We start from the raw sequence: 71,247 nt of genomic DNA, 5'->3' as shown, positions 1-71,247 counted from the left end.
ACCCCATCTTGGATTCCCCTAGGTCTCTAGTTTTCAGAAATGCACAGGTTTGGTAGGTTTCCCTAGGTGGCGGCTGAGCTACAGGCCAAACTCTACAGGTAGGCACTTTGCAAAAAACACCTCTGTTTTCCTTCAAAAATTTGGCTGTGTCCATGTTGCGCTTTGGGGCGTTTCCTGTCGCGGGCGCTAGGCCTACCCACACAAGTGAGGTATCATTTTTATCGGGAGACGTGGGGGAACGCTGGGTGGAAGGAAATTTGTGGCTCCTCTCAGATTCCAGAACTTTCTGCCACAGAAATGTGAGGAACATTAGCCAAATTTTGAGGTTTGCAAAGGATTCTGGGTAACAGAACCTGGTCCCAGCCACACAAGTCACCCCATCTTGGATTCCCCTAGGTCTCTAGTTTTCAGAAATGCACAGGTTTGGTAGGTTTCCCTAGGTGGCGGCTGAGCTACAGGCCAAAATCTACAGGTAGGCACTTTGCAAAAAACAACTCTGTTTTCCTTCAAAAATTTGGATGTGTCCACATTGCGCTTTGGGACGTTTCCTGTTGCGGGCGCTAGGCCTACCCACACAAGTGAGGTAACATTTTTATCGGGAGACGTGGGGGAACGCTAGGTGGAAGGAAATTTGTGGCTCCTCTCAGATTCCAGAACTTTCTGCCACAGAAATGTGAGGAACATGTGTTTTTTCAGCCAAATTTTGAGGTTTGCAAAGGATTCTGGGTAACAGAACCTGGTCCAAGCCACACAAGTCACCCCATCTTGGATTTCCCTAGGTCTCTAGTTTTCAGAAATGCACAGGTTTGGTAGGTTTCCCTAGGTGGCGGCTGAGCTACAGGCCAAAATCTACAGGTAGGCACTTTGCAAAAAACACCTCTGTTTTCCTTTAAATATTTGGCTGTGTCCACGATGCGCTTTGGGGCGTTTCCTGTCGCGGGCGCTAGGCCTACCCACACAAGTGAGGTATCATTTTTATCGGGAGACGTGGGGGAACGCTGGGTGGAACGAAATTTGTGGCTCCTCTCAGATTCCAGAACATTCTGCCACAGAAATGTGAGGAACATGTGTTTTTTTAGCCAAATTTTGAGGTTTGCAAAGGATTCTGGGTAACAGAACCTGGTCCCAGCCACACAAGTCACTCCATCTTGGATTCCCCTAGGTCTCTAGGTTTCAGAAATGCACAGGTTTGGTAGGTTTTCCTAGGTGGCGGCTGAGCTACAGGCCAAAATCTACAGGTAGGCACTTTGCAAAAAACAACTCTGTTTTCCTTCAAAAATTTGGATGTATCCACATTGCGCTTTGGGGCGTTTCTTGTCGCGGGCGCTAGGCCTACCCACACAAGTGAGGTATCATTTTTATCGGGAGATATGGGTGAACGCTGGGTGGAAGGAAATTTGTGGCTCCTCTCAGATTCCAGAACTTTCTGCCACAGAAATGTGAGGAACATGTGTTTTTTCAGCCAAATTTTGAGGTTTGCAAAGGATTCTGGGTAACAGAACCTGGTCCGAGCCACACAAGTCACCCCATCTTGGATTTCCCTAGGTCTCTAGTTTTCAGAAATGCACAGGTTTGGTAGGTTTCCCTAGGTGGCGGCTGAGCTACAGGCCAAAATCTACAGGTAGGCACTTTGCAAAAAACACCTCTGTTTTCATTCAAAAATTTGGCTGTGTCCACGTTGCGCTTTGGGGCGTTTCCTGTCGCAGGCGCTAGGCTTACCCACACAAGTGAGGTATCATTTTTATCGGGAGACGTGGGGGAACGCTGGGTGGAAGGAAATTTGTGGCTCCTCTCAAATTCCAGAACTTTCTGCCACAGAAATGTGAGGAACATGTTTATTTTTAGCCAAATTTTGAGGTTTGCAATGGATTCTGGGTAACAGAACCTGGTCTGAGCCACACAAGTCACCCCATCTTGGATTCCCCTAGGTCTCTAGTTTTCAGAAATGCACAGGTTTGGTAGGTTTCCCTAGGTGGCGGCTGAGCTACAGGCCAAACTCTACAGGTAGGCACTTTGCAAAAAACACCTCTGTTTTCCTTCAAAAATTTGGCTGTGTCCATGTTGCGCTTTGGGGCGTTTCCTGTCGCGGGCGCTAGGCCTACCCACACAAGTGAGGTATCATTTTTATCGGGAGACGTGGGGGAACGCTGGGTGGAAGGAAATTTGTGGCTCCTCTCAGATTCCAGAACTTTCTGCCACAGAAATGTGAGGAACATTAGCCAAATTTTGAGGTTTGCAAAGGATTCTGGGTAACAGAACCTGGTCCCAGCCACACAAGTCACCCCATCTTGGATTCCCCTAGGTCTCTAGTTTTCAGAAATGCACAGGTTTGGTAGGTTTCCCTAGGTGGCGGCTGAGCTACAGGCCAAAATCTACAGGTAGGCACTTTGCAAAAAACAACTCTGTTTTCCTTCAAAAATTTGGATGTGTCCACATTGCGCTTTGGGACGTTTCCTGTTGCGGGCGCTAGGCCTACCCACACAAGTGAGGTAACATTTTTATCGGGAGACGTGGGGGAACGCTAGGTGGAAGGAAATTTGTGGCTCCTCTCAGATTCCAGAACTTTCTGCCACAGAAATGTGAGGAACATGTGTTTTTTCAGCCAAATTTTGAGGTTTGCAAAGGATTCTGGGTAACAGAACCTGGTCCAAGCCACACAAGTCACCCCATCTTGGATTTCCCTAGGTCTCTAGTTTTCAGAAATGCACAGGTTTGGTAGGTTTCCCTAGGTGGCGGCTGAGCTACAGGCCAAAATCTACAGGTAGGCACTTTGCAAAAAACACCTCTGTTTTCCTTTAAATATTTGGCTGTGTCCACGATGCGCTTTGGGGCGTTTCCTGTCGCGGGCGCTAGGCCTACCCACACAAGTGAGGTATCATTTTTATCGGGAGACGTGGGGGAACGCTGGGTGGAACGAAATTTGTGGCTCCTCTCAGATTCCAGAACATTCTGCCACAGAAATGTGAGGAACATGTGTTTTTTTAGCCAAATTTTGAGGTTTGCAAAGGATTCTGGGTAACAGAACCTGGTCCCAGCCACACAAGTCACTCCATCTTGGATTCCCCTAGGTCTCTAGGTTTCAGAAATGCACAGGTTTGGTAGGTTTTCCTAGGTGGCGGCTGAGCTACAGGCCAAAATCTACAGGTAGGCACTTTGCAAAAAACAACTCTGTTTTCCTTCAAAAATTTGGATGTATCCACATTGCGCTTTGGGGCGTTTCTTGTCGCGGGCGCTAGGCCTACCCACACAAGTGAGGTATCATTTTTATCGGGAGATATGGGTGAACGCTGGGTGGAAGGAAATTTGTGGCTCCTCTCAGATTCCAGAACTTTCTGCCACAAAAATGTGAGGAACATGTGTTTTTTCAGCCAAATTTTGAGGTTTGCAAAGGATTCTGGGTAACAGAACCTGGTCCGAGCCACACAAGTCACCCCATCTTGGATTTCCCTAGGTCTCTAGTTTTCAGAAATGCACAGGTTTGGTAGGTTTCCCTAGGTGGCGGCTGAGCTACAGGCCAAAATCTACAGGTAGGCACTTTGCAAAAAACACCTCTGTTTTCATTCAAAAATTTGGCTGTGTCCACGTTGCGCTTTGGGGCGTTTCCTGTCGCAGGCGCTAGGCTTACCCACACAAGTGAGGTATCATTTTTATCGGGAGACGTGGGGGAACGCTGGGTGGAAGGAAATTTGTGGCTCCTCTCAAATTCCAGAACTTTCTGCCACAGAAATGTGAGGAACATGTTTATTTTTAGCCAAATTTTGAGGTTTGCAATGGATTCTGGGTAACAGAACCTGGTCTGAGCCACACAAGTCACCCCATCTTGGATTCCCCTAGGTCTCTAGTTTTCAGAAATGCACAGGTTTGGTAGGTTTCCCTAGGTGGCGGCTGAGCTACAGGCCAAACTCTACAGGTAGGCACTTTGCAAAAAACACCTCTGTTTTCCTTCAAAAATTTGGCTGTGTCCATGTTGCGCTTTGGGGCGTTTCCTGTCGCGGGCGCTAGGCCTACCCACACAAGTGAGGTATCATTTTTATCGGGAGACGTGGGGGAACGCTGGGTGGAAGGAAATTTGTGGCTCCTCTCAGATTCCAGAACTTTCTGCCACAGAAATGTGAGGAACATTAGCCAAATTTTGAGGTTTGCAAAGGATTCTGGGTAACAGAACCTGGTCCCAGCCACACAAGTCACCCCATCTTGGATTCCCCTAGGTCTCTAGTTTTCAGAAATGCACAGGTTTGGTAGGTTTCCCTAGGTGGCGGCTGAGCTACAGGCCAAAATCTACAGGTAGGCACTTTGCAAAAAACAACTCTGTTTTCCTTCAAAAATTTGGATGTGTCCACATTGCGCTTTGGGACGTTTCCTGTTGCGGGCGCTAGGCCTACCCACACAAGTGAGGTAACATTTTTATCGGGAGACGTGGGGGAACGCTAGGTGGAAGGAAATTTGTGGCTCCTCTCAGATTCCAGAACTTTCTGCCACAGAAATGTGAGGAACATGTGTTTTTTCAGCCAAATTTTGAGGTTTGCAAAGGATTCTGGGTAACAGAACCTGGTCCAAGCCACACAAGTCACCCCATCTTGGATTTCCCTAGGTCTCTAGTTTTCAGAAATGCACAGGTTTGGTAGGTTTCCCTAGGTGGCGGCTGAGCTACAGGCCAAAATCTACAGGTAGGCACTTTGCAAAAAACACCTCTGTTTTCCTTCAAAAATTTGGCTGTTTCCACGTTGCACTTTGGGGCGTTTCCTGTCGCGGGCGCTAGGCCTACCCACACAAGTGAGGTATCATTTTTATCGGGAGACATGGGTGAACGCTGGGTGGAAGGAAATTTGTGGCTCCTCTTAGATTCCAGAACTTTCTGCCACAGAAATGTGAGGAACATGTGTATTTTTAGCCAAATTTTGAGGTTTGCAATGGATTCTGGGTAACAGAACCTGGTCTGAGCCACACAAGTCACCCCATCTTGGATTCCCCTAGGTCTCTAGTTTTCAGAAATGCACAGGTTTGGTAGGTTTCCCTAGGTGGCGGCTGAGCTACAGGCCAAACCCTACAGGTAGGCACTTTGCAAAAAAACACCTCTGTTTTCCTTCAAAAATTTGGCTGTGTCTACGTTGCGCTTTGGGGCATTTCCTGTCGCGGGCGCTAGGCCTACCCACACAAGTGAGGTATCATTTTTATCGGGAGACGTGGGGGAACGCTGGGTGGAAGGAAATTTGTGGCTCCTCTCAGATTCCAGAACTTTCTGCCACAGAAATGTGAGGAACATTAGCAAAATTTTGAGGTTTGCAAAGGATTCTGGGTAACAGAACCTGGTCCCAGCCACACAAGTCACCCCATCTTGGATTCCCCTAGGTCTCTAGTTTTCAGAAATGCACAGGTTTGGTAGGTTTCCCTAGGTGGCGGCTGAGCTACAGGCCAAACTCTACAGGTAGGCACTTTGCAAAAAACAACTCTGTTTTCCTTCAAATATTTGGCTGTGTCTACGTTGCGCTTTGGGGTGTTTCCTGTCGCGGGCGCTAGGCCTACCCGCACAAGTGAGGTATCATTTTTATCGGGAGACGTGGGGGAACACTGGGTGGAAGGAAATTTGTGGCTCCTCTCAGATTCCAGAACTTTCTGCCACAGAAATGTGAGGAACATGTGTTTTTTTGCCACATTTTGAGGTTTGCAAAGGATTCTGGGTAACAGAACCTGGTCCCAGCCACACAAGTCACCCCATCTTGGATTCCCCTAGGTCTCTAGTTTTCAGAAATGCACAGGTTTGGTAGGTTTCCCTAGGTGGCGGCTGAGCTTCAGGCCAAACTCTACAGGTAGGCACTTTGCAAAAAACACCCCTGTTTTCCTTCAAAAATTTGGCTGTGTCCACGTTGCGGTTTGGGGCGTTTCCTGTCGCGGGCGCTAGGCCTACCAACACAAGTGAGGTATCATTTTTATCGGGAGACGTGGGGGAACGCTGGGTGGAAGGAAATTTGTGGCTCCTCTCAGATTCCAGAACTTTCTGCCACAGAAATATGAGGAACATGTGTTTTTTTAGCCAAATTTTGAGGTTTGCAAAGGATTCTGGGTAACAGAACCTGGTCCGAGCCACACAAGTCACCCCATCTTGGATTTCCCTAGGTCTCTAGTTTTCAGAAATGCACAGGTTTGGTAGGTTTCCCTAGGTGGCGGCTGAGCTACAGGCCAAAATCTACAGGTAGGCACTTTGCAAAAAACACCTCTGTTTTCCTTTAAATATTTGGCTGTGTCCACGATGCGCTTTGGGGCGTTTCCTGTCGCGGGCGCTAGGCCTACCCACACAAGTGAGGTATCATTTTTATCGGGAGACGTGGGGGAACGCTGGGTGGAACGAAATTTGTGGCTCCTCTCAGATTCCAGAACATTCTGCCACAGAAATGTGAGGAACATGTGTTTTTTTAGCCAAATTTTGAGGTTTGCAAAGGATTCTGGGTAACAGAACCTGGTCCCAGCCACACAAGTCACTCCATCTTGGATTCCCCTAGGTCTCTAGGTTTCAGAAATGCACAGGTTTGGTAGGTTTTCCTAGGTGGCGGCTGAGCTACAGGCCAAAATCTACAGGTAGGCACTTTGCAAAAAACAACTCTGTTTTCCTTCAAAAATTTGGATGTATCCACATTGCGCTTTGGGGCGTTTCTTGTCGCGGGCGCTAGGCCTACCCACACAAGTGAGGTATCATTTTTATCGGGAGATATGGGTGAACGCTGGGTGGAAGGAAATTTGTGGCTCCTCTCAGATTCCAGAACTTTCTGCCACAGAAATGTGAGGAACATGTGTTTTTTTAGCCAAATTTTGAGGTTTGCAATGGATTCTGGGTAACAGAACCTGGTCTGAGCCACACAAGTCACCCCATCTTGGATTCCCCTAGGTCTCTAGTTTTCAGAAATGCACAGGTTTGGTAGGTTTCCCTAGGTGGCGGCTGAGCTACAGGCCAAACCCTACAGGTAGGCACTTTGCAAAAAACACCTCTGTTTTCCTTCAAAAATTTGGCTGTGTCTACGTTGCGCTTTGGGGCGTTTCCTGTCGCGGGCGCTAGGCCTACCCACACAAGTGAGGTATCATTTTTATCGGGAGACGTCGGGGAACGCTGGGTGGAAGGAAATTTGTGGCTCCTCTCAGATTCCAGAACTTTCTGCCACAGAAATGTGAGGAACATTAGCCAAATTTTGAGGTTTGCAAAGGATTCTGGGTAATAGAACCTGGTCCCAGCCACACAAGTCACCCCATCTTGGATTCCCCTAGGTCTCTAGTTTTCAGAAATGCACAGGTTTGGTAGGTTTCCCTAGGTGGCGGCTGAGCTACAGGCCAAAATCTACAGGTAGGCACTTTGCAAAAAACAACTCTGTTTTCCTTCAAAAATTTGGATGTGTCCACATTGCGCTTTGGGGCGTTTCCTGTCGCGGGCGCTAGGCCTACCCACACAAATGAGGTATCATTTTTATCAGGCGACGTGGGGGAACACTGGGTGCAAGGAAATTTGTGGCTCCTCTCAGATTCCAGAACTTTCTGCCACAGAAATGTGAGGAACATTAGCCAAATTTTGAGGTTTGCAAAGGATTCTGGGTAACAGAACCTGGTCCCAGCCACACAAGTCACCCCATCTTGGATTCCCCTAGGTCTCTAGTTTTCAGAAATGCACAGGTTTGGTAGGTTTCCCTAGGTGGCGGCTGAGCTACAGGCCAAAATCTACAGGTAGGCACTTTGCAAAAAACAACTCTGTTTTCCTTCAAAAATGTGGATGTGTCGACATTGCGCTTTGGGGCGTTTCCTGTCGCGGGTGCTAGGCCTACCCACACAAGTGAGGTATCATTTTTATCAGGAGACGTGGGGGAATGCTGGGTGGAAGGAAATTTGTGGCTCCTCTCAGATTCCAGAACTTTCTGCCACAGAAATGTGAGGAACATGTGTCTTTTTAGCCAAATTTTGAGGTTTGCAATGGATTCTGGGTAACAGAACCTGATCTGAGCCACACAAGTCACCCCATCTTGGATTCCCCTAGGTCTCTAGTTTTCAGAAATGCACAGGTTTGGTAGGTTTCCCTAGGTGGCGGTTGAGCTACAGGCCAAACTCTACAGGTAGGCACTTTGCAAAAAACACCTCTGTTTTCCTTCAAAAATTTGGCTGTGTCCACTTTGCGGTTTGGGGCGCTTCCTGTCGCGGGCGCTAGGCCTACCCACACAAGTGAGGTATCATTTTTATCGGTAGACGTGGGGGAACGCTGGGTGGAAGGAAATTTGTGGCTCCTCTCAGATTCCAGAACTTTCTGCCACAGAAATGTGAGGAACATGTGTTTTTTTAGCCAAATTTTGAGGTTTGCAAAGGATTCTGGGTAACAGAACCTGGTCCGAGCCACACAAGTCACCCCATCTTGGATTTCCCTAGGTCTCTAGTTTTCAGAAATGCACAGGTTTGGTAGGTTTCCCTAGGTGGCGGCTGAGCTACAGGCCAAAATCTACAGGTAGGCACTTTGCAAAAAACACCTCTGTTTTCATTCAAAAATTTGGCTGTGTCCACGTTGCGCTTTGGGGCGTTTCCTGTCGCAGGCGCTAGGCTTACCCACACAAGTGAGGTATCATTTTTATCGGGAGACGTGGGAGAACACTGGGTGGAAGGAAATTTGTGGCTCCTCTCAGATTCCAGAACTTTCTGCCACAGAAATGTGAGGAACATGTGTTTTTTTGCCACATTTTGAGGTTTGCAAAGGATTCTGGGTAACAGAACCTGGTCCCAGCCACACAAGTCACCCCATCTTGGATTCCCCTAGGTCTCTAGTTTTCAGAAATGCACAGGTTTGGTAGGTTTCCCTAGGTGGCGGCTGAGCTACAGGCCAAACTCTACAGGTAGGCACTTTGCAAAAAACACCCCTGTTTTCCTTCAAAAATTTGGCTGTGTCCACGTTGCGGTTTGGGGCGTTTCCTGTCGCGGGCGCTAGGCCTACCAACACAAGTGAGGTATCATTTTTATCGGGAGACGTGGGGGAACGCTGGGTGGAAGGAAATTTGTGGCTCCTCTCAGATTCCAGAACTTTCTGCCACAGAAATATGAGGAACATGTGTTTTTTTAGCCAAATTTTGAGGTTTGCAAAGGATTCTGGGTAACAGAACCTGGTCCGAGCCACACAAGTCACCCCATCTTGGATTTCCCTAGGTCTCTAGTTTTCAGAAATGCACAGGTTTGGTAGGTTTCCCTAGGTGGCGGCTGAGCTACAGGCCAAAATCTACAGGTAGGCACTTTGCAAAAAACACCTCTGTTTTCCTTTAAATATTTGGCTGTGTCCACGATGCGCTTTGGGGCGTTTCCTGTCGCGGGCGCTAGGCCTACCCACACAAGTGAGGTATCATTTTTATCGGGAGACGTGGGGGAACGCTGGGTGGAACGAAATTTGTGGCTCCTCTCAGATTCCAGAACATTCTGCCACAGAAATGTGAGGAACATGTGTTTTTTTAGCCAAATTTTGAGGTTTGCAAAGGATTCTGGGTAACAGAACCTGGTCCCAGCCACACAAGTCACTCCATCTTGGATTCCCCTAGGTCTCTAGGTTTCAGAAATGCACAGGTTTGGTAGGTTTTCCTAGGTGGCGGCTGAGCTACAGGCCAAAATCTACAGGTAGGCACTTTGCAAAAAACAACTCTGTTTTCCTTCAAAAATTTGGATGTATCCACATTGCGCTTTGGGGCGTTTCTTGTCGCGGGCGCTAGGCCTACCCACACAAGTGAGGTATCATTTTTATCGGGAGATATGGGTGAACGCTGGGTGGAAGGAAATTTGTGGCTCCTCTCAGATTCCAGAACTTTCTGCCACAGAAATGTGAGGAACATGTGTTTTTTTAGCCAAATTTTGAGGTTTGCAATGGATTCTGGGTAACAGAACCTGGTCTGAGCCACACAAGTCACCCCATCTTGGATTCCCCTAGGTCTCTAGTTTTCAGAAATGCACAGGTTTGGTAGGTTTCCCTAGGTGGCGGCTGAGCTACAGGCCAAACCCTACAGGTAGGCACTTTGCAAAAAACACCTCTGTTTTCCTTCAAAAATTTGGCTGTGTCTACGTTGCGCTTTGGGGCGTTTCCTGTCGCGGGCGCTAGGCCTACCCACACAAGGGAGGTATCATTTTTATCGGGAGACGTCGGGGAACGCTGGGTGGAAGGAAATTTGTGGCTCCTCTCAGATTCCAGAACTTTCTGCCACAGAAATGTGAGGAACATTAGCCAAATTTTGAGGTTTGCAAAGGATTCTGGGTAATAGAACCTGGTCCCAGCCACACAAGTCACCCCATCTTGGATTCCCCTAGGTCTCTAGTTTTCAGAAATGCACAGGTTTGGTAGGTTTCCCTAGGTGGCGGCTGAGCTACTGGCCAAAATCTACAGGTAGGCACTTTGCAAAAAACAACTCTGTTTTCCTTCAAAAATTTGGATGTGTCCACATTGCGCTTTGGGGCGTTTCCTGTCGCGGGCGCTAGGCCTACCCACACAAATGAGGTATCATTTTTATCAGGCGACGTGGGGGAACACTGGGTGCAAGGAAATTTGTGGCTCCTCTCAGATTCCAGAACTTTCTGCCACAGAAATGTGAGGAACATTAGCCAAATTTTAAGGTTTGCAAAGGATTCTGGGTAACAGAACCTGGTCCCAGCCACACAAGTCACCCCATCTTGGATTCCCCTAGGTCTCTAGTTTTCAGAAATGCACAGGTTTGGTAGGTTTCCCTAGGTGGCGGCTGAGCTACAGGCCAAAATCTACAGGTAGGCACTTTGCAAAAAACAACTCTGTTTTCCTTCAAAAATGTGGATGTGTCGACATTGCGCTTTGGGGCGTTTCCTGTCGCGGGTGCTAGGCCTACCCACACAAGTGAGGTATCATTTTTATCAGGAGACGTGGGGGAATGCTGGGTGGAAGGAAATTTGTGGCTCCTCTCAGATTCCAGAACTTTCTGCCACAGAAATGTGAGGAACATGTGTCTTTTTAGCCAAATTTTGAGGTTTGCAATGGATTCTGGGTAACAGAACCTGATCTGAGCCACACAAGTCACCCCATCTTGGATTCCCCTAGGTCTCTAGTTTTCAGAAATGCACAGGTTTGGTAGGTTTCCCTAGGTGGCGGTTGAGCTACAGGCCAAACTCTACAGGTAGGCACTTTGCAAAAAACACCTCTGTTTTCCTTCAAAAATTTGGCTGTGTCCACTTTGCGGTTTGGGGCGTTTCCTGTCGCGGGCGCTAGGCCTACCCACACAAGGGAGGTATCATTTTTATCGGTAGACGTGGGGGAACGCTGGGTGGAAGGAAATTTGTGGCTCCTCTCAGATTCCAGAACTTTCTGCCACAGAAATGTGAGGACATGTGTTTTTTTAGCCAAATTTTGAGGTTTGCAAAGGATTCTGGGTAACAGAACCTGGTCCGAGCCACACAAGTCACCCCATCTTGGATTTCCCTAGGTCTCTAGTTTTCAGAAATGCACAGGTTTGGTAGGTTTCCCTAGGTGGCGGCTGAGCTACAGGCCAAAATCTACAGGTAGGCACTTTGCAAAAAACACCTCTGTTTTCATTCAAAAATTTGGCTGTGTCCACGTTGCGCTTTGGGGCGTTTCCTGTCGCAGGCGCTAGGCTTACCCACACAAGTGAGGTATCATTTTTATCGGGAGACGTGGGGGAACGCTGGGTGGAAGGAAATTTGTGGCTCCTCTCAGATTCCAGAACTTTCTGCCACAGAAATGTGAGGAACATGTGTTTTTTTAACCAAATGTTGAGGTTTGCAATGGTTTCTGGGTAACAGAACCTGGTCCCAGCCACACAAGTCACCCCATCTTGGATTCCCCTAGGTCTCTAGTTTTCAGAAATGCACAGGTTTGGTAGGTTTCCCTAGGTGGCGGCTGAGCTACAGGCCAAAATCTACAGGTAGGCACTTTGCAAAAAACAACTCTGTTTTCCTTCAAAAATTTGGATGTGTCCACATTGCGCTTTGGGGCGTTTCCTGTCGCGGGCGCTAGGCCTACCCACACAAGTGAGGTATCATTTTTATCGGGAGATATGGGTGAACGCTGGATGGAAGGAAATTTGTGGCTCCTCTCAGATTCCAGAACTTTCTGCCACAGAAATGTGAGGAACATGTGTTTTTTTAGCCAAATTTTGAGGTTTGCAATGGATTCTGGGTAACAGAACCTGGTCTGAGCCACACAAGTCACCCCATCTTGGATTCCCCTAGGTCTCTAGTTTTCAGAAATGCACAGGTTTGGTAGGTTTCCCTAGGTGGCGGCTGAGCTACAGGCCAAACCCTACAGGTAGGCACTTTGCAAAAAACACCTCTGTTTTCCTTCAAAAATTTGGCTGTGTCTACGTTGCGCTTTGGGGCGTTTCCTGTCGCGGGCGCTAGGCCTACCCACACAAGGGAGGTATCATTTTTATCGGGAGACGTCGGGGAACGCTGGGTGGAAGGAAATTTGTGGCTCCTCTCAGATTCCAGAACTTTCTGCCACAGAAATGTGAGGAACATTAGCCAAATTTTGAGGTTTGCAAAGGATTCTGGGTAATAGAACCTGGTCCCAGCCACACAAGTCACCCCATCTTGGATTCCCCTAGGTCTCTAGTTTTCAGAAATGCACAGGTTTGGTAGGTTTCCCTAGGTGGCGGCTGAGCTACAGGCCAAAATCTACAGGTAGGCACTTTGCAAAAAACAACTCTGTTTTCCTTCAAAAATTTGGATGTGTCCACATTGCGCTTTGGGGCGTTTCCTGTCGCGGGCGCTAGGCCTACCCACACAAATGAGGTATCATTTTTATCAGGCGACGTGGGGGAACACTGGGTGCAAGGAAATTTGTGGCTCCTCTCAGATTCCAGAACTTTCTGCCACAGAAATGTGAGGAACATTAGCCAAATTTTGAGGTTTGCAAAGGATTCTGGGTAACAGAACCTGGTCCCAGCCACACAAGTCACCCCATCTTGGATTCCCCTAGGTCTCTAGTTTTCAGAAATGCACAGGTTTGGTAGGTTTCCCTAGGTGGCGGCTGAGCTACAGGCCAAAATCTACAGGTAGGCACTTTGCAAAAAACAACTCTGTTTTCCTTCAAAAATGTGGATGTGTCGACATTGCGCTTTGGGGCGTTTCCTGTCGCGGGTGCTAGGCCTACCCACACAAGTGAGGTATCATTTTTATCAGGAGACGTGGGGGAATGCTGGGTGGAAGGAAATTTGTGGCTCCTCTCAGATTCCAGAACTTTCTGCCACAGAAATGTGAGGAACATGTGTCTTTTTAGCCAAATTTTGAGGTTTGCAATGGATTCTGGGTAACAGAACCTGATCTGAGCCACACAAGTCACCCCATCTTGGATTCCCCTAGGTCTCTAGTTTTCAGAAATGCACAGGTTTGGTAGGTTTCCCTAGGTGGCGGTTGAGCTACAGGCCAAACTCTACAGGTAGGCACTTTGCAAAAAACACCTCTGTTTTCCTTCAAAAATTTGGCTGTGTCCACTTTGCGGTTTGGGGCGTTTCCTGTCGCGGGCGCTAGGCCTACCCACACAAGTGAGGTATCATTTTTATCGGTAGACGTGGGGGAACGCTGGGTGGAAGGAAATTTGTGGCTCCTCTCAGATTCCAGAACTTTCTGCCACAGAAATGTGAGGAACATGTGTTTTTTTAGCCAAATTTTGAGGTTTGCAAAGGATTCTGGGTAACAGAACCTGGTCCGAGCCACACAAGTCACCCCATCTTGGATTTCCCTAGGTCTCTAGTTTTCAGAAATGCACAGGTTTGGTAGGTTTCCCTAGGTGGCGGCTGAGCTACAGGCCAAAATCTACAGGTAGGCACTTTGCAAAAAACACCTCTGTTTTCATTCAAAAATTTGGCTGTGTCCACGTTGCGCTTTGGGGCGTTTCCTGTCGCAGGCGCTAGGCTTACCCACACAAGTGAGGTATCATTTTTATCGGGAGACGTGGGAGAACACTGGGTGGAAGGAAATTTGTGGCTCCTCTCAGATTCCAGAACTTTCTGCCACAGAAATGTGAGGAACATGTGTTTTTTTGCCACATTTTGAGGTTTGCAAAGGATTCTGGGTAACAGAACCTGGTCCCAGCCACACAAGTCACCCCATCTTGGATTCCCCTAGGTCTCTAGTTTTCAGAAATGCACAGGTTTGGTAGGTTTCCCTAGGTGGCGGCTGAGCTACAGGCCAAACTCTACAGGTAGGCACTTTGCAAAAAACACCCCTGTTTTCCTTCAAAAATTTGGCTGTGTCCACGTTGCGGTTTGGGGCGTTTCCTGTCGCGGGCGCTAGGCCTACCAACACAAGTGAGGTATCATTTTTATCGGGAGACGTGGGGGAACGCTGGGTGGAAGGAAATTTGTGGCTCCTCTCAGATTCCAGAACTTTCTGCCACAGAAATATGAGGAACATGTGTTTTTTTAGCCAAATTTTGAGGTTTGCAAAGGATTCTGGGTAACAGAACCTGGTCCGAGCCACACAAGTCACCCCATCTTGGATTTCCCTAGGTCTCTAGTTTTCAGAAATGCACAGGTTTGGTAGGTTTCCCTAGGTGGCGGCTGAGCTACAGGCCAAAATCTACAGGTAGGCACTTTGCAAAAAACACCTCTGTTTTCCTTTAAATATTTGGCTGTGTCCACGATGCGCTTTGGGGCGTTTCCTGTCGCGGGCGCTAGGCCTACCCACACAAGTGAGGTATCATTTTTATCGGGAGACGTGGGGGAACGCTGGGTGGAACGAAATTTGTGGCTCCTCTCAGATTCCAGAACATTCTGCCACAGAAATGTGAGGAACATGTGTTTTTTTAGCCAAATTTTGAGGTTTGCAAAGGATTCTGGGTAACAGAACCTGGTCCCAGCCACACAAGTCACTCCATCTTGGATTCCCCTAGGTCTCTAGGTTTCAGAAATGCACAGGTTTGGTAGGTTTTCCTAGGTGGCGGCTGAGCTACAGGCCAAAATCTACAGGTAGGCACTTTGCAAAAAACAACTCTGTTTTCCTTCAAAAAGTTGGATGTATCCACATTGCGCTTTGGGGCGTTTCTTGTCGCGGGCGCTAGGCCTACCCACACAAGTGAGGTATCATTTTTATCGGGAGATATGGGTGAACGCTGGGTGGAAGGAAATTTGTGGCTCCTCTCAGATTCCAGAACTTTCTGCCACAGAAATGTGAGGAACATTAGCCAAATTTTGAGGTTTGCAAAGGATTCTGGGTAATAGAACCTGGTCCCAGCCACACAAGTCACCCCATCTTGGATTCCCCTAGGTCTCTAGTTTTCAGAAATGCACAGGTTTGGTAGGTTTCCCTAGGTGGCGGCTGAGCTACTGGCCAAAATCTACAGGTAGGCACTTTGCAAAAAACAACTCTGTTTTCCTTCAAAAATTTGGATGTGTCCACATTGCGCTTTGGGGCGTTTCCTGTCGCGGGCGCTAGGCCTACCCACACAAATGAGGTATCATTTTTATCAGGCGACGTGGGGGAACACTGGGTGCAAGGAAATTTGTGGCTCCTCTCAGATTCCAGAACTTTCTGCCACAGAAATGTGAGGAACATTAGCCAAATTTTGAGGTTTGCAAAGGATTCTGGGTAACAGAACCTGGTCCCAGCCACACAAGTCACCCCATCTTGGATTCCCCTAGGTCTCTAGTTTTCAGAAATGCACAGGTTTGGTAGGTTTCCCTAGGTGGCGGCTGAGCTACAGGCCAAAATCTACAGGTAGGCACTTTGCAAAAAACAACTCTGTTTTCCTTCAAAAATGTGGATGTGTCGACATTGCGCTTTGGGGCGTTTCCTGTCGCGGGTGCTAGGCCTACCCACACAAGTGAGGTATCATTTTTATCAGGAGACGTGGGGGAATGCTGGGTGGAAGGAAATTTGTGGCTCCTCTCAGATTCCAGAACTTTCTGCCACAGAAATGTGAGGAACATGTGTCTTTTTAGCCAAATTTTGAGGTTTGCAATGGATTCTGGGTAACAGAACCTGATCTGAGCCACACAAGTCACCCCATCTTGGATTCCCCTAGGTCTCTAGTTTTCAGAAATGCACAGGTTTGGTAGGTTTCCCTAGGTGGCGGTTGAGCTACAGGCCAAACTCTACAGGTAGGCACTTTGCAAAAAACACCTCTGTTTTCCTTCAAAAATTTGGCTGTGTCCACTTTGCGGTTTGGGGCGTTTCCTGTCGCGGGCGCTAGGCCTACCCACACAAGTGAGGTATCATTTTTATCGGTAGACGTGGGGGAACGCTGGGTGGAAGGAAATTTGTGGCTCCTCTCAGATTCCAGAACTTTCTGCCACAGAAATGTGAGGACATGTGTTTTTTTAGCCAAATTTTGAGGTTTGCAAAGGATTCTGGGTAACAGAACCTGGTCCGAGCCACACAAGTCACCCCATCTTGGATTTCCCTAGGTCTCTAGTTTTCAGAAATGCACAGGTTTGGTAGGTTTCCCTAGGTGGCGGCTGAGCTACAGGCCAAAATCTACAGGTAGGCACTTTGCAAAAAACACCTCTGTTTTCATTCAAAAATTTGGCTGTGTCCACGTTGCGCTTTGGGGCGTTTCCTGTCGCAGGCGCTAGGCTTACCCACACAAGTGAGGTATCATTTTTATCGGGAGACGTGGGGGAACGCTGGGTGGAAGGAAATTTGTGGCTCCTCTCAGATTCCAGAACTTTCTGCCACAGAAATGTGAGGAACATGTGTTTTTTTAACCAAATGTTGAGGTTTGCAATGGTTTCTGGGTAACAGAACCTGGTCCCAGCCACACAAGTCACCCCATCTTGGATTCCCCTAGGTCTCTAGTTTTCAGAAATGCACAGGTTTGGTAGGTTTCCCTAGGTGGCGGCTGAGCTACAGGCCAAAATCTACAGGTAGGCACTTTGCAAAAAACAACTCTGTTTTCCTTCAAAAATTTGGATGTGTCCACATTGCGCTTTGGGGCGTTTCCTGTCGCGGGCGCTAGGCCTACCCACACAAGTGAGGTATCATTTTTATCGGGAGACATGGGTGAACGCTGGGTGGAAGGAAATTTGTGGCTCCTCTCAAATTCCAGAACATTCTGCCACAGAAATGTGAGGAACATGTTTATTTTTAGCCAAATTTTGAGGTTTGCAATGGATTCTGGGTAACAGAACCTGGTCTGAGCCACACAAGTCACCCCATCTTGGATTCCCCTAGGTCTCTAGTTTTCAGAAATGCACAGGTTTGGTAGGTTTCCCTAGGTGGCGGCTGAGCTACAGGCCAAACTCTACAGGTAGGCACTTTGCAAAAAACACCTCTGTTTTCCTTCAAAAATTTGGCTGTGTCCATGTTGCGCTTTGGGGCGTTTCCTGTCGCGGGCGCTAGGCCTACCCACACAAGTGAGGTATCATTTTTATCGGGAGACGTGGGGGAACGCTGGGTGGAAGGAAATTTGTGGCTCCTCTCAGATTCCAGAACTTTCTGCCACAGAAATGTGAGGAACATTAGCCAAATTTTGAGGTTTGCAAAGGATTCTGGGTAACAGAACCTGGTCCCAGCCACACAAGTCACCCCATCTTGGATTCCCCTAGGTCTCTAGTTTTCAGAAATGCACAGGTTTGGTAGGTTTCCCTAGGTGGCGGCTGAGCTACAGGCCAAAATCTACAGGTAGGCACTTTGCAAAAAACAACTCTGTTTTCCTTCAAAAATTTGGATGTGTCCACATTGCGCTTTGGGACGTTTCCTGTTGCGGGCGCTAGGCCTACCCACACAAGTGAGGTAACATTTTTATCGGGAGACGTGGGGGAACGCTGGGTGGAAGGAAATTTGTGGCTCCTCTCAGATTCCAGAACTTTCTGCCACAGAAATGTGAGGAACATGTGTTTTTTCAGCCAAATTTTGAGGTTTGCAAAGGATTCTGGGTAACAGAACCTGGTCCAAGCCACACAAGTCACCCCATCTTGGATTTCCCTGGGTCTCTAGTTTTCAGAAATGCACAGGTTTGGTAGGTTTCCCTAGGTGGCGGCTGAGCTACAGGCCAAAATCTACAGGTAGGCACTTTGCAAAAAACACCTCTGTTTTCCTTTAAATATTTGGCTGTGTCCACGATGCGCTTTGGGGCGTTTCCTGTCGCGGGCGCTAGGCCTACCCACACAAGTGAGGTATCATTTTTATCGGGAGACGTGGGGGAACGCTGGGTGGAACGAAATTTGTGGCTCCTCTCAGATTCCAGAACATTCTGCCACAGAAATGTGAGGAACATGTGTTTTTTTAGCCAAATTTTGAGGTTTGCAAAGGATTCTGGGTAACAGAACCTGGTCCCAGCCACACAAGTCACTCCATCTTGGATTCCCCTAGGTCTCTAGGTTTCAGAAATGCACAGGTTTGGTAGGTTTTCCTAGGTGGCGGCTGAGCTACAGGCCAAAATCTACAGGTAGGCACTTTGCAAAAAACAACTCTGTTTTCCTTCAAAAATTTGGATGTATCCACATTGCGCTTTGGGGCGTTTCTTGTCGCGGGCGCTAGGCCTACCCACACAAGTGAGGTATCATTTTTATCGGGAGATATGGGTGAACGCTGGGTGGAAGGAAATTTGTGGCTCCTCTCAGATTCCAGAACTTTCTGCCACAGAAATGTGAGGAACATGTGTTTTTTTAGCCAAATTTTGAGGTTTGCAATGGATTCTGGGTAACAGAACCTGGTCTGAGCCACACAAGTCACCCCATCTTGGATTCCCCTAGGTCTCTAGTTTTCAGAAATGCACAGGTTTGGTAGGTTTCCCTAGGTGGCGGCTGAGCTACAGGCCAAACCCTACAGGTAGGCACTTTGCAAAAAACACCTCTGTTTTCCTTCAAAAATTTGGCTGTGTCTACGTTGCGCTTTGGGGCGTTTCCTGTCGCGGGCGCTAGGCCTACCCACACAAGGGAGGTATCATTTTTATCGGGAGACGTCGGGGAACGCTGGGTGGAAGGAAATTTGTGGCTCCTCTCAGATTCCAGAACTTTCTGCCACAGAAATGTGAGGAACATTAGCCAAATTTTGAGGTTTGCAAAGGATTCTGGGTAATAGAACCTGGTCCCAGCCACACAAGTCACCCCATCTTGGATTCCCCTAGGTCTCTAGTTTTCAGAAATGCACAGGTTTGGTAGGTTTCCCTAGGTGGCGGCTGAGCTACAGGCCAAAATCTACAGGTAGGCACTTTGCAAAAAACAACTCTGTTTTCCTTCAAAAATTTGGATGTGTCCACATTGCGCTTTGGGGCGTTTCCTGTCGCGGGCGCTAGGCCTACCCACACAAATGAGGTATCATTTTTATCAGGCGACGTGGGGGAACACTGGGTGCAAGGAAATTTGTGGCTCCTCTCAGATTCCAGAACTTTCTGCCACAGAAATGTGAGGAACATTAGCCAAATTTTGAGGTTTGCAAAGGATTCTGGGTAACAGAACCTGGTCCCAGCCACACAAGTCACCCCATCTTGGATTCCCCTAGGTCTCTAGTTTTCAGAAATGCACAGGTTTGGTAGGTTTCCCTAGGTGGCGGTTGAGCTACAGGCCAAACTCTACAGGTAGGCACTTTGCAAAAAACACCTCTGTTTTCCTTCAAAAATTTGGCTGTGTCCACTTTGCGGTTTGGGGCGCTTCCTGTCGCGGGCGCTAGGCCTACCCACACAAGTGAGGTATCATTTTTATCGGTAGACGTGGGGGAACGCTGGGTGGAAGGAAATTTGTGGCTCCTCTCAGATTCCAGAACTTTCTGCCACAGAAATGTGAGGAACATGTGTTTTTTTAGCCAAATTTTGAGGTTTGCAAAGGATTCTGGGTAACAGAACCTGGTCCGAGCCACACAAGTCACCCCATCTTGGATTTCCCTAGGTCTCTAGTTTTCAGAAATGCACAGGTTTGGTAGGTTTCCCTAGGTGGCGGCTGAGCTACAGGCCAAAATCTACAGGTAGGCACTTTGCAAAAAACACCTCTGTTTTCATTCAAAAATTTGGCTGTGTCCACGTTGCGCTTTGGGGCGTTTCCTGTCGCAGGCGCTAGGCTTACCCACACAAGTGAGGTATCATTTTTATCGGGAGACGTGGGAGAACACTGGGTGGAAGGAAATTTGTGGCTCCTCTCAGATTCCAGAACTTTCTGCCACAGAAATGTGAGGAACATGTGTTTTTTTGCCACATTTTGAGGTTTGCAAAGGATTCTGGGTAACAGAACCTGGTCCCAGCCACACAAGTCACCCCATCTTGGATTCCCCTAGGTCTCTAGTTTTCAGAAATGCACAGGTTTGGTAGGTTTCCCTAGGTGGCGGCTGAGCTACAGGCCAAACTCTACAGGTAGGCACTTTGCAAAAAACACCCCTGTTTTCCTTCAAAAATTTGGCTGCGTCCACGTTGCGGTTTGGGGCGTTTCCTGTCGCGGGCGCTAGGCCTACCAACACAAGTGAGGTATCATTTTTATCGGGAGACGTGGGGGAACGCTGGGTGGAAGGAAATTTGTGGCTCCTCTCAGATTCCAGAACTTTCTGCCACAGAAATATGAGGAACATGTGTTTTTTTAGCCAAATTTTGAGGTTTGCAAAGGATTCTGGGTAACAGAACCTGGTCCGAGCCACACAAGTCACCCCATCTTGGATTTCCCTAGGTCTCTAGTTTTCAGAAATGCACAGGTTTGGTAGGTTTCCCTAGGTGGCGGCTGAGCTACAGGCCAAAATCTACAGGTAGGCACTTTGCAAAAAACACCTCTGTTTTCCTTTAAATATTTGGCTGTGTCCACGATGCGCTTTGGGGCGTTTCCTGTCGCGGGCGCTAGGCCTACCCACACAAGTGAGGTATCATTTTTATCGGGAGACGTGGGGGAACGCTGGGTGGAACGAAATTTGTGGCTCCTCTCAGATTCCAGAACATTCTGCCACAGAAATGTGAGGAACATGTGTTTTTTTAGCCAAATTTTGAGGTTTGCAAAGGATTCTGGGTAACAGAACCTGGTCCCAGCCACACAAGTCACTCCATCTTGGATTCCCCTAGGTCTCTAGGTTTCAGAAATGCACAGGTTTGGTAGGTTTTCCTAGGTGGCGGCTGAGCTACAGGCCAAAATCTACAGGTAGGCACTTTGCAAAAAACAACTCTGTTTTCCTTCAAAAATTTGGATGTATCCACATTGCGCTTTGGGGCGTTTCTTGTCGCGGGCGCTAGGCCTACCCACACAAGTGAGGTATCATTTTTATCGGGAGATATGGGTGAACGCTGGGTGGAAGGAAATTTGTGGCTCCTCTCAGATTCCAGAACTTTCTGCCACAGAAATGTGAGGAACATGTGTTTTTTTAGCCAAATTTTGAGGTTTGCAATGGATTCTGGGTAACAGAACCTGGTCTGAGCCACACAAGTCACCCCATCTTGGATTCCCCTAGGTCTCTAGTTTTCAGAAATGCACAGGTTTGGTAGGTTTCCCTAGGTGGCGGCTGAGCTACAGGCCAAACCCTACAGGTAGGCACTTTGCAAAAAACACCTCTGTTTTCCTTCAAAAATTTGGCTGTGTCTACGTTGCGCTTTGGGGCGTTTCCTGTCGCGGGCGCTAGGCCTACCCACACAAGGGAGGTATCATTTTTATCGGGAGACGTCGGGGAACGCTGGGTGGAAGGAAATTTGTGGCTCCTCTCAGATTCCAGAACTTTCTGCCACAGAAATGTGAGGAACATTAGCCAAATTTTGAGGTTTGCAAAGGATTCTGGGTAATAGAACCTGGTCCCAGCCACACAAGTCACCCCATCTTGGATTCCCCTAGGTCTCTAGTTTTCAGAAATGCACAGGTTTGGTAGGTTTCCCTAGGTGGCGGCTGAGCTACTGGCCAAAATCTACAGGTAGGCACTTTGCAAAAAACAACTCTGTTTTCCTTCAAAAATTTGGATGTGTCCACATTGCGCTTTGGGGCGTTTCCTGTCGCGGGCGCTAGGCCTACCCACACAAATGAGGTATCATTTTTATCAGGCGACGTGGGGGAACACTGGGTGCAAGGAAATTTGTGGCTCCTCTCAGATTCCAGAACTTTCTGCCACAGAAATGTGAGGAACATTAGCCAAATTTTAAGGTTTGCAAAGGATTCTGGGTAACAGAACCTGGTCCCAGCCACACAAGTCACCCCATCTTGGATTCCCCTAGGTCTCTAGTTTTCAGAAATGCACAGGTTTGGTAGGTTTCCCTAGGTGGCGGCTGAGCTACAGGCCAAAATCTACAGGTAGGCACTTTGCAAAAAACAACTCTGTTTTCCTTCAAAAATGTGGATGTGTCGACATTGCGCTTTGGGGCGTTTCCTGTCGCGGGTGCTAGGCCTACCCACACAAGTGAGGTATCATTTTTATCAGGAGACGTGGGGGAATGCTGGGTGGAAGGAAATTTGTGGCTCCTCTCAGATTCCAGAACTTTCTGCCACAGAAATGTGAGGAACATGTGTCTTTTTAGCCAAATTTTGAGGTTTGCAATGGATTCTGGGTAACAGAACCTGATCTGAGCCACACAAGTCACCCCATCTTGGATTCCCCTAGGTCTCTAGTTTTCAGAAATGCACAGGTTTGGTAGGTTTCCCTAGGTGGCGGTTGAGCTACAGGCCAAACTCTACAGGTAGGCACTTTGCAAAAAACACCTCTGTTTTCCTTCAAAAATTTGGCTGTGTCCACTTTGCGGTTTGGGGCGTTTCCTGTCGCGGGCGCTAGGCCTACCCACACAAGGGAGGTATCATTTTTATCGGTAGACGTGGGGGAACGCTGGGTGGAAGGAAATTTGTGGCTCCTCTCAGATTCCAGAACTTTCTGCCACAGAAATGTGAGGACATGTGTTTTTTTAGCCAAATTTTGAGGTTTGCAAAGGATTCTGGGTAACAGAACCTGGTCCGAGCCACACAAGTCACCCCATCTTGGATTTCCCTAGGTCTCTAGTTTTCAGAAATGCACAGGTTTGGTAGGTTTCCCTAGGTGGCGGCTGAGCTACAGGCCAAAATCTACAGGTAGGCACTTTGCAAAAAACACCTCTGTTTTCATTCAAAAATTTGGCTGTGTCCACGTTGCGCTTTGGGGCGTTTCCTGTCGCAGGCGCTAGGCTTACCCACACAAGTGAGGTATCATTTTTATCGGGAGACGTGGGGGAACGCTGGGTGGAAGGAAATTTGTGGCTCCTCTCAGATTCCAGAACTTTCTGCCACAGAAATGTGAGGAACATGTGTTTTTTTAACCAAATGTTGAGGTTTGCAATGGTTTCTGGGTAACAGAACCTGGTCCCAGCCACACAAGTCACCCCATCTTGGATTCCCCTAGGTCTCTAGTTTTCAGAAATGCACAGGTTTGGTAGGTTTCCCTAGGTGGCGGCTGAGCTACAGGCCAAAATCTACAGGTAGGCACTTTGCAAAAAACAACTCTGTTTTCCTTCAAAAATTTGGATGTGTCCACATTGCGCTTTGGGGCGTTTCCTGTCGCGGGCGCTAGGCCTACCCACACAAGTGAGGTATCATTTTTATCGGGAGATATGGGTGAACGCTGGGTGGAAGGAAATTTGTGGCTCCTCTCAGATTCCAGAACTTTCTGCCACAGAAATGTGAGGAACATGTGTTTTTTTAGCCAAATTTTGAGGTTTGCAAAGGATTCTGGGTAACAGAACCTGGTCCGAGCCACACAAGTCACCCCATCTTGGATTTCCCTAGGTCTCTAGTTTTCAGAAATGCACAGGTTTGGTAGGTTTCCCTAGGTGGCGGCTGAGCTACAGGCCAAAATCTACAGGTAGGCACTTTGCAAAAAACACCTCTGTTTTCATTCAAAAATTTGGCTGTGTCCACGTTGCGCTTTGGGGCGTTTCCTGTCGCAGGCGCTAGGCTTACCCACACAAGTGAGGTATCATTTTTATCGGGAGACGTGGGAGAACACTGGGTGGAAGGAAATTTGTGGCTCCTCTCAGATTCCAGAACTTTCTGCCACAGAAATGTGAGGAACATGTGTTTTTTTGCCACATTTTGAGGTTTGCAAAGGATTCTGGGTAACAGAACCTGGTCCCAGCCACACAAGTCACCCCATCTTGGATTCCCCTAGGTCTCTAGTTTTCAGAAATGCACAGGTTTGGTAGGTTTCCCTAGGTGGCGGCTGAGCTACAGGCCAAACTCTACAGGTAGGCACTTTGCAAAAAACACCCCTGTTTTCCTTCAAAAATTTGGCTGTGTCCACGTTGCGGTTTGGGGCGTTTCCTGTCGCGGGCGCTAGGCCTACCAACACAAGTGAGGTATCATTTTTATCGGGAGACGTGGGGGAACGCTGGGTGGAAGGAAATTTGTGGCTCCTCTCAGATTCCAGAACTTTCTGCCACAGAAATATGAGGAACATGTGTTTTTTTAGCCAAATTTTGAGGTTTGCAAAGGATTCTGGGTAACAGAACCTGGTCCGAGCCACACAAGTCACCCCATCTTGGATTTCCCTAGGTCTCTAGTTTTCAGAAATGCACAGGTTTGGTAGGTTTCCCTAGGTGGCGGCTGAGCTACAGGCCAAAATCTACAGGTAGGCACTTTGCAAAAAACACCTCTGTTTTCCTTTAAATATTTGGCTGTGTCCACGATGCGCTTTGGGGCGTTTCCTGTCGCGGGCGCTAGGCCTACCCACACAAGTGAGGTATCATTTTTATCGGGAGACGTGGGGGAACGCTGGGTGGAACGAAATTTGTGGCTCCTCTCAGATTCCAGAACATTCTGCCACAGAAATGTGAGGAACATGTGTTTTTTTAGCCAAATTTTGAGGTTTGCAAAGGATTCTGGGTAACAGAACCTGGTCCCAGCCACACAAGTCACTCCATCTTGGATTCCCCTAGGTCTCTAGGTTTCAGAAATGCACAGGTTTGGTAGGTTTTCCTAGGTGGCGGCTGAGCTACAGGCCAAAATCTACAGGTAGGCACTTTGCAAAAAACAACTCTGTTTTCCTTCAAAAAGTTGGATGTATCCACATTGCGCTTTGGGGCGTTTCTTGTCGCGGGCGCTAGGCCTACCCACACAAGTGAGGTATCATTTTTATCGGGAGATATGGGTGAACGCTGGGTGGAAGGAAATTTGTGGCTCCTCTCAGATTCCAGAACTTTCTGCCACAGAAATGTGAGGAACATTAGCCAAATTTTGAGGTTTGCAAAGGATTCTGGGTAATAGAACCTGGTCCCAGCCACACAAGTCACCCCATCTTGGATTCCCCTAGGTCTCTAGTTTTCAGAAATGCACAGGTTTGGTAGGTTTCCCTAGGTGGCGGCTGAGCTACTGGCCAAAATCTACAGGTAGGCACTTTGCAAAAAACAACTCTGTTTTCCTTCAAAAATTTGGATGTGTCCACATTGCGCTTTGGGGCGTTTCCTGTCGCGGGCGCTAGGCCTACCCACACAAATGAGGTATCATTTTTATCAGGCGACGTGGGGGAACACTGGGTGCAAGGAAATTTGTGGCTCCTCTCAGATTCCAGAACTTTCTGCCACAGAAATGTGAGGAACATTAGCCAAATTTTGAGGTTTGCAAAGGATTCTGGGTAACAGAACCTGGTCCCAGCCACACAAGTCACCCCATCTTGGATTCCCCTAGGTCTCTAGTTTTCAGAAATGCACAGGTTTGGTAGGTTTCCCTAGGTGGCGGCTGAGCTACAGGCCAAAATCTACAGGTAGGCACTTTGCAAAAAACAACTCTGTTTTCCTTCAAAAATGTGGATGTGTCGACATTGCGCTTTGGGGCGTTTCCTGTCGCGGGTGCTAGGCCTACCCACACAAGTGAGGTATCATTTTTATCAGGAGACGTGGGGGAATGCTGGGTGGAAGGAAATTTGTGGCTCCTCTCAGATTCCAGAACTTTCTGCCACAGAAATGTGAGGAACATGTGTCTTTTTAGCCAAATTTTGAGGTTTGCAATGGATTCTGGGTAACAGAACCTGATCTGAGCCACACAAGTCACCCCATCTTGGATTCCCCTAGGTCTCTAGTTTTCAGAAATGCACAGGTTTGGTAGGTTTCCCTAGGTGGCGGTTGAGCTACAGGCCAAACTCTACAGGTAGGCACTTTGCAAAAAACACCTCTGTTTTCCTTCAAAAATTTGGCTGTGTCCACTTTGCGGTTTGGGGCGTTTCCTGTCGCGGGCGCTAGGCCTACCCACACAAGTGAGGTATCATTTTTATCGGTAGACGTGGGGGAACGCTGGGTGGAAGGAAATTTGTGGCTCCTCTCAGATTCCAGAACTTTCTGCCACAGAAATGTGAGGACATGTGTTTTTTTAGCCAAATTTTGAGGTTTGCAAAGGATTCTGGGTAACAGAACCTGGTCCGAGCCACACAAGTCACCCCATCTTGGATTTCCCTAGGTCTCTAGTTTTCAGAAATGCACAGGTTTGGTAGGTTTCCCTAGGTGGCGGCTGAGCTACAGGCCAAAATCTACAGGTAGGCACTTTGCAAAAAACACCTCTGTTTTCATTCAAAAATTTGGCTGTGTCCACGTTGCGCTTTGGGGCGTTTCCTGTCGCAGGCGCTAGGCTTACCCACACAAGTGAGGTATCATTTTTATCGGGAGACGTGGGGGAACGCTGGGTGGAAGGAAATTTGTGGCTCCTCTCAGATTCCAGAACTTTCTGCCACAGAAATGTGAGGAACATGTGTTTTTTTAACCAAATGTTGAGGTTTGCAATGGTTTCTGGGTAACAGAACCTGGTCCCAGCCACACAAGTCACCCCATCTTGGATTCCCCTAGGTCTCTAGTTTTCAGAAATGCACAGGTTTGGTAGGTTTCCCTAGGTGGCGGCTGAGCTACAGGCCAAAATCTACAGGTAGGCACTTTGCAAAAAACAACTCTGTTTTCCTTCAAAAATTTGGATGTGTCCACATTGCGCTTTGGGGCGTTTCCTGTCGCGGGCGCTAGGCCTACCCACACAAGTGAGGTATCATTTTTATCGGGAGACATGGGTGAACGCTGGGTGGAAGGAAATTTGTGGCTCCTCTCAAATTCCAGAACATTCTGCCACAGAAATGTGAGGAACATGTTTATTTTTAGCCAAATTTTGAGGTTTGCAATGGATTCTGGGTAACAGAACCTGGTCTGAGCCACACAAGTCACCCCATCTTGGATTCCCCTAGGTCTCTAGTTTTCAGAAATGCACAGGTTTGGTAGGTTTCCCTAGGTGGCGGCTGAGCTACAGGCCAAACTCTACAGGTAGGCACTTTGCAAAAAACACCTCTGTTTTCCTTCAAAAATTTGGCTGTGTCCATGTTGCGCTTTGGGGCGTTTCCTGTCGCGGGCGCTAGGCCTACCCACACAAGTGAGGTATCATTTTTATCGGGAGACGTGGGGGAACGCTGGGTGGAAGGAAATTTGTGGCTCCTCTCAGATTCCAGAACTTTCTGCCACAGAAATGTGAGGAACATTAGCCAAATTTTGAGGTTTGCAAAGGATTCTGGGTAACAGAACCTGGTCCCAGCCACACAAGTCACCCCATCTTGGATTCCCCTAGGTCTCTAGTTTTCAGAAATGCACAGGTTTGGTAGGTTTCCCTAGGTGGCGGCTGAGCTACAGGCCAAAATCTACAGGTAGGCACTTTGCAAAAAACAACTCTGTTTTCCTTCAAAAATTTGGATGTGTCCACATTGCGCTTTGGGACGTTTCCTGTTGCGGGCGCTAGGCCTACCCACACAAGTGAGGTAACATTTTTATCGGGAGACGTGGGGGAACGCTGGGTGGAAGGAAATTTGTGGCTCCTCTCAGATTCCAGAACTTTCTGCCACAGAAATGTGAGGAACATGTGTTTTTTCAGCCAAATTTTGAGGTTTGCAAAGGATTCTGGGTAACAGAACCTGGTCCAAGCCACACAAGTCACCCCATCTTGGATTTCCCTAGGTCTCTAGTTTTCAGAAATGCACAGGTTTGGTAGGTTTCCCTAGGTGGCGGCTGAGCTACAGGCCAAAATCTACAGGTAGGCACTTTGCAAAAAACACCTCTGTTTTCCTTTAAATATTTGGCTGTGTCCACGATGCGCTTTGGGGCGTTTCCTGTCGCGGGCGCTAGGCCTACCCACACAAGTGAGGTATCATTTTTATCGGGAGACGTGGGGGAACGCTGGGTGGAACGAAATTTGTGGCTCCTCTCAGATTCCAGAACATTCTGCCACAGAAATGTGAGGAACATGTGTTTTTTTAGCCAAATTTTGAGGTTTGCAAAGGATTCTGGGTAACAGAACCTGGTCCCAGCCACACAAGTCACTCCATCTTGGATTCCCCTAGGTCTCTAGGTTTCAGAAATGCACAGGTTTGGTAGGTTTTCCTAGGTGGCGGCTGAGCTACAGGCCAAAATCTACAGGTAGGCACTTTGCAAAAAACAACTCTGTTTTCCTTCAAAAATTTGGATGTATCCACATTGCGCTTTGGGGCGTTTCTTGTCGCGGGCGCTAGGCCTACCCACACAAGTGAGGTATCATTTTTATCGGGAGATATGGGTGAACGCTGGGTGGAAGGAAATTTGTGGCTCCTCTCAGATTCCAGAACTTTCTGCCACAGAAATGTGAGGAACATGTGTTTTTTTAGCCAAATTTTGAGGTTTGCAATGGATTCTGGGTAACAGAACCTGGTCTGAGCCACACAAGTCACCCCATCTTGGATTCCCCTAGGTCTCTAGTTTTCAGAAATGCACAGGTTTGGTAGGTTTCCCTAGGTGGCGGCTGAGCTACAGGCCAAACCCTACAGGTAGGCACTTTGCAAAAAACACCTCTGTTTTCCTTCAAAAATTTGGCTGTGTCTACGTTGCGCTTTGGGGCGTTTCCTGTCGCGGGCGCTAGGCCTACCCACACAAGGGAGGTATCATTTTTATCGGGAGACGTCGGGGAACGCTGGGTGGAAGGAAATTTGTGGCTCCTCTCAGATTCCAGAACTTTCTGCCACAGAAATGTGAGGAACATTAGCCAAATTTTGAGGTTTGCAAAGGATTCTGGGTAATAGAACCTGGTCCCAGCCACACAAGTCACCCCATCTTGGATTCCCCTAGGTCTCTAGTTTTCAGAAATGCACAGGTTTGGTAGGTTTCCCTAGGTGGCGGCTGAGCTACAGGCCAAAATCTACAGGTAGGCACTTTGCAAAAAACAACTCTGTTTTCCTTCAAAAATTTGGATGTGTCCACATTGCGCTTTGGGGCGTTTCCTGTCGCGGGCGCTAGGCCTACCCACACAAATGAGGTATCATTTTTATCAGGCGACGTGGGGGAACACTGGGTGCAAGGAAATTTGTGGCTCCTCTCAGATTCCAGAACTTTCTGCCACAGAAATGTGAGGAACATTAGCCAAATTTTGAGGTTTGCAAAGGATTCTGGGTAACAGAACCTGGTCCCAGCCACACAAGTCACCCCATCTTGGATTCCCCTAGGTCTCTAGTTTTCAGAAATGCACAGGTTTGGTAGGTTTCCCTAGGTGGCGGCTGAGCTACAGGCCAAAATCTACAGGTAGGCACTTTGCAAAAAACAACTCTGTTTTCCTTCAAAAATGTGGATGTGTCGACATTGCGCTTTGGGGCGTTTCCTGTCGCGGGTGCTAGGCCTACCCACACAAGTGAGGTATCATTTTTATCAGGAGACGTGGGGGAATGCTGGGTGGAAGGAAATTTGTGGCTCCTCTCAGATTCCAGAACTTTCTGCCACAGAAATGTGAGGAACATGTGTCTTTTTAGCCAAATTTTGAGGTTTGCAATGGATTCTGGGTAACAGAACCTGATCTGAGCCACACAAGTCACCCCATCTTGGATTCCCCTAGGTCTCTAGTTTTCAGAAATGCACAGGTTTGGTAGGTTTCCCTAGGTGGCGGTTGAGCTACAGGCCAAACTCTACAGGTAGGCACTTTGCAAAAAACACCTCTGTTTTCCTTCAAAAATTTGGCTGTGTCCACTTTGCGGTTTGGGGCGCTTCCTGTCGCGGGCGCTAGGCCTACCCACACAAGTGAGGTATCATTTTTATCGGTAGACGTGGGGGAACGCTGGGTGGAAGGAAATTTGTGGCTCCTCTCAGATTCCAGAACTTTCTGCCACAGAAATGTGAGGAACATGTGTTTTTTTAGCCAAATTTTGAGGTTTGCAAAGGATTCTGGGTAACAGAACCTGGTCCGAGCCACACAAGTCACCCCATCTTGGATTTCCCTAGGTCTCTAGTTTTCAGAAATGCACAGGTTTGGTAGGTTTCCCTAGGTGGCGGCTGAGCTACAGGCCAAAATCTACAGGTAGGCACTTTGCAAAAAACACCTCTGTTTTCATTCAAAAATTTGGCTGTGTCCACGTTGCGCTTTGGGGCGTTTCCTGTCGCAGGCGCTAGGCTTACCCACACAAGTGAGGTATCATTTTTATCGGGAGACGTGGGAGAACACTGGGTGGAAGGAAATTTGTGGCTCCTCTCAGATTCCAGAACTTTCTGCCACAGAAATGTGAGGAACATGTGTTTTTTTGCCACATTTTGAGGTTTGCAAAGGATTCTGGGTAACAGAACCTGGTCCCAGCCACACAAGTCACCCCATCTTGGATTCCCCTAGGTCTCTAGTTTTCAGAAATGCACAGGTTTGGTAGGTTTCCCTAGGTGGCGGCTGAGCTACAGGCCAAACTCTACAGGTAGGCACTTTGCAAAAAACACCCCTGTTTTCCTTCAAAAATTTGGCTGTGTCCACGTTGCGGTTTGGGGCGTTTCCTGTCGCGGGCGCTAGGCCTACCAACACAAGTGAGGTATCATTTTTATCGGGAGACGTGGGGGAACGCTGGGTGGAAGGAAATTTGTGGCTCCTCTCAGATTCCAGAACTTTCTGCCACAGAAATATGAGGAACATGTGTTTTTTTAGCCAAATTTTGAGGTTTGCAAAGGATTCTGGGTAACAGAACCTGGTCCGAGCCACACAAGTCACCCCATCTTGGATTTCCCTAGGTCTCTAGTTTTCAGAAATGCACAGGTTTGGTAGGTTTCCCTAGGTGGCGGCTGAGCTACAGGCCAAAATCTACAGGTAGGCACTTTGCAAAAAACACCTCTGTTTTCCTTTAAATATTTGGCTGTGTCCACGATGCGCTTTGGGGCGTTTCCTGTCGCGGGCGCTAGGCCTACCCACACAAGTGAGGTATCATTTTTATCGGGAGACGTGGGGGAACGCTGGGTGGAACGAAATTTGTGGCTCCTCTCAGATTCCAGAACATTCTGCCACAGAAATGTGAGGAACATGTGTTTTTTTAGCCAAATTTTGAGGTTTGCAAAGGATTCTGGGTAACAGAACCTGGTCCCAGCCACACAAGTCACTCCATCTTGGATTCCCCTAGGTCTCTAGGTTTCAGAAATGCACAGGTTTGGTAGGTTTTCCTAGGTGGCGGCTGAGCTACAGGCCAAAATCTACAGGTAGGCACTTTGCAAAAAACAACTCTGTTTTCCTTCAAAAATTTGGATGTATCCACATTGCGCTTTGGGGCGTTTCTTGTCGCGGGCGCTAGGCCTACCCACACAAGTGAGGTATCATTTTTATCGGGAGATATGGGTGAACGCTGGGTGGAAGGAAATTTGTGGCTCCTCTCAGATTCCAGAACTTTCTGCCACAGAAATGTGAGGAACATGTGTTTTTTTAGCCAAATTTTGAGGTTTGCAATGGATTCTGGGTAACAGAACCTGGTCTGAGCCACACAAGTCACCCCATCTTGGATTCCCCTAGGTCTCTAGTTTTCAGAAATGCACAGGTTTGGTAGGTTTCCCTAGGTGGCGGCTGAGCTACAGGCCAAACCCTACAGGTAGGCACTTTGCAAAAAACACCTCTGTTTTCCTTCAAAAATTTGGCTGTGTCTACGTTGCGCTTTGGGGCGTTTCCTGTCGCGGGCGCTAGGCCTACCCACACAAGGGAGGTATCATTTTTATCGGGAGACGTCGGGGAACGCTGGGTGGAAGGAAATTTGTGGCTCCTCTCAGATTCCAGAACTTTCTGCCACAGAAATGTGAGGAACATTAGCCAAATTTTGAGGTTTGCAAAGGATTCTGGGTAATAGAACCTGGTCCCAGCCACACAAGTCACCCCATCTTGGATTCCCCTAGGTCTCTAGTTTTCAGAAATGCACAGGTTTGGTAGGTTTCCCTAGGTGGCGGCTGAGCTACTGGCCAAAATCTACAGGTAGGCACTTTGCAAAAAACAACTCTGTTTTCCTTCAAAAATTTGGATGTGTCCACATTGCGCTTTGGGGCGTTTCCTGTCGCGGGCGCTAGGCCTACCCACACAAATGAGGTATCATTTTTATCAGGCGACGTGGGGGAACACTGGGTGCAAGGAAATTTGTGGCTCCTCTCAGATTCCAGAACTTTCTGCCACAGAAATGTGAGGAACATTAGCCAAATTTTAAGGTTTGCAAAGGATTCTGGGTAACAGAACCTGGTCCCAGCCACACAAGTCACCCCATCTTGGATTCCCCTAGGTCTCTAGTTTTCAGAAATGCACAGGTTTGGTAGGTTTCCCTAGGTGGCGGCTGAGCTACAGGCCAAAATCTACAGGTAGGCACTTTGCAAAAAACAACTCTGTTTTCCTTCAAAAATGTGGATGTGTCGACATTGCGCTTTGGGGCGTTTCCTGTCGCGGGTGCTAGGCCTACCCACACAAGTGAGGTATCATTTTTATCAGGAGACGTGGGGGAATGCTGGGTGGAAGGAAATTTGTGGCTCCTCTCAGATTCCAGAACTTTCTGCCACAGAAATGTGAGGAACATGTGTCTTTTTAGCCAAATTTTGAGGTTTGCAATGGATTCTGGGTAACAGAACCTGATCTGAGCCACACAAGTCACCCCATCTTGGATTCCCCTAGGTCTCTAGTTTTCAGAAATGCACAGGTTTGGTAGGTTTCCCTAGGTGGCGGTTGAGCTACAGGCCAAACTCTACAGGTAGGCACTTTGCAAAAAACACCTCTGTTTTCCTTCAAAAATTTGGCTGTGTCCACTTTGCGGTTTGGGGCGTTTCCTGTCGCGGGCGCTAGGCCTACCCACACAAGGGAGGTATCATTTTTATCGGTAGACGTGGGGGAACGCTGGGTGGAAGGAAATTTGTGGCTCCTCTCAGATTCCAGAACTTTCTGCCACAGAAATGTGAGGACATGTGTTTTTTTAGCCAAATTTTGAGGTTTGCAAAGGATTCTGGGTAACAGAACCTGGTCCGAGCCACACAAGTCACCCCATCTTGGATTTCCCTAGGTCTCTAGTTTTCAGAAATGCACAGGTTTGGTAGGTTTCCCTAGGTGGCGGCTGAGCTACAGGCCAAAATCTACAGGTAGGCACTTTGCAAAAAACACCTCTGTTTTCATTCAAAAATTTGGCTGTGTCCACGTTGGTCTTTGGGGCGTTTCCTGTCGCAGGCGCTAGGCTTACCCACACAAGTGAGGTATCATTTTTATCGGGAGACGTGGGGGAACGCTGGGTGGAAGGAAATTTGTGGCTCCTCTCAGATTCCAGAACTTTCTGCCACAGAAATGTGAGGAACATGTGTTTTTTTAACCAAATGTTGAGGTTTGCAATGGTTTCTGGGTAACAGAACCTGGTCCCAGCCACACAAGTCACCCCATCTTGGATTCCCCTAGGTCTCTAGTTTTCAGAAATGCACAGGTTTGGTAGGTTTCCCTAGGTGGCGGCTGAGCTACAGGCCAAAATCTACAGGTAGGCACTTTGCAAAAAACAACTCTGTTTTCCTTCAAAAATTTGGATGTGTCCACATTGCGCTTTGGGGCGTTTCCTGTCGCGGGCGCTAGGCCTACCCACACAAGTGAGGTATCATTTTTATCGGGAGATATGGGTGAACGCTGGATGGAAGGAAATTTGTGGCTCCTCTCAGATTCCAGAACTTTCTGCCACAGAAATGTGAGGAACATGTGTTTTTTTAGCCAAATTTTGAGGTTTGCAATGGATTCTGGGTAACAGAACCTGGTCTGAGCCACACAAGTCACCCCATCTTGGATTCCCCTAGGTCTCTAGTTTTCAGAAATGCACAGGTTTGGTAGGTTTCCCTAGGTGGCGGCTGAGCTACAGGCCAAACCCTACAGGTAGGCACTTTGCAAAAAACACCTCTGTTTTCCTTAAAAAATTTGGCTGTGTCTACGTTGCGCTTTGGGGCGTTTCCTGTCGCGGGCGCTAGGCCTACCCACACAAGGGAGGTATCATTTTTATCGGGAGACGTCGGGGAACGCTGGGTGGAAGGAAATTTGTGGCTCCTCTCAGATTCCAGAACTTTCTGCCACAGAAATGTGAGGAACATTAGCCAAATTTTGAGGTTTGCAAAGGATTCTGGGTAATAGAACCTGGTCCCAGCCACACAAGTCACCCCATCTTGGATTCCCCTAGGTCTCTAGTTTTCAGAAATGCACAGGTTTGGTAGGTTTCCCTAGGTGGCGGCTGAGCTACAGGCCAAAATCTACAGGTAGGCACTTTGCAAAAAACAACTCTGTTTTCCTTCAAAAATTTGGATGTGTCCACATTGCGCTTTGGGGCGTTTCCTGTCGCGGGCGCTAGGCCTACCCACACAAATGAGGTATCATTTTTATCAGGCGACGTGGGGGAACACTGGGTGCAAGGAAATTTGTGGCTCCTCTCAGATTCCAGAACTTTCTGCCACAGAAATGTGAGGAACATTAGCCAAATTTTGAGGTTTGCAAAGGATTCTGGGTAACAGAACCTGGTCCCAGCCACACAAGTCACCCCATCTTGGATTCCCCTAGGTCTCTAGTTTTCAGAAATGCACAGGTTTGGTAGGTTTCCCTAGGTGGCGGCTGAGCTACAGGCCAAAATCTACAGGTAGGCACTTTGCAAAAAACAACTCTGTTTTCCTTCAAAAATGTGGATGTGTCGACATTGCGCTTTGGGGCGTTTCCTGTCGCGGGTGCTAGGCCTACCCACACAAGTGAGGTATCATTTTTATCAGGAGACGTGGGGGAATGCTGGGTGGAAGGAAATTTGTGGCTCCTCTCAGATTCCAGAACTTTCTGCCACAGAAATGTGAGGAACATGTGTCTTTTTAGCCAAATTTTGAGGTTTGCAATGGATTCTGGGTAACAGAACCTGATCTGAGCCACACAAGTCACCCCATCTTGGATTCCCCTAGGTCTCTAGTTTTCAGAAATGCACAGGTTTGGTAGGTTTCCCTAGGTGGCGGTTGAGCTACAGGCCAAACTCTACAGGTAGGCACTTTGCAAAAAACACCTCTGTTTTCCTTCAAAAATTTGGCTGTGTCCACTTTGCGGTTTGGGGCGTTTCCTGTCGCGGGCGCTAGGCCTACCCACACAAGTGAGGTATCATTTTTATCGGTAGACGTGGGGGAACGCTGGGTGGAAGGAAATTTGTGGCTCCTCTCAGATTCCAGAACTTTCTGCCACAGAAATGTGAGGAACATGTGTTTTTTTAGCCAAATTTTGAGGTTTGCAAAGGATTCTGGGTAACAGAACCTGGTCCGAGCCACACAAGTCACCCCATCTTGGATTTCCCTAGGTCTCTAGTTTTCAGAAATGCACAGGTTTGGTAGGTTTCCCTAGGTGGCGGCTGAGCTACAGGCCAAAATCTACAGGTAGGCACTTTGCAAAAAACACCTCTGTTTTCATTCAAAAATTTGGCTGTGTCCACGTTGCGCTTTGGGGCGTTTCCTGTCGCAGGCGCTAGGCTTACCCACACAAGTGAGGTATCATTTTTATCGGGAGACGTGGGAGAACACTGGGTGGAAGGAAATTTGTGGCTCCTCTCAGATTCCAGAACTTTCTGCCACAGAAATGTGAGGAACATGTGTTTTTTTGCCACATTTTGAGGTTTGCAAAGGATTCTGGGTAACAGAACCTGGTCCCAGCCACACAAGTCACCCCATCTTGGATTCCCCTAGGTCTCTAGTTTTCAGAAATGCACAGGTTTGGTAGGTTTCCCTAGGTGGCGGCTGAGCTACAGGCCAAACTCTACAGGTAGGCACTTTGCAAAAAACACCCCTGTTTTCCTTCAAAAATTTGGCTGTGTCCACGTTGCGGTTTGGGGCGTTTCCTGTCGCGGGCGCTAGGCCTACCAACACAAGTGAGGTATCATTTTTATCGGGAGACGTGGGGGAACGCTGGGTGGAAGGAAATTTGTGGCTCCTCTCAGATTCCAGAACTTTCTGCCACAGAAATATGAGGAACATGTGTTTTTTTAGCCAAATTTTGAGGTTTGCAAAGGATTCTGGGTAACAGAACCTGGTCCGAGCCACACAAGTCACCCCATCTTGGATTTCCCTAGGTCTCTAGTTTTCAGAAATGCACAGGTTTGGTAGGTTTCCCTAGGTGGCGGCTGAGCTACAGGCCAAAATCTACAGGTAGGCACTTTGCAAAAAACACCTCTGTTTTCCTTTAAATATTTGGCTGTGTCCACGATGCGCTTTGGGGCGTTTCCTGTCGCGGGCGCTAGGCCTACCCACACAAGTGAGGTATCATTTTTATCGGGAGACGTGGGGGAACGCTGGGTGGAACGAAATTTGTGGCTCCTCTCAGATTCCAGAACATTCTGCCACAGAAATGTGAGGAACATGTGTTTTTTTAGCCAAATTTTGAGGTTTGCAAAGGATTCTGGGTAACAGAACCTGGTCCCAGCCACACAAGTCACTCCATCTTGGATTCCCCTAGGTCTCTAGGTTTCAGAAATGCACAGGTTTGGTAGGTTTTCCTAGGTGGCGGCTGAGCTACAGGCCAAAATCTACAGGTAGGCACTTTGCAAAAAACAACTCTGTTTTCCTTCAAAAATTTGGATGTATCCACATTGCGCTTTGGGGCGTTTCTTGTCGCGGGCGCTAGGCCTACCCACACAAGTGAGGTATCATTTTTATCGGGAGATATGGGTGAACGCTGGGTGGAAGGAAATTTGTGGCTCCTCTCAGATTCCAGAACTTTCTGCCACAGAAATGTGAGGAACATGTGTTTTTTTAGCCAAATTTTGAGGTTTGCAATGGATTCTGGGTAACAGAACCTGGTCTGAGCCACACAAGTCACCCCATCTTGGATTCCCCTAGGTCTCTAGTTTTCAGAAATGCACAGGTTTGGTAGGTTTCCCTAGGTGGCGGCTGAGCTACAGGCCAAACCCTACAGGTAGGCACTTTGCAAAAAACACCTCTGTTTTCCTTCAAAAATTTGGCTGTGTCTACGTTGCGCTTTGGGGCGTTTCCTGTCGCGGGCGCTAGGCCTACCCACACAAGGGAGGTATCATTTTTATCGGGAGACGTCGGGGAACGCTGGGTGGAAGGAAATTTGTGGCTCCTCTCAGATTCCAGAACTTTCTGCCACAGAAATGTGAGGAACATTAGCCAAATTTTGAGGTTTGCAAAGGATTCTGGGTAATAGAACCTGGTCCCAGCCACACAAGTCACCCCATCTTGGATTCCCCTAGGTCTCTAGTTTTCAGAAATGCACAGGTTTGGTAGGTTTCCCTAGGTGGCGGCTGAGCTACTGGCCAAAATCTACAGGTAGGCACTTTGCAAAAAACAACTCTGTTTTCCTTCAAAAATTTGGATGTGTCCACATTGCGCTTTGGGGCGTTTCCTGTCGCGGGCGCTAGGCCTACCCACACAAATGAGGTATCATTTTTATCAGGCGACGTGGGGGAACACTGGGTGCAAGGAAATTTGTGGCTCCTCTCAGATTCCAGAACTTTCTGCCACAGAAATGTGAGGAACATTAGCCAAATTTTGAGGTTTGCAAAGGATTCTGGGTAACAGAACCTGGTCCCAGCCACACAAGTCACCCCATCTTGGATTCCCCTAGGTCTCTAGTTTTCAGAAATGCACAGGTTTGGTAGGTTTCCCTAGGTGGCGGCTGAGCTACAGGCCAAAATCTACAGGTAGGCACTTTGCAAAAAACAACTCTGTTTTCCTTCAAAAATGTGGATGTGTCGACATTGCGCTTTGGGGCGTTTCCTGTCGCGGGTGCTAGGCCTACCCACACAAGTGAGGTATCATTTTTATCAGGAGACGTGGGGGAATGCTGGGTGGAAGGAAATTTGTGGCTCCTCTCAGATTCCAGAACTTTCTGCCACAGAAATGTGAGGAACATGTGTCTTTTTAGCCAAATTTTGAGGTTTGCAATGGATTCTGGGTAACAGAACCTGATCTGAGCCACACAAGTCACCCCATCTTGGATTCCCCTAGGTCTCTAGTTTTCAGAAATGCACAGGTTTGGTAGGTTTCCCTAGGTGGCGGTTGAGCTACAGGCCAAACTCTACAGGTAGGCACTTTGCAAAAAACACCTCTGTTTTCCTTCAAAAATTTGGCTGTGTCCACTTTGCGGTTTGGGGCGTTTCCTGTCGCGGGCGCTAGGCCTACCCACACAAGTGAGGTATCATTTTTATCGGTAGACGTGGGGGAACGCTGGGTGGAAGGAAATTTGTGGCTCCTCTCAGATTCCAGAACTTTCTGCCACAGAAATGTGAGGACATGTGTTTTTTTAGCCAAATTTTGAGGTTTGCAAAGGATTCTGGGTAACAGAACCTGGTCCGAGCCACACAAGTCACCCCATCTTGGATTTCCCTAGGTCTCTAGTTTTCAGAAATGCACAGGTTTGGTAGGTTTCCCTAGGTGGCGGCTGAGCTACAGGCCAAAATCTACAGGTAGGCACTTTGCAAAAAACACCTCTGTTTTCATTCAAAAATTTGGCTGTGTCCACGTTGCGCTTTGGGGCGTTTCCTGTCGCAGGCGCTAGGCTTACCCACACAAGTGAGGTATCATTTTTATCGGGAGACGTGGGGGAACGCTGGGTGGAAGGAAATTTGTGGCTCCTCTCAGATTCCAGAACTTTCTGCCACAGAAATGTGAGGAACATGTGTTTTTTTAACCAAATGTTGAGGTTTGCAATGGTTTCTGGGTAACAGAACCTGGTCCCAGCCACACAAGTCACCCCATCTTGGATTCCCCTAGGTCTCTAGTTTTCAGAAATGCACAGGTTTGGTAGGTTTCCCTAGGTGGCGGCTGAGCTACAGGCCAAAATCTACAGGTAGGCACTTTGCAAAAAACAACTCTGTTTTCCTTCAAAAATTTGGATGTGTCCACATTGCGCTTTGGGGCGTTTCCTGTCGCGGGCGCTAGGCCTACCCACACAAGTGAGGTATCATTTTTATCGGGAGACATGGGTGAACGCTGGGTGGAAGGAAATTTGTGGCTCCTCTCAAATTCCAGAACATTCTGCCACAGAAATGTGAGGAACATGTTTATTTTTAGCCAAATTTTGAGGTTTGCAATGGATTCTGGGTAACAGAACCTGGTCTGAGCCACACAAGTCACCCCATCTTGGATTCCCCTAGGTCTCTAGTTTTCAGAAATGCACAGGTTTGGTAGGTTTCCCTAGGTGGCGGCTGAGCTACAGGCCAAACTCTACAGGTAGGCACTTTGCAAAAAACACCTCTGTTTTCCTTCAAAAATTTGGCTGTGTCCATGTTGCGCTTTGGGGCGTTTCCTGTCGCGGGCGCTAGGCCTACCCACACAAGTGAGGTATCATTTTTATCGGGAGACGTGGGGGAACGCTGGGTGGAAGGAAATTTGTGGCTCCTCTCAGATTCCAGAACTTTCTGCCACAGAAATGTGAGGAACATTAGCCAAATTTTGAGGTTTGCAAAGGATTCTGGGTAACAGAACCTGGTCCCAGCCACACAAGTCACCCCATCTTGGATTCCCCTAGGTCTCTAGTTTTCAGAAATGCACAGGTTTGGTAGGTTTCCCTAGGTGGCGGCTGAGCTACAGGCCAAAATCTACAGGTAGGCACTTTGCAAAAAACAACTCTGTTTTCCTTCAAAAATTTGGATGTGTCCACATTGCGCTTTGGGACGTTTCCTGTTGCGGGCGCTAGGCCTACCCACACAAGTGAGGTAACATTTTTATCGGGAGACGTGGGGGAACGCTGGGTGGAAGGAAATTTGTGGCTCCTCTCAGATTCCAGAACTTTCTGCCACAGAAATGTGAGGAACATGTGTTTTTTCAGCCAAATTTTGAGGTTTGCAAAGGATTCTGGGTAACAGAACCTGGTCCAAGCCACACAAGTCACCCCATCTTGGATTTCCCTAGGTCTCTAGTTTTCAGAAATGCACAGGTTTGGTAGGTTTCCCTAGGTGGCGGCTGAGCTACAGGCCAAAATCTACAGGTAGGCACTTTGCAAAAAACACCTCTGTTTTCCTTCAAAAATTTGGCTGTGTCCACGTTGCACTTTGGGGCGTTTCCTGTCGCGGGCGCTAGGCCTACCCACACAAGTGAGGTATCATTTTTATCGGGAGACATGGGTGAACGCTGGGTGGAAGGAAATTTGTGGCTCCTCTCAGATTCCAGAACTTTCTGCCACAGAAATGTGAGGAACATGTGTATTTTTAGCCAAATTTTGAGGTTTGCAATGGATTCTGGGTAACAGAACCTGGTCTGAGCCACACAAGTCACCCCATCTTGGATTCCCCTAGGTCTCTAGTTTTCAGAAATGCACAGGTTTGGTAGGTTTCCCTAGGTGGCGGCTGAGCTACAGGCCAAACCCTACAGGTAGGCACTTTGCAAAAAAACACCTCTGTTTTCCTTCAAAAATTTGGCTGTGTCTACGTTGCGCTTTGGGGCATTTCCTGTCGCGGACGCTAGGCCTACCCACACAAGTGAGGTATCATTTTTATCGGGAGACGTGGGGGAACGCTGGGTGGAAGGAAATTTGTGGCTCCTCTCAGATTCCAGAACTTTCTGCCACAGAAATGTGAGGAACATTAGCAAAATTTTGAGGTTTGCAAAGGATTCTGGGTAACAGAACCTGGTCCCAGCCACACAAGTCACCCCATCTTGGATTCCCCTAGGTCTCTAGTTTTCAGAAATGCACAGGTTTGGTAGGTTTCCCTAGGTGGCGGCTGAGCTACAGGCCAAAATCTACAGGTAGGCACTTTGCAAAAAACAACTCTGTTTTCCTTCAAAAATTTGGATGTGTCCACATTGCGCTTTGGGGCGTTTCCTGTCGCGGGCGCTAGGCCTACCCACACAAATGAGGTATCATTTTTATCAGGCGACATGGGGGAACACTGGGTGCAAGGAAATGTGTGGTTCCTCTCAGATTCCAGAACTTTCTGCCACAGAAATGTGAGGAACATTAGCCAAATTTTGAGGTTTGCAAAGGATTCTGGGTAACAGAACCTGGTCCCAGCCACACAAGTCACCCCATCTTGGATTCCCCTAGGTCTCTAGTTTTCAGAAATGCACAGGTTTGGTAGGTTTCCCTAGGTGGCGGCTGAGCTACAGGCCAAACTCTACAGGTAGGCACTTTGCAAAAAACACCTCTGTTTTCCTTCAAATATTTGGCTGTGTCTAGGTTTCGCTTTGGGGTGTTTCCTGTCGCGGGCGCTAGGCCTACCCACACAAGTGAGGTATCATTTTTATCGGGAGACGTGGGGGAACGCTGGGTGGAAGGAAATTTGTGGCTCCTCTCAGATTCCAGAACTTTCTGCCACAGAAATGTGAGGAACATGTGTTTTTTTAGCCAAATTTTGAGGTTTGCAAAGGATTCTGGGTAACAGAACCTGGTCCCAGCCACACAAGTCACCCCATCTTGGATTCCCCTAGGTCTCTAGTTTTCAGAAATGCACAGGTTTGATAGGTTTCCCTAGGTGGCGGCTGAGCTACAGGTCAAACTCTACAGGTAGGCACTTTGCAAAAAACACCCCTGTTTTCCTTCAAAAATTTGGCTGTGTCTACGTTGCGGTTTGGGGCGTTTCCTGTCGCGGGCGCTAGGCCTACCCACACAAGTGAGGTATCATTTTTATCGGGAGACGTGGGGGAACGCTGGGTGGAAGGAAATTTGTGGCTCCTCTCAGATTCCAGAACATTCTGCCACAGAAATGTGAGGAACATGTGTTTTTTTAGCCAAATTTTGAGGTTTGCAAAGGATTCTGGGTAACAGAACCTGGTCCCAGCCACACAAGTCACCCCATCTTGGATTCCCCTAGGTCTCTAGGTTTCAGAAATGCACAGGTTTGGTAGGTTTTCCTAGGTGGCGGCTGAGCTACAGGCCAAAATCTACAGGTAGGCACTTTGCAAAAAACAACTCTGTTTTCCTTCAAAAATTTGTATGTGTCCACATTGCGCTTTGGGGCGTTTCTTGTCGCGGGCGCTAGGCCTACCCACACAAGTGAGGTATCATTTTTATCGGGAGATATGGGTGAACGCTGGGTGGAAGGAAATTTGTGGCTCCTCTCAGATTCCAGAACTTTCTGCCACAGAAATGTGAGGAACATGTGTATTTTTAGCCAAATTTTGAGGTTTGCAATGGATTCTGGGTAACAGAACCTGGACTGAGCCACACAAGTCACCCCATCTTGGATTCCCCTAGGTCTCTAGTTTTCAGAAATGCACAGGTTTGGTAGGTTTCCCTAGGTGGCGGCTGAGCTACAGGCCAAACCCTACAGGTAGGCACTTTGCAAAAAACACCTCTGTTTTCCTTCAAAAATTTGGCTGTGTCTACGTGGCGCTTTGGGGCGTTTCCTGTCGCGGGCGCTAGGCCTACCCACACAAGGGAGGTATCATTTTTATCGGGAGACGTGGGGGAACGCTGGGTGGAAGGAAATTTGTGGCTCCTCTCAGATTCCAGAACTTTCTGCCACAGAAATGTGAGGAACATTAGCCAAATTTTGAGGTTTGCAAAGGATTCTGGGTAACAGAACCTGGTCCCAGCCACACAAGTCACCCCATCTTGGAATCCCCTAGGTCTCTAGTTTTCAGAAATGCACAGGTTTGGTAGGTTTCCCTAGGTGGCGGCTGAGCTACAGGCCAAAATCTACAGGTAGGCACTTTGCAAAAAACAACTCTGTTTTCCTTCAAAAATTTGGATGTGTCCACATTGCGCTTTGGGGCGTTTCCTGTCGCGGGCGCTAGACCTACCCACACAAATGAGGTATAATTTTTATCAGGCGACGTGGGGGAACACTGGGTGCAAGGAAATTTGTGGCTCCTCTCAGATTCCAGAACTTTCTGCCACAGAAATGTGAGGAACATTAGCCAAATTTTGAGGTTTGCAAAGGATTCTGGGTAACAGAACCTGGTCCCAGCCACACAAGTCACCCTATCTTGGATTCCCCTAGGTCTCTAGTTTTCAGAAATGCACAGGTTTGGTAGGTTTCCCTAGGTGGCAGCTGAGCTACAGGCCAAAATCTACAGGTAGGCACTTTGCAAAAAACAACTCTGTTTTCCTTAAAAAATTTGGATGTGTCCACATTGCGCTTTGGGGCGTTTCCTGTCGCGGGCGCTAGGCCTACCCACACAAGTGAGGTATCATTTTTATCAGGAGACGTGGGGGAACGCTGGGTGGAAGGAAATTTGTGGCTCCTCTCAGATTCCAGAACTTTCTGCCACAGAAATGTGAGGAACATGTGTTTTTTTAGCCAAATTTTGAGGTTTGCAAAGGATTCTGGGTAACAGAACCTGGTCCGAGCCACACAAGTCACCCCATCTTGGATTTCCCTAGGTCTCTAGTTTTCAGAAATGCACAGGTTTGGTAGGTTTCCATAGGTGGCGGCTGAGCTACAGGCCAAAATCTACAGGTAGGCACTTTGCAAAAAACACCTCTGTTTTCATTCAAAAATTTGGCTGTGTCCACGTTGCGCTTTGGGGCGTTTCCTGTCGCAGGCGCTAGGCCTACCCACACAAGTGAGGTATCATTTTTATCGGGAGACGTGGGGGAACGCTGGGTGGAAGGAAATTTGTGGCTCCTCTCAGATTCCAGAACTTTCTGCCACAGAAATGTGAGGAACATGTGTTTTTTTAGCCAAATGTTGAGGTTTGCAATGGATTCTGGGTAACAGAACCTGGTCCCAGCCACACAAGTCACCCCATCTTGGATTCCCCTAGGTCTCTAGTTTTCAGAAATGCACAGGTTTGGTAGGTTTCCCTAGGTGGCGGGTGAGCTACTGGCCAAAATCTACAGGTAGGCACTTTGCAAAAAACAACTCTGTTTTCCTTCAAAAATTTGGATGTGTCCACATTGCGCTTTGGGGCGTTTCCTGTCACGGGCGCTAGGCCTACCCACACAAGTGAGGTATCATTTTTATCGGGAGACATGGGTGAACGCTGGGTGGAAGGAAATTTGTGGCTCCTCTCAGATTCCAGAACTTTCTGCCACAGAAATGTGAGGAACATGTTTATTTTTAGCCAAATTTTGAGGTTTGCAATGGATTCTGGGTAACAGAACCTGGTCTGAGCCACACAAGTCACCCCATCTTGGATTCCCCTAGGTCTCTAGTTTTCAGAAATGCACAGGTTTGGTAGGTTTCCCTAGGTGGCGGCTGAGCTACAGGCCAAACTCTACAGGTAGGCACTTTGCAAAAAACACCTCTGTTTTCCTTCAAAAATTTGGCTGTGTCCATGTTGCGCTTTGGGGCGTTTCCTGTCGCGGGCGCTAGGCCTACCCACACAAGTGAGGTATCATTTTTATCGGGAGACGTGGGGGAACGCTGGGTGGAAGGAAATTTGTGGCTCCTCTCAGATTCCAGAACTTTCTGCCACAGAAATGTGAGGAACATTAGCCAAATTTTGAGGTTTGCAAAGGATTCTGGGTAACAGAACCTGGTCCCAGCCACACAAGTCACCCCATCTTGGATTCCCCTAGGTCTCTAGTTTTCAGAAATGCACAGGTTTGGTAGGTTTCCCTAGGTGGCGGCTGAGCTACAGGCCAAAATCTACAGGTAGGCACTTTGCAAAAAACAACTCTGTTTTCCTTCAAAAATTTGGATGTGTCCACATTGCGCTTTGGGGCGTTTGCTGTTGCGGGCGCTAGGCCTACCCACACAAGTGAGGTAACATTTTTATCGGGAGACGTGGGGGAACGCTGGGTGGAAGGAAATGTGTGGCTCCTCTCAGATTCCAGAACTTTCTGCCACAGAAAGGTGAGGAACATTTGTTTTTTCAGCCAAATTTTGAGGTTTGCAAAGGATTCTGGGTAACAGAACCTGGTCCAAGCCACACAAGTCACCCCATCTTGGATTTCCCTAGGTCTCTAGTTTTCAGAAATGCACAGGTTTGGTAGGTTTCCCTAGGTGGCGGCTGAGCTACAGGCCAAAATCTACAGGTAGGCACTTTGCAAAAAACACCTCTGTTTTCCTTCAAAAATTTGGCTGTGTCCACGTTGCACTTTGGGGCGTTTCCTGTCGCGGGCGCTAGGCCTACCCACACAAGTGAGGTATCATTTTTATCGGGAGACATGGGGGAACGCTGGGTGGAAGGAAATTTGTGGCTCCTCTCAGATTCCAGAACTTTCTGCCACAGAAATGTGAGGAACATGTGTTTTTTTAGCCACATTTTGAGGTTTGCAAAGGATTCTGAGTAACAGAACCTGGTCCCAGCCACACAAGTCACCCCATCTTGGATTCCCCTAGGTCTCTAGTTTTCAGAAATGCACAGGTTTGGTAGGTTTCCCTAGGTGGCGGCTGAGCTACAGGCCAAACTCTACAGGTAGGCACTTTGCAAAAAACACCTCTGTTTTCCTTCAAAAATTTGGCTGTGTCCACGTTGCGCTTTGGGGCGTTTCCTGTCGCGGGCGCTAGGCCTACCCACACAAGTGAGGTATCATTTTTATCGGGAGACGTGGGGGAACGCTGGGTGGAAGGAAATTTGTGGCTCCTCTAAGATTTCAGAACTTTCTGCCACAGAAATGTGAGGAACATGTGTTTTTTGTTGCCAAATTTTGAGGTTTGCAAAGGATTCTGGGTAACAGAACCTGGTCCGAGCCACACAAGTCACCCCATCTTGGATTCCCCTAGGTCTCTAGTTTTCATAAATGCACAGGTTTGGTAGGTTTCCCTAGGTGGCGGCTGAGCTACAGGCCAAAATCTACAGGTAGGCACTTTGCAAAAAACACCTCTGTTTTCCTTCAAAAATTTGGCTGTGTCCACGTTGCGCTTTGGGGCGTTTCCTGATGCGGGTGCTAGGCCTACCCACACAAGTGAGGTATCATTTTTATCGGGAGATGTGGGGGAACGCTGGGTGGAAGGAAATTTGTGGCTCGTCTCAGATTCCAGAACTTTCTGCCACAGAAATGTGAGGAACATGTGTTTGTTTAGCCAAATTTTGAGGTTTGCAAAGGATTCTGGGTAACAGAACCTGGTCCCAGCCACACAAGTCACCCCATCTTGGATTCCCCTAGGTTTCTAGTTTTCAGAAATGCACAGGTTTGGTAGGTTTCCCTAGGTGGCGGCTGAGCTTGAGGCCAAAATCTACAAGTAGGCACTTTGCAAAAAACACCTCTGTTTTCCTTAAAAAATTTGGCTGTGTCCACGTTGCGCTTTGGGGCGTTTCCTGTCACGGGCGCTAGGCCTACCCACACAAGTCAGGTATCATTTTTATCGGGCGACGTGGGGGAATGCTGGGTGGAAGGAAATTTGTGGCTCCTCTCAGATTCCAGAACTTTCTGCCACAGAAATGTGAGGAACATGTGTTTTTTTAGCCAAATTGTGAGGTTTGCAAAGGATTCTGGGTAACTGAACCTGGTCCGAGCCACACAAGTCACCCCATCTTGGATTCCCCTAGGTCTCTAGTTTTCAGAAATGCACAGGTTTGGTAGGTTTCCCTAGGTGGCGGCTGAGCTACAGGCCAAAATCTACAGGTAGGCACTTTGCAAAAAACACCTCTGTTTTCCTTAAAAAATTTGGCTTTGTCCACGTTGCGCTTTGGGGCGTTTCCTGTCACGGGCGCTAGGCCTACCCACACAAGTCAGGTATCATTTTTATCGGACGACGTGGGGGAATGCTGGGTGGAAGGAAATTTGTGGCTCCTCTCAGATTCCAGAACTTTCTGCCACAGAAATGTGAGGAACATGTGTTCTTTTAGCCAAATTTTGAGGTTTGCAAAGGATTCTGGGTAACTGAACCTGGTCCGAGCCACACAAGTCACCCCATCTTGGATTCCCCTAGGTCTCTAGTTTTCAGAAATGCACAGGTTTGGTAGGTTTCCCTAGGTGGCGGCTGAGCTACAGGCCAAAATCTACAGGTAGGCACTTTGCAAAAAACAACTCTGTTTTCCTTCAAAAATTTGGATGTGTCCACGTTGCGCTTTGGGGCGTTTCCTGTCGCGGGCGCTAGGCCTACCCACACAAGTGAGGTATCATTTTTATCGGGAGACGTGGGAGAACGCTGGGTGGAAGGAAATTTGTGGCTCCTCTCAGATTCCAGAACTGTCTGCCACAGAAATGTGAGGAACATGTGTTTTTTTAGCCAAATGTTCAGGTTTGCAAAGGATTCTGGGTAACAGAACCTGGTCCGAGCCACACAAGTCACCCCATCTTGGATTCCCATAGGTCTCTAGTTTTCAGAAATGCACAGGTTTGGTAGGTTTCCCTAGGTGGCGGCTGAGCTACAGGCCAAAATCTACAGGTAGGCACTTTGCAAAAAACACCTCTGTTTTCCTTAAAAAATTTGGCTGTGTCCACGTTGCGCTTTGGGGCGTTTCCTGTCGCGGGCGCTAGGCCTACCCACACAAGTCAGGTATCATTTTTATCGGGCGACGTGGGGGAATGCTGGGTGGAAGGAAATTTGTGGCTCCTCTCAGATTCCAAAACTTTCTGCCACAGAAATGTGAGGAATATGTGTTTTTTTAGCCAAATTTTGAGGTTTGCAAAGGATTCTGGGTAACAGAACCTGGTCCGAGCCACACAAGTCACCCCATCTTGGATTCCCCTAGGTCTCTACTTTTCAGAAATGAACAGGTTTGGTAGGTTTCCCTAGGTGGCGGTTGAGCTAGAGGCCAAAATCTACAGGTAGGCACTTTGCAAAAAACACCTCTGTTTTCCTTCAAAAATTGGCTGTGTCCACGTTGCGCTTTGGGGCGTTTCCTGTTGCGGGACGATAGGCCTACCCACACAAGTGAGGTATCATTTTTATCGGGAGACGTGGGGGAATGGTGGGTGGAAGGAAATTTGTGGCTCCTCTCAGATTCCAGAACTTTCTGCTACAGAAATGTGAGGAACATGTGTTCTTTTAGCCAAATTGTGAGGTTTGCAAAGGATTCTGGGTAACAGAACCTGGTCCGAGCCACACAAGTCACCCGATCTTGGATTCCCCTAGGTCTCTAGTTTTCAGAAATGCACAGGTTTGGTAGGTTTCCCTAGGTGGCGGCTGAGCTACAGGCCAAAATCTACAGGTAGGCACTTTGCAAAAAACACCTCTGTTTTCCTTCAAAAATTTGGCTGTGTCCACGTTGCGCGGTGGGGCGTTTCCTATCGCGGGCGCTAGGCCTACCCACACACGTGAGGTATCATTTTTATCGGGAGACGTGGGGGAACGCTGGGTGGAAGGAAATTTGTGGCTCCTCTCAGATTCCAGAACTTTCTGCCACAGAACTGTGAGGAACATGTGTATTTTTAGCCAAATTGTGAGGTTTGCAAAGGATTCTGGGTAACAGAACCTGGTCCCAGCCACACAAGTCACCCCATCTTGGATTCCCCTAGGTCTCTAGTTTTCAGAAATGCACAGGTTTGGTAGGTTTCCCTAGGTGGCGACTGAGCTACAGGCCAAAATGTACAGGTAGGCACTTTGCAAAAAACACCTCTGTTTTCCTTCAAAAATTTGTCTGTGTCAACGTTGCGCTTTGGGGCGTTTCCTGTCACGGGCGCTAGGCCTATCCACACAAGTGAGGTATCATTTTTATCGGGAGACAGGGGGGAACGCTGGGTGGAAGGAAATTTGTGGCTCTTCTCAGATTCCAGAACTTTCAGCCACAGAAATGTGAGGAACATGTGTATTTTTAGCCACATTTTGAGGTTTGCAATGGATTCTGGGTAACAGAACCTGGTCTGAGCCACACAAGTCACCCCATCTTGGATTCCCCTAGGTCTCTAGTTTTCAGAAATGCACAGGTTTGGTAGGTTTCCCTAGGTGGCGGCTGAGCTACAGGCCAAACTCTACAGGTAGGCACTTTGCAAAAAACACCTCTGTTTTCTTTAAAAAATTTGGCTGTGTCCACGTTGCGCTTTGGGGCGTTTCCTGTCGCAGGCGCTAGGCCTACCCACACAAGTGAGGTATCATTTTTATCGGGAGACGTGGGGGAACGCTGGGTGGAAGGAAATTTGTGGCTCCTCTCAGATTCCAGAACTTTCTGCCACAGAAATGTGAGGAACATTAGCCAAATTTTGAGTTTTGCAAAGGATTCTGGGTAACAGAACCTGGTCCCAGCCACACAAGTCACCCCATCTTGGATTCCCCTAGGTCTCTAGTTTTCAGAAATGCACAGGTTTGGTAGGTTTCCCTAGGTGGCGGCTGAGCTACAGGCCAAAATCTACAGGTAGGCACTTTGCAAAAAACAACTCTGTTTTCCTTCAAAAATTTGGATGTGTCCACATTGCGCTTTGGGACGTTTCCTGTTGCGGGCGCTAGGCCTACCCACACAAGTGAGGTAACATTTTTATCGGGAGACGTGGGGGAACGCTGGGTGGAAGGAAATTTGTGGCTCCTCTCAGATTCCAGAACTTTCTGCCACAGAAATGTGAGGAACATGTGTTTTTTCAGCCAAATTTTGAGGTTTGCAAAGGATTCTGGGTAACAGAACCTGGTCCAAGCCACACAAGTCACCCCATCTTGGATTTCCCTAGGTCTCTAGTTTTCAGAAATGCACAGGTTTGGTAGGTTTCCCTAGGTGGCGGCTGAGCTACAGGCCAAAATCTACAGGTAGGCACTTTGCAAAAAACACCTCTGTTTTCCTTCAAAAATTTGGCTGTGTCCACGTTGCACTTTGGGGCGTTTCCTGTCGCGGGCGCTAGGCCTACCCACACAAGTGAGGTATCATTTTTATCGGGAGACATGGGTGAACGCTGGGTGGAAGGAAATTTGTGGCTCCTCTCAGATTCCAGAACTTTCTGCCACAGAAATGTGAGGAACATGTGTATTTTTAGCCAAATTTTGAGGTTTGCAATGGATTCTGGGTAACAGAACCTGGTCTGAGCCACACAAGTCACCCCATCTTGGATTCCCCTAGGTCTCTAGTTTTCAGAAATGCACAGGTTTGGTAGGTTTCCCTAGGTGGCGGCTGAGCTACAGGCCAAACCCTACAGGTAGGCACTTTGCAAAAAAACACCTCTGTTTTCCTTCAAAAATTTGGCTGTGTCTACGTTGCGCTTTGGGGCATTTCCTGTCGCGGACGCTAGGCCTACCCACACAAGTGAGGTATCATTTTTATCGGGAGACGTGGGGGAACGCTGGGTGGAAGGAAATTTGTGGCTCCTCTCAGATTCCAGAACTTTCTGCCACAGAAATGTGAGGAACATTAGCAAAATTTTGAGGTTTGCAAAGGATTCTGGGTAACAGAACCTGGTCCCAGCCACACAAGTCACCCCATCTTGGATTCCCCTAGGTCTCTAGTTTTCAGAAATGCACAGGTTTGGTAGGTTTCCCTAGGTGGCGGCTGAGCTACAGGCCAAAATCTACAGGTAGGCACTTTGCAAAAAACAACTCTGTTTTCCTTCAAAAATTTGGATGTGTCCACATTGCGCTTTGGGGCGTTTCCTGTCGCGGGCGCTAGGCCTACCCACACAAATGAGGTATCATTTTTATCAGGCGACATGGGGGAACACTGGGTGCAAGGAAATGTGTGGTTCCTCTCAGATTCCAGAACTTTCTGCCACAGAAATGTGAGGAACATTAGCCAAATTTTGAGGTTTGCAAAGGATTCTGGGTAACAGAACCTGGTCCCAGCCACACAAGTCACCCCATCTTGGATTCCCCTAGGTCTCTAGTTTTCAGAAATGCACAGGTTTGGTAGGTTTCCCTAGGTGGCGGCTGAGCTACAGGCCAAACTCTACAGGTAGGCACTTTGCAAAAAACACCTCTGTTTTCCTTCAAATATTTGGCTGTGTCTAGGTTTCGCTTTGGGGTGTTTCCTGTCGCGGGCGCTAGGCCTACCCACACAAGTGAGGTATCATTTTTATCGGGAGACGTGGGGGAACGCTGGGTGGAAGGAAATTTGTGGCTCCTCTCAGATTCCAGAACTTTCTGCCACAGAAATGTGAGGAACATGTGTTTTTTTAGCCAAATTTTGAGGTTTGCAAAGGATTCTGGGTAACAGAACCTGGTCCCAGCCACACAAGTCACCCCATCTTGGATTCCCCTAGGTCTCTAGTTTTCAGAAATGCACAGGTTTGATAGGTTTCCCTAGGTGGCGGCTGAGCTACAGGCCAAACTCTACAGGTAGGCACTTTGCAAAAAACACCCCTGTTTTCCTTCAAAAATTTGGCTGTGTCTACGTTGCGGTTTGGGGCGTTTCCTGTCGCGGGCGCTAGGCCTACCCACACAAGTGAGGTATCATTTTTATCGGGAGACGTGGGGGAACGCTGGGTGGAAGGAAATTTGTGGCTCCTCTCAGATTCCAGAACATTCTGCCACAGAAATGTGAGGAACATGTGTTTTTTTAGCCAAATTTTGAGGTTTGCAAAGGATTCTGGGTAACAGAACCTGGTCCCAGCCACACAAGTCACCCCATCTTGGATTCCCCTAGGTCTCTAGGTTTCAGAAATGCACAGGTTTGGTAGGTTTTCCTAGGTGGCGGCTGAGCTACAGGCCAAAATCTACAGGTAGGCACTTTGCAAAAAACAACTCTGTTTTCCTTCAAAAATTTGTATGTGTCCACATTGCGCTTTGGGGCGTTTCTTGTCGCGGGCGCTAGGCCTACCCACACAAGTGAGGTATCATTTTTATCGGGAGATATGGGTGAACGCTGGGTGGAAGGAAATTTGTGGCTCCTCTCAGATTCCAGAACTTTCTGCCACAGAAATGTGAGGAACATGTGTATTTTTAGCCAAATTTTGAGGTTTGCAATGGATTCTGGGTAACAGAACCTGGACTGAGCCACACAAGTCACCCCATCTTGGATTCCCCTAGGTCTCTAGTTTTCAGAAATGCACAGGTTTGGTAGGTTTCCCTAGGTGGCGGCTGAGCTACAGGCCAAACCCTACAGGTAGGCACTTTGCAAAAAACACCTCTGTTTTCCTTCAAAAATTTGGCTGTGTCTACGTTGCGCTTTGGGGCGTTTCCTGTCGCGGGCGCTAGGCCTACCCACACAAGGGAGGTATCATTTTTATCGGGAGACGTGGGGGAACGCTGGGTGGAAGGAAATTTGTGGCTCCTCTCAGATTCCAGAACTTTCTGCCACAGAAATGTGAGGAACATTAGCCAAATTTTGAGGTTTGCAAAGGATTCTGGGTAACAGAACCTGGTCCCAGCCACACAAGTCACCCCATCTTGGAATCCCCTAGGCCTCTAGTTTTCAGAAATGCACAGGTTTGGTAGGTTTCCCTAGGTGGCGGCTGAGCTACAGGCCAAAATCTACAGGTAGGCACTTTGCAAAAAACAACTCTGTTTTCCTTCAAAAATTTGGATGTGTCCACATTGCGCTTTGGGGCGTTTCCTGTCGCGGGCGCTAGACCTACCCACACAAATGAGGTATAATTTTTATCAGGCGACGTGGGGGAACACTGGGTGCAAGGAAATTTGTGGCTCCTCTCAGATTCCAGAACTTTCTGCCACAGAAATGTGAGGAACATTAGCCAAATTTTGAGGTTTGCAAAGGATTCTGGGTAACAGAACCTGGTCCCAGCCACACAAGTCACCCTATCTTGGATTCCCCTAGGTCTCTAGTTTTCAGAAATGCACAGGTTTGGTAGGTTTCCCTAGGTGGCAGCTGAGCTACAGGCCAAAATCTACAGGTAGGCACTTTGCAAAAAACAACTCTGTTTTCCTTAAAAAATTTGGATGTGTCCACATTGCGCTTTGGGGCGTTTCCTGTCGCGGGCGCTAGGCCTACCCACACAAGTGAGGTATCATTTTTATCAGGAGACGTGGGGGAACGCTGGGTGGAAGGAAATTTGTGGCTCCTCTCAGATTCCAGAACTTTCTGCCACAGAAATGTGAGGAACATGTGTTTTTTTAGCCAAATTTTGAGGTTTGCAAAGGATTCTGGGTAACAGAACCTGGTCCGAGCCACACAAGTCACCCCATCTTGGATTTCCCTAGGTCTCTAGTTTTCAGAAATGCACAGGTTTGGTAGGTTTCCATAGGTGGCGGCTGAGCTACAGGCCAAAATCTACAGGTAGGCACTTTGCAAAAAACACCTCTGTTTTCATTCAAAAATTTGGCTGTGTCCACGTTGCGCTTTGGGGCGTTTCCTGTCGCAGGCGCTAGGCCTACCCACACAAGTGAGGTATCATTTTTATCGGGAGACGTGGGGGAACGCTGGGTGGAAGGAAATTTGTGGCTCCTCTCAGATTCCAGAACTTTCTGCCACAGAAATGTGAGGAACATGTGTTTTTTTAGCCAAATGTTGAGGTTTGCAATGGATTCTGGGTAACAGAACCTGGTCCCAGCCACACAAGTCACCCCATCTTGGATTCCCCTAGGTCTCTAGTTTTCAGAAATGCACAGGTTTGGTAGGTTTCCCTAGGTGGCGGGTGAGCTACTGGCCAAAATCTACAGGTAGGCACTTTGCAAAAAACAACTCTGTTTTCCTTCAAAAATTTGGATGTGTCCACATTGCGCTTTGGGGCGTTTCCTGTCACGGGCGCTAGGCCTACCCACACAAGTGAGGTATCATTTTTATCGGGAGACATGGGTGAACGCTGGGTGGAAGGAAATTTGTGGCTCCTCTCAGATTCCAGAACTTTCTGCCACAGAAATGTGAGGAACATGTTTATTTTTAGCCAAATTTTGAGGTTTGCAATGGATTCTGGGTAACAGAACCTGGTCTGAGCCACACAAGTCACCCCATCTTGGATTCCCCTAGGTCTCTAGTTTTCAGAAATGCACAGGTTTGGTAGGTTTCCCTAGGTGGCGGCTGAGCTACAGGCCAAACTCTACAGGTAGGCACTTTGCAAAAAACACCTCTGTTTTCCTTCAAAAATTTGGCTGTGTCCATGTTGCGCTTTGGGGCGTTTCCTGTCGCGGGCGCTAGGCCTACCCACACAAGTGAGGTATCATTTTTATCGGGAGACGTGGGGGAACGCTGGGTGGAAGGAAATTTGTGGCTCCTCTCAGATTCCAGAACTTTCTGCCACAGAAATGTGAGGAACATTAGCCAAATTTTGAGGTTTGCAAAGGATTCTGGGTAACAGAACCTGGTCCCAGCCACACAAGTCACCCCATCTTGGATTCCCCTAGGTCTCTAGTTTTCAGAAATGCACAGGTTTGGTAGGTTTCCCTAGGTGGCGGCTGAGCTACAGGCCAAAATCTACAGGTAGGCACTTTGCAAAAAACAACTCTGTTTTCCTTCAAAAATTTGGATGTGTCCACATTGCGCTTTGGGGCGTTTGCTGTTGCGGGCGCTAGGCCTACCCACACAAGTGAGGTAACATTTTTATCGGGAGACGTGGGGGAACGCTGGGTGGAAGGAAATGTGTGGCTCCTCTCAGATTCCAGAACTTTCTGCCACAGAAAGGTGAGGAACATTTGTTTTTTCAGCCAAATTTTGAGGTTTGCAAAGGATTCTGGGTAACAGAACCTGGTCCAAGCCACACAAGTCACCCCATCTTGGATTTCCCTAGGTCTCTAGTTTTCAGAAATGCACAGGTTTGGTAGGTTTCCCTAGGTGGCGGCTGAGCTACAGGCCAAAATCTACAGGTAGGCACTTTGCAAAAAACACCTCTGTTTTCCTTCAAAAATTTGGCTGTGTCCACGTTGCACTTTGGGGCGTTTCCTGTCGCGGGCGCTAGGCCTACCCACACAAGTGAGGTATCATTTTTATCGGGAGACATGGGGGAACGCTGGGTGGAAGGAAATTTGTGGCTCCTCTCAGATTCCAGAACTTTCTGCCACAGAAATGTGAGGAACATGTGTTTTTTTAGCCACATTTTGAGGTTTGCAAAGGATTCTGAGTAACAGAACCTGGTCCCAGCCACACAAGTCACCCCATCTTGGATTCCCCTAGGTCTCTAGTTTTCAGAAATGCACAGGTTTGGTAGGTTTCCCTAGGTGGCGGCTGAGCTACAGGCCAAACTCTACAGGTAGGCACTTTGCAAAAAACACCTCTGTTTTCCTTCAAAAATTTGGCTGTGTCCACGTTGCGCTTTGGGGCGTTTCCTGTCGCGGGCGCTAGGCCTACCCACACAAGTGAGGTATCATTTTTATCGGGAGACGTGGGGGAACGCTGGGTGGAAGGAAATTTGTGGCTCCTCTAAGATTTCAGAACTTTCTGCCACAGAAATGTGAGGAACATGTGTTTTTTGTTGCCAAATTTTGAGGTTTGCAAAGGATTCTGGGTAACAGAACCTGGTCCGAGCCACACAAGTCACCCCATCTTGGATTCCCCTAGGTCTCTAGTTTTCATAAATGCACAGGTTTGGTAGGTTTCCCTAGGTGGCGGCTGAGCTACAGGCCAAAATCTACAGGTAGGCACTTTGCAAAAAACACCTCTGTTTTCCTTCAAAAATTTGGCTGTGTCCACGTTGCGCTTTGGGGCGTTTCCTGACGCGGGTGCTAGGCCTACCCACACAAGTGAGGTATCATTTTTATCGGGAGATGTGGGGGAACGCTGGGTGGAAGGAAATTTGTGGCTCCTCTCAGATTCCAGAACTTTCTGCCACAGAAATGTGAGGAACATGTGTTTGTTTAGCCAAATTTTGAGGTTTGCAAAGGATTCTGGGTAACAGAACCTGGTCCCAGCCACACAAGTCACCCCATCTTGGATTCCCCTAGGTTTCTAGTTTTCAGAAATGCACAGGTTTGGTAGGTTTCCCTAGGTGGCGGCTGAGCTTGAGGCCAAAATCTACAAGTAGGCACTTTGCAAAAAACACCTCTGTTTTCCTTAAAAAATTTGGCTGTGTCCACGTTGCGCTTTGGGGCGTTTCCTGTCACGGGCGCTAGGCCTACCCACACAAGTCAGGTATCATTTTTATCGGGCGACGTGGGGGAATGCTGGGTGGAAGGAAATTTGTGGCTCCTCTCAGATTCCAGAACTTTCTGCCACAGAAATGTGAGGAACATGTGTTTTTTTAGCCAAATTGTGAGGTTTGCAAAGGATTCTGGGTAACTGAACCTGGTCCGAGCCACACAAGTTACCCCATCTTGGATTCCCCTAGGTCTCTAGTTTTCAGAAATGCACAGGTTTGGTAGGTTTCCCTAGGTGGCGGCTGAGCTACAGGCCAAAATCTACAGGTAGGCACTTTGCAAAAAACACCTCTGTTTTCCTTAAAAAATTTGGCTTTGTCCACGTTGCGCTTTGGGGCGTTTCCTGTCACGGGCGCTAGGCCTACCCACACAAGTCAGGTATCATTTTTATCGGGCGACGTGGGGGAATGCTGGGTGGAAGGAAATTTGTGGCTCCTCTCAGATTCCAGAACTTTCTGCCACAGAAATGTGAGGAACATGTGTTCTTTTAGCCAAATTTTGAGGTTTGCAAAGGATTCTGGGTAACTGAACCTGGTCCGAGCCACACAAGTCACCCCATCTTGGATTCCCCTAGGTCTCTAGTTTTCAGAAATGCACAGGTTTGGTAGGTTTCCCTAGGTGGCGGCTGAGCTACAGGCCAAAATCTACAGGTAGGCACTTTGCAAAAAACAACTCTGTTTTCCTTCAAAAATTTGGATGTGTCCACGTTGCGCTTTGGGGCGTTTCCTGTCGCGGGCGCTAGGCCTACCCACACAAGTGAGGTATCATTTTTATCGGGAGACGTGGGAGAACGCTGGGTGGAAGGAAATTTGTGGCTCCTCTCAGATTCCAGAACTGTCTGCCACAGAAATGTGAGGAACATGTGTTTTTTTAGCCAAATGTTCAGGTTTGCAAAGGATTCTGGGTAACAGAACCTGGTCCGAGCCACACAAGTCACCCCATCTTGGATTCCCATAGGTCTCTAGTTTTCAGAAATGCACAGGTTTGGTAGGTTTCCCTAGGTGGCGGCTGAGCTACAGGCCAAAATCTACAGGTAGGCACTTTGCAAAAAACACCTCTGTTTTCCTTAAAAAATTTGGCTGTGTCCACGTTGCGCTTTGGGGCGTTTCCTGTCGCGGGCGCTAGGCCTACCCACACAAGTCAGGTATCATTTTTATCGGGCGACGTGGGGGAATGCTGGGTGGAAGGAAATTTGTGGCTCCTCTCAGATTCCAGAACTTTCTGCCACAGAAATGTGAGGAATATGTGTTTTTTTAGCCAAATTTTGAGGTTTGCAAAGGATTCTGGGTAACAGAACCTGGTCCGAGCCACACAAGTCACCCCATCTTGGATTCCCCTAGGTCTCTACTTTTCAGAAATGAACAGGTTTGGTAGGTTTCCCTAGGTGGCGGTTGAGCTAGAGGCCAAAATCTACAGGTAGGCACTTTGCAAAAAACACCTCTGTTTTCCTTCAAAAATTGGCTGTGTCCACGTTGCGCTTTGGGGCGTTTCCTGTTGCGGGACGATAGGCCTACCCACACAAGTGAGGTATCATTTTTATCCGGAGACGTGGGGGAATGGTGGGTGGAAGGAAATTTGTGGCTCCTCTCAGATTCCAGAACTTTCTGCTACAGAAATGTGAGGAACATGTGTTCTTTTAGCCAAATTGTGAGGTTTGCAAAGGATTCTGGGTAACAGAACCTGGTCCGAGCCACACAAGTCACCCGATCTTGGATTCCCCTAGGTCTCTAGTTTTCAGAAATGCACAGGTTTGGTAGGTTTCCCTAGGTGGCGGCTGAGCTACAGGCCAAAATCTACAGGTAGGCACTTTGCAAAAAACACCTCTGTTTTCCTTCAAAAATTTGGCTGTGTCCACGTTGCGCGGTGGGGCGTTTCCTATCGCGGGCGCTAGGCCTACCCACACACGTGAGGTATCATTTTTATCGGGAGACGTGGGGGAACGCTGGGTGGAAGGAAATTTGTGGCTCCTCTCAGATTCCAGAACTTTCTGCCACAGAACTGTGAGGAACATGTGTATTTTTAGCCAAATTGTGAGGTTTGCAAAGGATTCTGGGTAACAGAACCTGGTCCCAGCCACACAAGTCACCCCATCTTGGATTCCCCTAGGTCTCTAGTTTTCAGAAATGCACAGGTTTGGTAGGTTTCCCTAGGTGGCGACTGAGCTACAGGCCAAAATGTACAGGTAGGCACTTTGCAAAAAACACCTCTGTTTTCCTTCAAAAATTTGTCTGTGTCAACGTTGCGCTTTGGGGCGTTTCCTGTCGCGGGCGCTAGGCCTATCCACACAAGTGAGGTATCATTTTTATCGGGAGACAGGGGGGAACGCTGGGTGGAAGGAAATTTGTGGCTCTTCTCAGATTCCAGAACTTTCAGCCACAGAAATGTGAGGAACATGTGTATTTTTAGCCACATTTTGAGGTTTGCAATGGATTCTGGGTAACAGAACCTGGTCTGAGCCACACAAGTCACCCCATCTTGGATTCCCCTAGGTCTCTAGTTTTCAGAAATGCACAGGTTTGGTAGGTTTCCCTAGGTGGCGGCTGAGCTACAGGCCAAACTCTACAGGTAGGCACTTTGCAAAAAACACCTCTGTTTTCTTTAAAAAATTTGGCTGTGTCCACGTTGCGCTTTGGGGCGTTTCCTGTCGCAGGCGCTAGGCCTACCCACAAAAGTGAGGTATCATTTTTATCGGGAGACGTGGGGGAACGCTGGGTGGAATGACATTTGTGGCTCCTCTAAGATTCCAGAACTTTCTGCCACAGAAATGTGAGGAACATGTGTTTTTTTTTGCCAAATTTTGAGGTTTGCAAAGGATTCTGGGTAACAGAACCTGGTCCGAGCCACACAAGTCACCCCATCTTGGATTCCCCTAGGTCTCTAGTTTTCATAAATGCACAGGTTTGGTAGGTTTCCCTAGGTGGCGGCTGAGCTACAGGCCAAAATCTACAGGTAGGCACTTTGCAAAAAACACCTCTGTTTTCCTTCAAAAATTTGGCTGTGTCCACGTTGCGCTTTGGGGCGTTTCCTGTCGCGGGCGCTAGGCCTACCCACACAAGTGAGGTATCATTTTTATCGGGAGACGTGGGGGAACGCTGGGTGGAAGGAAATTTGTGGCTCCTCTCAGATTCCAGAACTTTCTGCCACAAAAATGTGAGGAACATGTGTTTTTTTAGCCAAATTTTGAGGTTTGCAAAGGATTCTGGGTAACAGAACCTGGTCCCAGCCACACAAGTCACCCCATCTTGGATTCCCCTAGGTCTCTAGTTTTCAGAAATGCACAGGTTTGGTAGGTTTCCCTAGGTGGCGGCTGAGCTACAGGCCAAACTCTACAGGTAGGCACTTTGCAAAAAACAACTCTGTTTTCCTTCAAAAATGTGGATGTGTCCACATTGCGCTTTGGGGCGTTTCCTGTCGCGGGCGCTAGGCCTACCCAAACAAGTGAGGTATCATTTTTATCGGGAGACGTGGGAGAACGCTGGGTGGAAGGAAATTTGTGGCTCCTCTCAGATTCCAGAACTGTCTGCCACAGAAATGTGAGGAACATGTGTTTTTTTAGCCAATTTTGAGGTTTGCAAAGGATTCTGGGTAACAGAACCTGGTCCGAGCCACACAAGTCACCCCGTCTTGGATTCCCCTAGGTCTCTAGTTTTCAGAAATGCACAGGTTTGGTAGGTTTCCCTAGGTGGCGGCTGAGCTACAGGCCAAAATCTACAGGTAGGCACTTTGCAAAAAACACCTCTGTTTTCCTTCAAAAATTTGGCTGTGTCCACGTTGCGCTTTGGGGCGTTTCCTGTCGCGGGCGCTAGGCCTACCCACACAAGTCAGGTATCATTTTTATCGGGCGACGTGGGGAATGCTGGGTGGAAGGAAATTTGTGGCTCCTCTCAGATTCCAGAACTTTCTGCCACAGAAATGTGAGGAACATGTGTTTTTTTAGCAAAATTTTGAGGTTTGCAAAGGATTCTGGGTAACAGAACCTGGTCCGAGCCACACAAGTCACCCCATCTTGGATTCCCCTAGGCCTCTAGTTTTCAGAAATGAACAGGTTTGGTAGGTTTCCCTAGGTGGCGGTTGAGCTACAGGCCAAAATCTACAGGTAGGCACTTTGCAAAAAACACCTCTGTTTTCCTTCAAAAATTTGGCTGTGTCCACGTTGCGCTTTGGGGCGTTTCCTGTCGCGGGCGCTAGGCCTACCCACACAAGTGAGGTATCATTTTTATCGGGAGACGTGGGGGAACGCTGGGTGGAAGGAAATTTGTGTCTCCTCTCAGATTCCAGAACTTTCTGCCACAGAAATGTGAGGAACATGTGTTTTTTTAGCCAAATTTTGAGGTTTGCAAAGGATTCTGGGTAACAGAACCTGGTCCCAGCCACACAAGTCACCCCATCTTGGATTCCCCTAGGTCTCTAGTTTTCAGAAATGCACAGGTTTGGTAGGTTTCCCTAGGTGGCGGCTGAGCTACAGGCCAAAATCTACAGGTAGGCACTTTGCAAAAAACATCTCTGTTTTCCTTCAAATATTTGGCTGTGTCCACGATGCGCTTTGGGGCGTTTCCTGTCGCGGGCGCTAGGCCTACCCACACAAGTGAGGTATCATTTTTATCGGGAGACGTGGGGGAACGCTGGGTGGAAGGAAATTTGTGGCTCCTCTCAGATTCCAGAACATTCTGCCACAGAAATGTGAGGAACATGTGTTTTTTTAGCCAAATTTTGAGGTTTGCAAAGGATTCTGGATAACAGAACCTGGTCCCAGCCACACAAGTCACCCCATCTTGGATTCCCCTAGGTCTCTAGTTTTCAGAAATGCACAGGTTTGGTAGGTTTCCCTAGGTGGCGGCTGAGCTACAGGCCAAAATCTACAGGTAGGCACTTTGCAAAAAACACCTCTGTTTTCCTTCAAATATTTGGCTGTGTCCACGATGCGCTTTGGGGCGTTTCCTGTCGCGGGCGCTAGGCCTACCCACACAAGTGAGGTATCATTTTTATCGGGAGACGTGGGGGAACGCTGGGTGGAAGGAAATTTGTGGCTCCTCTCAGATTCCAGAACATTCTGCCACAGAAATGTGAGGAACATGTGTTTTTTTAGCCAAATTTTGAGGTTTGCAAAGGATTCTGGGTAACAGAACCTGGTCCCAGCCACACAAGTCACCCCATCTTGGATTCCCCTAGGTCTCTAGGTTTCAGAAATGCACAGGTTTGGTAGGTTTTCCTAGGTGGCGGCTGAGCTACAGGCCAAAATCTACAGGTAGGCACTTTGCAAAAAACAACTCTGTTTTCCTTCAAAAATTTGGATGTGTCCACATTGAGCTTTGGGGCATTTCTTGTCGCGGGCGCTAGGCCTACCCACACAAGTGAGGTATCATTTTTATCGGGAGATATGGGTGAACGCTGGGTGGAAGGAAATTTGTGGCTCCTCTCAGATTCCAGAACTTTCTGCCACAGAAATGTGAGGAACATGTGTATTTTTAGCCAAATTTTGAGGTTTGCAATGGATTCTGGGTAACAGAACCTGGTCTGAGCCACACAAGTCACCCCATCTTGGATTCCCCTAGGTCTCTAGTTTTCAGAAATGCACAGGTTTGGTAGGTTTCCCTAGGTGGCGGCTGAGCTACAGGCCAAACCCTACAGGTAGGCACTTTGCAAAAAACACCTCTGTTTTCCTTCAAAAATTTGGCTCTGTCTACGTTGCGCTTTGGGGCGTTTCCTGTCGCGGGCGCTAGGCCTACCCACACAAGTGAGGTATCATTTTTATCGGGAGACGTGGGGGAACGCTGGGTGGAAGGAAATTTGTGGCTCCTCTCAGATTCCAGAACTTTCTGCCACAGAAATGTGAGGAACATTAGCCAAATTTTGAGGTTTGCAAAGGATTCTGGGTAACAGAACCTGGTCCCAGCCACACAAGTCACCCCATCTTGGATTCCCCTAGGTCTCTAGTTTTCAGAAATGCACAGGTTTGGTAGGTTTCCCTAGGTGGCGGCTGAGCTACAGGCCAAAATCTACAGGTAGGCACTTTGCAAAAAACAACTCTGTTTTCCTTCAAAAATTTGGATGTGTCCACATTGCGCTTTGGGGCGTTTCCTGTCGCGGGCGCTAGGCCTACCCACACAAATGAGGTATCATTTTTATCAGGCGACGTGGGGGAACACTGGGTGCAAGGAAATTTGTGGCTCCTCTCAGATTCCAGAACTTTCTGCCACAGAAATGTGAGGAACATTAGCCAAATTTTGAGGTTTGCAAAGGATTCTGGGTAACAGAACCTGGTCCCAGCCACACAAGTCACCCCATCTTAGATTCCCCTAGGTCTCTAGTTTTCAGAAATGCACAGGTTTGGTAGGTTTCCCTAGGTGGCGGCTGAGCTACAGGCCAAAATCTACAGGTAGCCACTTTGCAAAAAACAACTCTGTTTTCCTTCAAAAATTTGGATGTGTCCACATTGCGCTTTGGGGCGTTTCCTGTCGCGGGCGCTAGGCCTACCCACACAAGTGAGGTATCATTTTTATCAGGAGATGTGGGGGAATGCTGGGTGGAAGGAAATTTGTGGCTCCTCTCAGATTCCAGAACTTTCTGCCACAGAAATGTGAGGAACATGTGTTTTTTTAGCCAAATTTTGAGGTTTGCAAAGGATTCTGGGTAACAGAACCTGGTCCGAGCCACACAAGTCACCCCATCTTGGATTTCCCTAGGTCTCTAGTTTTCAGAAATGCACAGGTTTGGTAGGTTTCCCTAGGTGGCGGCTGAGCTACAGGCCAAAATCTACAGGTAGGCACTTTGCAAAAAACACCTCTGTTTTCATTCAAAAATTTGGCTGTGTCCACGTTGCGCTTTGGGGCGTTTCCTGTCGTAGGCGCTAGGCCTACCCACACAAGTGAGGTATCATTTTTATCGGGAGACGTGGGGGAACGCTGGGTGGAAGGAAATTTGTGGCTCCTCTCAGATTCCAGAACTTTCTGCCACAGAAATGTGAGGAACATGTGTTTTTTTAGCCAAATGTTGAGGTTTGCAATGGATTCTGGGTAACAGAACCTGGTCCCAGCCACACAAGTCACCCCATCTTGGATTCCCCTAGGTCTCTAGTTTTCAGAAATGCACAGGTTTGGTAGGTTTCCCTAGGTGGCGGCTGAGCTACAGGCCAAAATCTACAGGTAGGCACTTTGCAAAAAACACCTCTGTTTTCCTTCAAAAATGTGGCTGTGTCCACGTTGCGCTTTGGGGCGTTTCCTGTCGCGGGCGCTAGGCCTACCCACACAAGTGAGGTATCATTTTTATCGGGAGACGTGGGGGAACGCTGGGTGGAAGGAAATTTGTGGCTCCTCTCAGATTCCAGAACTATCTGCCACAGAAATGTGAGGAAAATGTGTTTTTTTAGCCAAATTTTGAGGTTTGCAAAGGATTCTGGGTAACAGAACCTGGTCCGAGCCACACAAGTCACCCCATCTTGGATTCCCCTAGGTCTCTAGTTTTCAGAAATGCACAGGTTTGGTAGGTTTCCCTAGGTGGCGGCTGAGCTACAGGCCAAAATCTACAGGTAGGCACTTTGCAAAAAACACCTCTGTTTTCCTTAAAAAATTTGGCTGTGTCCACGTTGCGCTTTGGGGTATTTCCTGTTGCGGGCGCTAGGCCTACCCACACAAGTGAGGTATCATTTTTATCGGGAGACGTGGGGGAACGCTGGGTGGAAGGAAATTTGTGGCTCCTCTCAGATTCCAGAACTTTCTGCCACAGAAATGTGAGGAACATGTGTTTTTTTAGCCAAATTTTGAGGTTTGCAAAGGATTCTGGGTAACAGAACCTGGTCCGAGCCACACAAGTCACCCCATCTTGGATTCCCCTAGGTCTCTAGTTTTCAGAAATGAACAGGTTTGGTAGGTTTCCCTAGGTGGCGGCTGAGCTACAGGCCAAAATCTACAGGTAGGCACTTTGCAAAAAACACCTCTGTTTTCCTTCAAAAATTTGGCTGTATCCACGTTGCGCTTTGGGGCGTTTCCTGTCGCGGGCGCTAGGCCTACCCACACAAGTGAGGTATCATTTTTATCGGGAGACGTGGGGGAACGCTGGGTGGATGGAAATTTGTGGCTCCTCTCAGATTCCAGAACTTTCTGCCACAGAAATGTGAGGAACATGTGTTTTTTTAGCCAAATTTTGGGGTTTGCAAAGGATTCTGGGTAACAGAACCTGATCTGAGCCACACAAGTCACCCCATCTTGGATTCCCCTAGGTCTCTAGTTTTCAGAAATGAACAGGTTTGGTAGGTTTCCCTAGGTTGCGGCTCAGCTACAGGCCAAACTCTACAGGTAGGCACTTTGCAAAAAACACCTCTGTTTTCCTTCAAACATTTGGCTGTGTCCACGTTGCGCTTTGGGGCGTTTCCTGTTGCGGGCGCTAGGCCTACCCACACAAGTGAGGTATCATTTTCATCGGGAGACGTGGGGGAATGTGGGTGGAAGGAAATTTGTGGCTCCTCTCAGATTCCAGAACTTTCTGCCACAGAAATGTGAGGAACATGTGTTTTTTTAGCCAAATTTTGAGGTTTGCAAAGGATTCTGGGTAACAGAACCTGGTCCGAGCCACACAAGTCACCCCATCTTGGATTCCCCTAGGTCTCTAGTTTTCAGAAATGCACAGGTTTGGTAGGTTTCCCTAGGTGGCGGCTGAGCTTGAGTCCAAAATCTACAGGTAGGCACTTTGCAAAAAACACCTCTGTTTTCCTTCAAAAATTTGGCTGTGTCCACGTTGCACTTTGGGGCGTTTCCTGTCGCGGGCGCTAGGCTTACCCACACAAGTGAGGTATCATTTTTATCGGGAGACGTGAGGGAACGCTGGGTGGAATGAAATTTGTGGCTCCTCTCAGATTCCAGAACTTTCTGCCACAGAAATGTGAGGAACATTAGCCAAATTTTGAGGTTTGCAAAGGATTCTGGGTAACAGAACCTGGTCCCAGCCACACAAGTCACCCCATCTTGGATTCCCCTAGGTCTCTAGTTTTCAGAAATGCACAGGTTTGGTAGGTTTCCCTAGGAGGCGGCTGAGCTGCAGGCCAAAATCTACAGGTAGGCACTTTGCAAAAAACAACTCTGTTTTCCTTCAAAAATTTGGATGTGTCCACATTGCGCTTTGGGGCGTTTCCTGTCGCGGGCGCTAGGCCTACCCACACAAGTGAGGTATCATTTTTATCGGGAGACGTGGGAGAACGCTGGGTGGAAGGAAATTTGTGGCTCCTCTCAGATTCCAGAACTGTCTGCCACAGAAATGTGAGGAACATGTGTTTTTTTAGCCAAATTTTGAGGTTTGCAAAGGATTCTGGGTAACAGAACCTGGTCCGAGCCACACACGTCACCCCATCTTGGATTCCCCTAGGTCTCTAGTTTTCAGAAATGCACAGGTTTGGTAGGTTTCCCTAGGTGGCGGCTGAGCTACAGGCCAAAATCTACAGGTAGGCACTTTGCAAAAAACACCTCTGTTTTCCTTCAAAAATTTGGCTGTATCCACGTTGCGCTTTGGGGCGTTTCCTGTCGCGGGCGCTAGGCCTACCCACACAAGTGAGGTATCATTTTTATCGGGAGACGTGGGGGAACGCTGGGTGGAAGGAAATTTGTGGCTCCTCTCAGATTACAGAACTTTCTGCCACAGAAATGTGAGGAACATGTGTATTTTTAGCCAAATTTTGAGGTTTGCAATGGATTCTGGGTAACAGAACCTGATCTGAGCCACACAAGTCACCCCATCTTGGATTCCCCTAGGTCTCTAGTTTTCATAAATGCACAGGTTTGGTAGGTTTCCCTAGGTGGCGGCTGAGCTACAGGCCAAACTGTACTGGTAGGCACTTTGCAAAAAACACCTCTGTTTTCCTTCAAAAATTTGGCTGTGTCTACGTTGCGCTTTGGGGCGTTTCCTGTCGCTGGCGCTAGGCCTACCCACACAAGTGAGGTATCATTTTTATCGGGAGACGTGGGGGAACGCTGGGTGGAAGGAAATTTGTGGCTCCTCTCAGATTCCAGAACTTTCTGTCACCGAAATGTGTGGAAAATGCGTTTTTTTAGCCAAATTTTGAGGTTTGCAAAGGATTCTGTGTAACAGAACCTGGTCCGAGCCACACAAGTCACCCCATCTTGGATTCCCCTAGGTCTCTAGTTTTCAGAAATGCACAGGTTTGGTAGGTTTCCCTAGGTGGCGGCTGAGCTACAGGCCAAAATCTACAGGTAGGCACTTTGCAAAAAACACCTCTGTTTTCCTTCAAAAATTTGGCTGTATCCACGTTGCGCTTTGGGGCGTTTCCTATCGCGGGCGCTAGGCCTACCCACACAAGTGAGGTATCATTTTTATCGGGAGACGTGGGGGAACGCTGGGTGGATGGAAATTTGTGGCTCCTCTCAGATTCCAGAACTTTCTGCCACAGAAATGTGAGGAACATGTGTTTTTTTAGCCAAATTTTGGGGTTTGCAAAGGATTCTGGGTAACAGAACCTGATCTGAGCCACACAAGTCACCCCATCTTGGATTCCCCTAGGTCTCTAGTTTTCAGAAATGAACAGGTTTGGTAGGTTTCCCTAGGTTGCGGCTCAGCTACAGGCCAAACTCTACAGGTAGGCACTTTGCAAAAAACACCTCTGTTTTCCTTCAAACATTTGGCTGTGTCCACGTTGCGCTTTGGGGCGTTTCCTGTTGCGGGCGCTAGGCCTACCCACACAAGTGAGGTATCATTTTTATCGGGAGACGTGGGGGAATGTGGGTGGAAGGAAATTTGTGGCTCCTCTCAGATTCCAGAACTTTCTGCCACAGAAATGTGAGGAACATGTGTTTTTTTAGCCAAATTTTGAGGTTTGCAAAGGATTCTGGGTAACAGAACCTGGTCCGAGCCACACAAGTCACCCCATCTTGGATTCCCCTAGGTCTCTAGTTTTCAGAAATGCACAGGTTTGGTAGGTTTCCCTAGGTGGCGGCTGAGCTTGAGGCCAAAATCTACAGGTAGGCACTTTGCAAAAAACACCTCTGTTTTCCTTCAAAAATTTGGCTGTGTCCACGTTGCACTTTGGGGCGTTTCCTGTCGCGGGCGCTAGGCTTACCCACACAAGTGAGGTATCATTTTTATCGGGAGACGTGAGGGAACGCTGGGTGGAATGAAATTTGTGGCTCCTCTCAGATTCCAGAACTTTCTGCCACAGAAATGTGAGGAACATTAGCCAAATTTTGAGGTTTGCAAAGGATTCTGGGTAACAGAACCTGGTCCCAGCCACACAAGTCACCCCATCTTGGATTCCCCTAGGTCTCTAGTTTTCAGAAATGCACAGGTTTGGTAGGTTTCCCTAGGAGGCGGCTGAGCTGCAGGCCAAAATCTACAGGTAGGCACTTTGCAAAAAACAACTCTGTTTTCCTTCAAAAATTTGGATGTGTCCACATTGCGCTTTGGGGCGTTTCCTGTCGCGGGCGCTAGGCCTACCCACACAAGTGAGGTATCATTTTTATCGGGAGACGTGGGAGAACGCTGGGTGGAAGGAAATTTGTGGCTCCTCTCAGATTCCAGAACTGTCTGCCACAGAAATGTGAGGAACATGTGTTTTTTTAGCCAAATTTTGAGGTTTGCAAAGGATTCTGGGTAACAGAACCTGGTCCGAGCCACACACGTCACCCCATCTTGGATTCCCCTAGGTCTCTAGTTTTCAGAAATGCACAGGTTTGGTAGGTTTCCCTAGGTGGCGGCTGAGCTACAGGCCAAAATCTACAGGTAGGCACTTTGCAAAAAACACCTCTGTTTTCCTTCAAAAATTTGGCTGTATTCACGTTGCGCTTTGGGGCGTTTCCTGTCGCGGGCGCTAGGCCTACCCACACAAGTGAGGTATCATTTTTATCGGGAGACGTGGGGGAACGCTGGGTGGAAGGAAATTTGTGGCTCCTCTCAGATTCCAGAACTTTCTGCCACAGAAATGTGAGGAACATGTGTATTTTTAGCCAAATTTTGAGGTTTGCAATGGATTCTGGGTAACAGAACCTGATCTGAGCCACACAAGTCACCCCATCTTGGATTCCCCTAGGTCTCTAGTTTTCATAAATGCACAGGTTTGGTAGGTTTCCCTAGGTGGCGGCTGAGCTACAGGCCAAACTGTACTGGTAGGCACTTTGCAAAAAACACCTCTGTTTTCCTTCAAAAATTTGGCTGTGTCTACGTTGCGCTTTGGGGCGTTTCCTGTCGCTGGCGCAAGGCCTACCCACACAAGTGAGGTATCATTTTTATCGGGAGACGTGGGGGAACGCTGGGTGGAAGGAAATTTGTGGCTCCTCTCAGATTCCAGAACTTTCTGTCACCGAAATGTGTGGAAAATGCGTTTTTTTAGCCAAATTTTGAGGTTTGCAAAGGATTCCGGGTAACATAACCTGGTCCGAGCCACACAAGTCACCCCATCTTGGATTCCCCTAGGTCTCTAGTTTTCAGAAATGAACAGGTTTGGTAGGTTTCCCTAGGTAGCGGCTGAGCTACAGGCCAAAATCTACAGGTAGGCACTTTGCAAAAAACACCTCTGTTTTCCTTCAAAAATTTGGCTGTGTCCACGTTGCGCTTTGGGGCGTTTCCTGTCGCGGGCGCTAGGCCTACCCACACAAGTGAGGTATCATTTTTATCGGGAGACGTGGGGGAACGCTGGGTGGAAGGAAATTTGTGGCTCCTCTCAGATTCCAGAACTTTCTGCCACAGAAATGTGAGGAACATGTGTTTTTTTAGCCAAATTGTGAGGTTTGCAAAGGATTCTGGGTAACAGAACCTGGTCCGAGCCACACAAGTCACCCCATCTTGGATTCCCCTAGGTCTCTAGTTTTCATAAATGCACAGGTTTGGTAGGTTTCCCTAGGTGGCGGCTGAGCTACAGGCCAAAATCTACAGGTAGGCACTTTGCAAAAAACACCTCTGTTTTCCTTCAAAAATTTGGCTGTGTCCACGTTGCGCTTTGGGGCGTTTCCTGTCGCGGGCGCTAGGCCTACCCACACAAGTGAGGTATCATTTTTATCGGGAGACGTGGGGGAACGCTGGGTGGATGGAAAATTGTGGCTCCTCTCAGATTCCAGAACTTTCTGCCACAGAAATGTGAGGAACATGTGTTTTTTTAGCCAAATTTTGGGGTTTGCAAAGGATTCTGGGTAACAGAACCTGGTCCGAGCCACACAAGTCACCCCATCTTGGATTCCCCTAGGTCTCTAGTTTTCAGAAATGCACAGGTTTGGTAGGTTTCCCTAGGTGGCGGCTGAGCTACAGGCCAAAATCTACAGGTAGGCACTTTGCAAAAAACACCTCTGTTTTCCTTCAAAAAATTGGCTGTGTCCACGTTGCGCTTTGGGGCGTTTCCTGACGCGGGCGCTAGGCCTACCCACACAAGTGAGGTATCATTTTTATCGGGAGACGTGGGGGAACGCTGGGTGGAAGGAAATTTGTGGCTCCTCTCAGATTCCAGAACTTTCTGCCACAGAAATGTGAGGAACATGTGTTTTTTTTGCCAAATTTTGAGGTTTGCAAAGGATTCTGGGTAACAGAACCTGGTCCGAGCCACGCAAGTCACCCCATCTTGGATTCCCCTAGGTCTCTAGTTTTCAGAAATGCACAGGTTTGGTAGGTTTCCCTAGGTGGCGGCTGAGCTACAGGCCAAAATCTACAGGTAGGCACTTTGCAAAAAACACCTCTGTTTTCCTTCAAAAATTTGGCTGTGTCCACGTTGCGCTTTGGGGCGTTTCCTGTCGCGTGCGCTAGGCCTACCCACACAAGTGAGGTATCATTTTTATCGGGAGACGTGGGGGAACGCTGGGTGGAAGGAAATTTGTGGCTCCTCTCAGATTCCAGAACTTTCTGCCACAGAAATGTGAGGAACATTAGCCAAATTTTGAGGTTTGCAAAGGATTCTGGGTAACAGAACCTGGTCCCAGCCACACAAGTCACCCCATCTTGGATTCCCCTAGGTCTCTAGTTTTCAGAAATGCACAGGTTTGGTAGGTTTCCCTAGGTGGCGGCTGAGCTACAGGCCAAAATCTACAGGTAGGCACTTTGCAAAAAACAACTCTGTTTTCCTTCAAAAATTTGGATGTGTCCACATTGCGCTTTGGGGCGTTTCCTGTCGGGGGCGCTAGGCCTACCCACACAAGTGAGGTATCATTTTTATCGGGAGACATGGGGGAACGCTGGGTGGAAGGACATTTGTGGCTCCTCTCAGATTCCAGAACTTTCTGCCACAGAAATGTGAGGAACATGTGTATTTTTAGCCAAATTTTGAGGTTTGCAATGGATTCTGGGTAACAGAACCTGATCTGAGCCACACAAGTCACCCCATCTTGGATTCCCCTAGGTCTCTAGTTTTCAGAAATGCACAGGTTTGGTAGGTTTCCCTAGGTGGCGGCTGAGCTACAGGCCAAACTCTACAGGTAGGCACTTTGCAAAAAACACCTCTGTTTTCCTTCAAATATTTGGCTGTGTCTACGTTGCGCTTTGGGGCGTTTCCTGTCGCGGGCGCTAGGCCTACCCACACAAGTGAGGTATCATTTTTATCGGGAGACGTGGGGGAACGCTGGGTGGAAGGACATTTGTGGCTCCTCTCAGATTCCAGAACTTTCTGCCACAGAAATGTGAGGAACATGTGTTTTTTTAGCCAAATTTTGAGGTTTGCAAAGGATTCTGGGTAACAGAACCTGGTCCCAGCCACACAAGTCACCCCATCTTGGATTCCCCTAGGTCTCTAGTTTTCAGAAATGCACAGGTTTGGTAGGTTTCCCTAGGTGGCGGGTGAGCTACAGGCCAAACTCTACAGGCAGGCACTTTGCAAAAAAAACCCCTGTTTTCCATCAAAAATTTGGCTGTGTCCACGTTGCGGTTTGGGGCGTTTCCTGTCGCGGGCGCTAGGCCTACCCACACAAGTGAGGTATCATTTTTATCGGGAGACGTGGGGGAACGCTGGGTGGAAGGAAATTTGTGGCTCCTCTCAGATTCCAGAACTTTCTGCCACAGAAATATGAGGAACATGTGTTTTTTTAGCCAAATTTTGAGGTTTGCAAAGGATTCTGGGTAACAGAACCTGGTCCGAGCCACACAAGTCACCCCATCTTGGATTTCCCTAGGTCTCTAGTTTTCAGAAATGCACAGGTTTGGTAGGTTTCCCTAGGTGGCGGCTGAGCTACAGGCCAAAATCTACAGGTAGGCACTTTGCAAAAAACACCTCTGTTTTCCTTTAAATATTTGGCTGTGTCCACAATGCGCTTTGGGGCGTTTCCTGTCGCGGGCGCTAGGCCTACCCACACAAGTGAGGTATCATTTTTATCGGGAGACGTGGGGGAACGCTGGGTGGAAGGAAATTTGTGGCTCCTCTCAGATTCCAGAACATTCTGCCACAGAAATGTGAGGAACATGTGTTTTTTTAGCCAAATTTTGAGGTTTGCAAAGGATTCTGGGTAACAGAACCTGGTCCCAGCCACACAAGTCACCCCATCTTGGATTCCCCTAGGTCTCTAGGTTTCAGAAATG

Source organism: Pleurodeles waltl, chromosome 7 (assembly GCF_031143425.1).
Source record: "Pleurodeles waltl isolate 20211129_DDA chromosome 7, aPleWal1.hap1.20221129, whole genome shotgun sequence".
NCBI classification, from domain to species: domain Eukaryota; kingdom Metazoa; phylum Chordata; class Amphibia; order Caudata; family Salamandridae; genus Pleurodeles; species Pleurodeles waltl.
This window is presented reverse-complemented; position numbering follows the sequence as displayed.